Consider the following 72,089-nt stretch of genomic DNA (forward strand, 5'->3'; position numbering starts at 1 on the left):
GAAAACATATTTCAACAGAAAAATGACATTAAAGATACGGATTCAATATTTATTATAACATGTTCCGTTTATTGACACCTGATTATCTAATTTGCTCGCCGTGTGGAAGGATTTCAAGTTAATAATTCCATGCCGTTGTAATTTCTGGAATATTGATTGTGTTTTAGGTCATCGAAAATATTAACACATAATAATGAAGAATTGCTGACATGCTAAAGGCATCCTTAACCTCATCTAAAGATACTGAGGGCTGCGAAAAATCACATGCTGGACATACATGTATAAATCTAATAAATGACTAAGAAATTTGTACAGTCATATCATTTGTAATTTGTCAGTAATTACACTTAATTTCTACAAACATTCCTTGATTGGCATTTGATTACACTCAGAAATAGTAAATATCTATATATTTCTTATAATGATCCACAGGAACTCATTATGGTTATGACATCTTAGGGTACTAGATGGAACGGCAGAACATTCCATTTTAACAATATTGAAACACAGTACTGTGGACCTAACTGTTCAAGTTCACATATTTTCACACAAAACATTCATACTTCATACATTTAACTGCAAAGTATGCAGCAATTAATATCACGGCATGATTCATATGTTTTTTGAATTACTAGACATTAGCACAAATCCATGCATGTTGACTAGATGTTTTACTCACAAAATGTATATAGAAATACAATCACAGTATGTGAATTGCTCAGACTCAGTGCCTTGATGGATTGTTTAAAGTTCGTAAGAATTACCCTGTATTTTGTCGAGTAAACTATGTGTAAATATATTGTTTCCGGTACAGGTAGATATTTTGATGCTATATTTAGAATAGTTTATTATTTGAAAATGACTCTTATTGAACCAACATATCTTTTTCATTAGCTTTGTGAATATTTTAACCCGAAAACACAACTCTTTAGATAACATTCAACTTGACCTTTCAGATATGACACATAAGATACATGTGATTTATAATGGTAAATACAAGTTCCGGTTTTCCACAATCTATCGAAGTACATTATTAATTTCATTGATAATAGTAACAGTAATTGATAACAGTAATTTGTCATTCTCTTGAACAATACGTCATAGCTTTAGTGTCACATCAATTCAGATTAAATATCAAAATGCAACAGCTTGCTGAAATAGGGAAATATATTTCGATAATGACTGTCTACTTAACAGAAAATTTATAACATATAGGGTTTAATTTTTAGTATATATAACAATCGAATATTCTTTGTTTGAAAGCACTGGAGCATAAGGTATGTACACTTCTTGCATTTTTGTCAATTTATCAAAGAATTACATGTAGAGAGGTTACATGATGAATATGTATTGGTTTCAGCTAACAAGGCTTGTAGCAAAATTGTCTTTGTCTCTAAAGCTTATTTTTACAACTATAGTTTAAACTTACTTGGCTTTAATTCTACATTCTAGGCACATGATCCCACCTATGGTGTTTCCCGGGGTCCGTGTTTGCCCAACTATTTATTTTGCATTGCTTATGGGATTTATGAGACTGATCACTGTTCGTTATCTTCACCTTTCATTTAGCAATCCTACTTAAACTTCAAGTTAACCTTCAGAAGATTAAAGTCTTCAAAATCCCGCTTTAGTTTTACATACATTTGATATACCAGTGAATGGGACGAATGAATGAAAAGGTGAAAATAACGAACACTAACAATTGGCAGGAAACATGTCCAACAGCAATTTACCCAATGACATGTTTTAATGGTAAATTAGATCGCTATAATGACCATAAAATTTGCGAACCGTTGCTTTTAAACGACACCGTTGAAACCCATGTAACATCAACGTATTTGTTAGTTGTAACATCAACGTATTTGTTAGTAGCCTGTCCCGATTTAAAAACTGACCATACAGAGAACAGGCTCTTGGGTATAAAATCAGTTGAGAAACTTAAACACTATATGTAGATGATAAAGGAGAATTGCTACCTAAATATGGGAAGTTGAAGATGGAAAAGTTGAAATTGTCCCGTTCATGATAAAATAGATAGTTTGCCGTTAACATCTATGTTAAAAAATGCCTAAATAGGAGGCAGATGTGGGAGAATCTATGTTGTCTTTAATGTCAAGATCACGGGTTCCCTGCATGACAGGCCAGGGCACCGTCTTTGATTGTACACAATACGTGTTCTTATAGGGCATGGTCACGATCTGAACTCATATGAGGTACATGTACCGTAGCTATAGTGGATTCCAAAACCCTTACAAACAGACACATTGCTCTATCTAGTAAATGTTCGTCCAAGTCCCTATCTTTACCCCGTATAAATATATCAAATGCTTTAAAAGAGAAGCTTCAAACGTATTGGGCCACAACATATGCGAGAAGTGATGTAAATCAAATGTGGATCTTAAACAATCCAAGAAAAACTTATATTAAATTTGAGGAAATGACAAAAATTTTCTAAAATCAACAACATCAAAGCATATGGCTTTTCTAGACTTTACACAATCATTCCTTACTGTAAATCAAAGAATAGGCTTTTTGACATCACAGACAGCTGCTTCTTTAGTAATAATGGAATACGGAAATAGTCGTATCTTGTGATCAGTCATCCAAAAATACCTTGTCAAACATCACTCTGATTCTCAGCACAACTACTCTCCTCGCGCCGGTAAGTGAGGAAGTTTCCCAGTTTACTTTCGGAAGGTCGGTGGTCTCGTCCCAGGTACATTGTATCTGGGTTCTCTCTTCTACCAATAAAAACTAGGCGCCACCTTATAACTGAAAAATTGTTGAGTGTGGCGGAAAACATCAATCAATCAATCAACTCTCCTGTTGATATTAAAAAGACGCCAGAGTTCCTCATTGACAATATCTACATAGTCTTTGGTGACCTGGTCTTCTAATAGTTTGTTTGAAATTCCACGGGCACAAGATAATCTGTTTTATCATCTTCTAAGACAGTATATATTCACGACAAAAGAAAAGTTCTTGCTGTGGTAATCAGCTCGACATTTAGATATATTGACGACGCTTTATATCATACGAACACTCATTTTCATTCACACATGTATCTCGATTCAATATAACTCAGTGAACTCGTAATACGACACCATGGAGTCTTCTACAAATCATTCATACTATGATATTTTATACAACATAGATGATCAAGAAAAACTAACAACTCAACGTTATGGCAGGAAGGGTGGTTTTATCTTCTCAACTTTATGACAAACGGAATGATTTCAGCTTCTCCGTCGTCAACTTCCCATATCTATATATGTAACAATATTCCATTATTACCTACATTTAGTGTTTATGTCTGAAAACTAATTTAATATACAAGAGTATGTGCGCATGATAGGTTTTTAATCGAGTCAGGCAACTGGCAATTAAGTTGATGTTACATAAGTTTCAACATTCTCGTTTATAGGCAACATTTTGCAGATAACGATCTACATGTAATTTGCAAATACATCTTGTCATTAGGTAGAATACTGTCTTACAAGTTCCATACCAATTGTTAGGGCGTTCTTTACATATTGATTTTGATTGCGGATTACACCGTTTCCCTGATCAAGATAAAGGGTTCACGACAGGTGTGACCGGTCAGCAGGGGATACTCCCTCCTCTTAGGCACCTGATCCCACCTCTGGTGTGCCAAATTGGCCTACTTGTTTGTCCTACTCTTAATTTTGTATTCTTGATAGGAATTATGAAATGGATTGATGTTCGTAAATTTCACTTTTCATTTTAAACCTAGAATAAACCGAAAACAGAAACGTAATTTATACTACTTTTATGACATATTTTTCTATCCAAACCTCATCAAGTTAACTATTGGAAACTCCAAAACCAGCATATCTGTCAATGGAGAATTTGAAATTTCTTTTGATATGAAAACTTCAAAGGTTTTGATCAAAATTAATACTCACCTTTTTGTTGTCAGAATTTGACGCATGGATTGATATTTGTTCGAGTAGTTTTGAGAAATCATTTGACTTTTTGAAATTTTCTGTTAGGGACTGGTGACAAGAGATCAGAATGATTGCAACATTCCTCTATGTTTTCCTTCTTATGACTGGAGTCGAGTTGAGTAAACACGTAAGGATCTATTTTGTATTGCTTATTCAAAACATCAATAACTTGAATCTTAATGAATCTCTAATTGATGGGTTTCCTTCCTATTGTGTTCCGTCTTACTTTTACATGGCATTGGTAATTAACTTAATGAACACATTTTTTGTTTTCTTTTTAAGAGAGGATCCCAAATTCCATGTAGTTTTGGAGAATACGATTTGAACAGGGATGGAATCATTCTCATAACCGAATTCCTGTATGCTGCAGATGGTTATGAGAAAATGAGTCCGGGGACCATTTTTAACACACTAGATAAAAATCGTAAGGAATCTGCTTTTCTATCCAGCGTTAGTACTCCTCTAGACTGCAAATGACAGGAAATTATAGTCAATACATTAATTCTTTCTTTTTTTTACAAAGAAAGATTCAGATTGAAAACAGATGTTCACTCTGGATTACAAATGAAAAAAAAAAAATAACAGGTCAATTGAAATATGATTTAAAAGATTAAGAGTACATAAATCATCAGATGTTTTGATAATTTTCTGATTGCAATACTGATCGACAAATTCATCGTTTTGTTTAGATGATGGCAAAGTGGTGCGTGTCGAATTCATAAAAGCTTCTCCTGGGCTTTTACGTGAGGGCATATTTGATCACTGCAAACGACGCAAGCCGTGTGTTTGGCACTGCGAGGGATGCTCAGATTGTTAGCATGATCTTTAAGAAATTAAAACCATTGTAGAGCCTGGTGTTTTAGTATTAACGAATTTTTGTTCAACAATATCGGCTTAACATACATTTCAGAGATGTGTTTAGTGTATCCAATATAGTAGAAATTTGGGATGGTCAAAGATATCTCAGCTGGTGGCAATATCATCAATATCCGGTTGGACATGACAACAATGAATTCTAGATAAACAACTTAAATATTTAATGTCAACAAAACTATCCTGGTAATAGTAATGCATGGATTCCGGTTTCGACTACCAGCCAAGCTATGTAATCTTTTCCTACTACAGATTGTGGCTCGGCCAGCCTGTCATAAAAAAACCGAATAGCGCAACTAAATTATTTACAATTTACGTAAAACAAAACATGTAAAATAATAACACTACTCATGTTACTAATAAGGCATACGGGCTACAGCTGATTTTCCGTGCTTATCAAAGTTCATTCCATGACTCAAAAAGGAAATCTCAGTGTACCATCCCCCCTCGAAACAACATGTTTATACTTCGGTATCCTTCGTGTTGTAGTAAATATTATTTGATAGCAAGAGCAGTATAATCAATATTAGGACATACCAAATTCAAGGTAAATATACATCTGAACAATGTCTGATATTGATAGACCCTCCATATTCCTAACGACCATCTGTTATAATCTCGCAATCAGATCACAGCCGTTTACCTCATCAGGATATGGGGCTCACGGCGGGTGTGACCCGTCGACAGGGGATGATTGCTCCTCCTGGGCACCTGATTCCACCTCTGGTGTGTCCAGGAGTCCGTGTTTGCCCAACTATCTATTTTGTGTTGCTTGTAGGAGTTATGAGATTGATCACTGTTCGTTATCTTCACCTTGCATTGATGAACGTACGTGTATCATAAAAGATCCGAACATTGATAATTCTGGAAAATCTAGTAAAAGAATATAAAATTGACAAGCGAACACAAATCCCTGCATATACCAGACATGGAAGCAGGTGCCTAATGGGAATGAACATTCACTTATTGACCGGTTACACACGTCATGAGCTCTCAATCTTGATCAGGTAAACGGATTGATTCATAAGCTTTTTCTTTATTATCTCAATTTGTTATCATTTCCTGTATTTTTCAAGGATTTAATGTTCTTTGTTTTATTTTTTTTTTTTAACATATAAAGCGCTTTGGGGTAATTGTGTTGATTAGATAAAGCGCTCTATCACTGTACAATGAAACGTGAAAATTACGAATTGTGATCAATCTCAGAACTCCCTGGATATACCAGAGGTGGGATCAGGTGCCTACAAGGAGTAAGTATCACCTGTCAACCGGTCACACCCGTCGTGAGCCCTATATTTTTATCAGGTAAACAGAGTTATCCGTAGTCAAAATCAGTGTGCAAAGAGCGGCCTAACATTCGTGGTACAGGGATTTCAACAGTCTCGATTGAAGTCAACATTTCGCAAATTCTATGGTCGTTATAACCATCTAGTTCGTCAATACAACCTCGCATTGGGTCAAATGCTGTCTGACGTGTTTCATACCGATTGTTAAGCCGTTCTTGGCACACTGATTTGACTGCGGATAACTCCGTTTACCTGATCAGGATATGGGGCTCACGGCAGGTGTGACCTGTCAACAGGGGATGCTTACTCCTCCTAGGCACCTGATCCCACCTCTGGTGTGTCCAGGGGTCCGTGTTTGCCCAACTATCTATTTTGTATTGATTGTAGGAGTTATGAGATTGATCACTGTTCGTTATGTTCACCTTGCATTCGTATGAAACACATCAGGCAGCATTTGACCTAATAATAGGTTGCATTGGCAAACTAGATCTTTAGAACAATTATACAATTTTCGAATTGCTGACACTAATAATAAATAATACGTATGTAAAGACTATGTAGTGTTCTGTTTTTGAATCACTGGGATGTATATATTGACATGTATGCTAAAAACGCTTCGAACGCACACAAAAGTATACCTAGGACTGTAATGGACGGAATGTGTGCACAATGCGCCACTATATTCCAGTTAGTCCGTTTATTGAAAAATTCACAATGATACATCTTTCCATTCTGACAGTAAACATGTGTCACTGCATTATACAGACTGCGGCACATATAGTCCTTGCTAATCAACAATTTCCAGTTAGGGGTAACATAGAAATAGATTTTTTCTGTATTATTGTAGCCTTCAAACTAATACTGTAATGTTTACTGTTTGGAGTGTTTTGGTTCATAAATATGATCAGATGCTAAAGGTGGATACACAGGTATGTTTGTTTTAACAAGATGGAAAGAGAGGAAGAATAGAGATAATAGAGAGAGAGAGAAAAGCTATCAGTTTCGAAAAATATCTCAGATACCTAATTTAGGCCTGCTAGTCATCGATTGTCTTATAGATTACAGGTATAGATATAATTCATCATTCGGCTACATGGATATCATGGAAGCGCAAATGAAAAGGTGAAGATGAGAAACAGTGATCAAGATCATAACTCCTAAAAGAAATACAAAATTAAGAGTTGTGCAAACAAAGACCCCTGGAATCAGATGCCAAGGGGAAGTAAGCATCCCCTGTCGACCGGTCACACCTATCCTGAGTCTTGTATCTTGATTAGGTAAATGGAGTAATCTGTAGTCAATATCAATGCGTAAAAACGAACTAACAAATAGCATGAAACACGTCAGACATCATTTGTCCCAATAACAGGTCTTATTGTGTTTTATTTCAACACCATATTGACTATCTTTTCTCAAAATAATATCTACTATACAATGTATCTATTTTTCAGTAGAATGATAATTATCGGGATATGCTTCAACGGCATTAAATAAAATGACACCGATTTCCATAGATGTTTGATAAATATACTTTTTGACTAATACAATAACTATGTTTAATGCTACACTTTCCTTCAAGTATACGTGTACGTAAAATCACATTGTTCGCGTAAACCTGATTATATTTGCCAGATGTTTGCTGAATCTAGTCCTTCAAATATGACTAGAATTTTTTGACAAAATCACATCCAAAACATGTACAAGTGATTCAGGTTCAAGTGAACACATTGTACATTGCTGACTGCCAATGTTCTCAAAAATAACGATATTCATTAACTCCTAGAATTCTATATCATTTAGTTTCACATCTTACACGCTTTTTGATTGGCTGAAAAATCAGTGGTATATCGTATACAACAATAACAACAACAACAAAACAATCGCCGGAACTAGTTCCTATTGAAATGTTGGGGATTCCTCACGATGCTTCCTATCTATAGATCTATCTATAGATTGGAAATCTTGAAAAGAAAAACGTAACATTATATCGATCTATATAAAATTTATTCAACGTCAACAAACAAATATCAAATATAAATAATAAATTGTAAAATAAACTATTAATAATATGATTTATCAGTTTGATGGTGATTATGTTCATGGATAAGTCAATTACCTTTCTGGGCTGTATACATGTAGAGGTCTGCTTGTTGGTCGTGACTATGTATATTATTGATTCGAAGCAGTCAAGTTGGGTCTTAGGACGATTGTATATCATAAGAATGAGTATCATCTGTGTCAAGTTAAGTTGACTAGTGTATTAGTGTTTACACTTTATCATGAGTATGTAATAGTATCATGTTTTATATATAGTGTTACTCTCACTATATATACTTGCATCGTGCTCAAAATCACACGGCCTCTCACCTCTGTCGGCGAGGGTTCGAATCCCGCTCGCGCTGGTAAGTGAGAAAGTTTCCCAGTTTACTTTCGGAAGGTCGGTGGTCTCTTCCCAGGTACATTGTATCTGGGTTCTCTCTTCCACCACTAAAAACTGGGCGCCACCATATAACTGAAAAATTGTTGAGTGTGACGGAAAACATCAATCAATCAATCAATCAGTACAGGTAAAAAAAAATCTCGGGTCCCGCGGACTGAAAGTGGACTTAGAAAAAAGTCGGTGTCTTTGAAAGTGTAGTTTCTGCGTATTCTATAGCAGTTGCGTGACCCTTTCAAATTCAAAGATACATATACACGACCAAATGATTGGCAATGATAGTAGTGTCAATTGATTTGCGTTAACGAACAAAATAAATCGTGAATCGCTAGAGATTTAAAGAATTGATTCAAATATCGATGAAAAAAATATTTTATAGTTGTTATCAATACACATTTCTCATTAGTTTGGAAATAAAACCACACGCCATAGAATTCTAGGGTTCTTTAAAATGCAAATTTTCCCATGGACCGCGACTGTTTTTAAGCAGCAAGCGCCAGCTGATTGACAGATAGAGCACTGGTATCTCGCGTATAACAATAGCAATTAGAAAATCGGTATATGTACTGAGTAAAATGTCAATTTAGTTTTCCTTGACTAAATAGATATATTTAATGATTTTATTGCTTTTTAGATTCATAATGGTGAAATAACTTTCCATAATATCTAATTAATCAATATTCAATTAGAATTTTACGTTACTCATTGTGTAGAATTAATAACACCCGACGACGTTTTGTCTATTAACAATAATAACTTTCATTCATCTGTCGATTCGATATATCCCTGTGATCTCGAAATAAAAGACTCCATAGAATTGTCCACTTCTGCTTCATATTTAGATATTGTATTGAAAGTAGACATTAACGGCAAATTGACAACTCAACTGTATGACAAACGCGATGATTTCAGCTTCTCCATCGTCAACTTTCCATATTTATGTAGCAATATTCCATTATCACCTGCCTATGGTGTTTATATCTCTCAACTGATTCGATACGCAAGATCTTGTTCTGCGTATAGTCAGTTTTTAAATCGAGGCAAGCTACTGACAAACAAGTTGATGGTAATGGGGTTTCAACAGTCTCTATTGAAGTCAGCATTTCGCAAATATTCTATGGTCGTTATAACGATCTAGTTCGTCAACCTATCATTGGGTCTAATGCTGTCTGACGTGTTTCATACCGATTGTTAGGCCGTTCTTGGCACACAGATTTTGACAACGGATAACTCCGTTTACCTGATCAGGATATAGGGCTCACGGCGGGTGTGACCGGTCGACAGGGGATGCTTACTCCTCCTAGGCGCCTCATCCCACCCCTGGTGTGTCCAGGAGTATGTATTTGCCCAACTATTTATTTTGTTATGCTTATAGGAGTTATGAGATTGATCACTGTTCGTTATCTTCGCCTTTCACTCATATTTTAAATGCACTTCTCTGTCGATTCACGTTATCTTCATTATTCACACACAAAGTTAAACACATTAGTATTTTTTTTTTAGTTAAAATTGCTCAACTTAGCTCAATAAAAAAGAGGATATCAAAAAAATTCTTGGTATTATGTTAATCATAATGAATGATATGAAAAAAGCTTAATAGCTTTATGCATCATTTACTGAAAGTTTAGTTTTACTATAAAGTAATTAATTTATCCCATCTTGAAATACAAATTGAATTATTTATACGAATTAAATAGATGAAAATATATTGTCGCAGTCAACTATTTAACCCGAGACGAAGTCTTTCATGCAAGTACCATAAAAAATTAACTTTGCGAAAGAAGTTACTGTCAGATGTTTTAGAAATTGAGTACCGCATTACAATGGACCCTCCAATTTAAATATGGTGCAGGGGCAATGTCTCATATACTGGATGACTTCTTCTTTATTGATCATGTTACCTCCTTTGGTTGTAGGAATGACTTGACAAATTTTCTTTTTCTGTGCAAAACTATCGGAGTTCCCATCAAAATGTCAAAAACTCAGACCCAACCACCAAAATTATAATTTATGGTATTGAAATAGATTCGGACCTAATGGAGGCACGTCTACCTTTAGACAAGGTCGCGAGAATCAGGAAGCATCTGTCACACATGTTAACGAAAACCCATACCACACTACGTGAACTTCAGTCCCTAATAGGGTTGTTAAATTTTGGCTGCTCAGTGATTGTTCCGGGTCGTGCTTTCCTTTGGCGTCTGATTCACCTAATTTGCGGAGTTAAAGAGCCGGGAACACGAATTCAGTTAACAACAGAATCTAAAGCAGATATCACGATGTGGTTAGATTTCATCAGTTCTTTTAACGGAAAATCAGTTTTCCTCCCTCAAAAATGATTATCATCAGATCATCTTACTCTCTACACAGACGCTACAACCTCCTTCTCCCACCACATCCACCCCCACCACATCCACCCTGGGATTTATGACTTTTAAATTCTTATTATTGCTTTGTACCGCCAAAACAGTTTGACCCCATAGAGATATTGGGTTACCTGGAAAAAAAATAAAGAAAAGTTCAAACAAACATTGCAGATTTGTAGCATTAAGTGTTGCTATTGCGACAATACAACTTGATGTATCATTAGCGGTTTGGACTGCTAATTTGTGGTTGTATCATTAAGTGTCGCAGCAACACTGCAAATGGAATGCTTAATGATACAATTGTATCACTGGGGGAATTGTATCATTCACGGTTTATACTGTAGACCGTTAATGTGATAATTTATATCATTAAGCGTTGCAACTGAACCCCTTAATGTAGTTTGTATCATTAAGCGTTATTGTTTCATTAGCAGTTTCTACAAATGTAAGCGGTTACGTTTAACAAACGTGTTTTAGAGTGTTTTATTTAACTTTACTTTCCCTGTATCTATCTATCGACGTCTCCATATGAATGAAATATTCTCGAGCGGGACGTTAGACAATATACAATATATCTATCTATCTATTTCAGCACAATAGCAGGAATGACCGGATACACAAGGAGTGAACATATTTGTAGGGCGGCTCTGGAATTGGCTTGCTTCATGATTACGACCATACGTTTATCAAATAAGCTCCATGTAGTAAATGAGTAATTTAATTTTACTCGTGACACAATTTGATTGACCAAGCATACTGACAAAATAGTTTCAATTGTGTAACCTAACCTGGTATGATGACAAGCCCCTTGATATTTTGTTTTACTTTACCACTCACTGTTAAGTACCAGGTAGGTCTACAATTATATTTAAAAAAATTAACAGAATCTTTTTAAACGTTCACCATATGATCTCAACTGATTCGATATGCAAGAGCTTGTTCTGGGTATAGTCAGTTTTTAAATCGAGGTAAGCTACTGACAAACAAGTTGATAGTACAGGGATTTCAACAGTCTCGATTGAAGTCAACATTTCGCAAATTCTATGGTCGTTATAACCATCTAGTTCGTCAATACAACCTCGCATTGGGTCAAATGCTGTCTGACGTGTTTCACACCGATTGTTAAGCCGTTCTTGGCACACTGATTTGACTGCGGATAACTCCGTTTACCTGATCAGGATATGGGGCTCACGGCGGGTGTGACCGGTCAACAGGGGATGCTTACTCCTCATAGGCACCTGATCCCACCTCTGGTGTGTCCAGGGGTCCGTGTTTGCCCAACTATCTATTTTGTATTGATTGTAGGAGTTATGAGATTGATCACTGTTCGTTATTTTCACCTTGCATTTGATAGATAGACTAGAATTTTTTCTAGGTCATGCAAACTAGTCGCATACTTGTACACAAAACAATGTGGTACTGTACATTCTATTTTCATTTCTGTCGGAGAATTCCCAACCTTTAAAATAGTTGTCTACATACGCACATCGTTCACGTTCATGAGAAAATGGCTACAATTTCTATTGGTAGAGATACATGTATCGAGGGCAAAAACATTGGAATGTAAATATTAGTATTTGAAGACTTCACTTATGTAACATCAAGAGTAAACAATTGCATGAACGTTCTGTCGGAGCGATTTTAAAAGTGCTGCTAAGTAAATATTAGATGTGAAGCCTACACATATTTTCTGTTGTCATGGTTGTTTGTTGTTGTTTTTTTTAAAACTCTACCTTCAATAACTACATTTGTAACTTTCAAAAATAAATTACGTGATCTGGTTACACGAAAATGTATGATGACTGTCTCCGCAACTAAGTGCTTCGCCGATAGTTGCTAAGTAAATCCTTGCAAGTGACTTGTACTTATAAATGTTTATTCACATTTTCATAAGCTAATATAAAACTTGAAGTTATATCTTATTGCATTAAATGGACCTAACCTTTATTTAATTTTATTCGATATTGTTTAACTTGGGACAGTTTACGCAGTTTGGAAAGTGTAAGCTGTCCCAAGTTAGTTTATATTGTATGTCACAAGCAAAAATAACATGTAGTTTTGTGTAAATAAATGAAAATATTTAATGTCTCTCAAAGTTCTGGACGGTGTTGAGAAGGATACAGGATATCCAATATCTGAATAGCAATTGAAACAGAGCTTAAAATTCATAGGCACCTGATTACAGCTATGGAGTCGAGATAATCTGTTGGAAAATAACGCTCGAAGTCGAGACATCATGTTGGGAAATGGATAACGAGCTCGAATTTCAAACACGTGATTATCGAGAACAAAGGGTATTATTCTTCAACAACACCTACGACGAATTAATTATTTCTATTGTACTCCGATGATTTTTGGAACATGTACAAAGTACAATTCTTCTTTACAAAACATACAGCCACTGCACATGGCGTCAAAGTAAAAACTAATCAGTAAACCCTTTGACGAAACATTGAAGTTTCGACATCGAGGAGTTAACTGTGGTAAAATTCCTATTCTACGTCGTTCTAAGTTTACTTGAAATGTTTTCTGATGATTATCAGAACATTTTCATTAGCATTAGACTCATTTTGCTTTGTTAAATATGCTCACAAACTTCTTTGATTGAGCTTCTTCATTCGGAGTTGCCCTAATGGCGGGAGCAGCTGATGGGATCAACGTTTTTCCAGTGTCCCCGGATAAATTGAAGCTTTATGTGTCTTTTCCACACCATGAAACCCTTTTCAAACCTTCATTGGATGATGATGGTAAATGTAACTGCTGGCGTTTTTTGTTTGTTTTTGTTTTGGTATACCGTTCATTTAATATAATATAAAACGTTCATTGATATCCTACAACCAATAATTGGTATTCAGGAAGTTGTGAGTAAATTTGATAAAAATGTCATTTCAACCGAAAATGAAATCTACTATGCTAAGATATCTTCTCGATCAAGTTTGTATTTTCAGAGCGCGAGCGACTATTCAAACGATGGGCGAAAGCAAAAGAGAGGGCGAGACACTGGGCCTCAGAATAATTGGATGCATTAGAAGATTTTCATTAACTGGAACGTTTGATACAAAAATCAAATTTCTGTCATACGAAAAGGGAACAAATTAAATCGTTGTCATTCATTCATATACAGGGAAGGCCTTGTTTTAATTTATCAGGATTCATTAGGAATATTTGAAGCTTTTGTCAAGCCATTGCACAATTTCCGAATTGCTTAATATTTTTTTCTTCTTGTTGATTTCATTTTCAACTATATGATTGTTGATTTCATATATATCATACACACAAGGTATTTATGTAGACATACAATGGGTGCAAATATTTACATTGATATGTTGCCTAAAAGTGGATCACCCGGTCACATTAATCTACCATTTAGGTGCTTGAAAACACACATTTGGTAAGTTTGATTTAGAGAGTACAAACCATCTCAGAAAAATATTGTACTTGATTGTCAATGTTAAAAGGTATCGACCATAACTTCATATAGGCTTTTAAACAATTTCTTGTCATAAACAAAAACAAATTTTCATTTATAGCATATATTTCATCTATATAACCAGCCTTCATTAATTTATAAGGGGATGCTAAATGCTCCTTCATTACAGAAATCAAATAACTTGATTATTGTACTTTGTACAGACCACTGCATGTGATGATCAGCCATTCGGGTTGCAAAAAATGGCCGCAGTGATAAGAGATGCGTTAACATCTCTCCTCATATTTTGGATTTTTATGCAATTCAGAACTGTTTTAATTGTACAGGAATTGGACTGTGATTTTAATTATGGAGATGGTTTTCAATGGCCTGTTTTAACACCAAAAATTCTTTGCTATGGAAAAGAAATCTTAAGTAAATATTTCGATTGTGCAAAACACAGAAAAAGCTCATCCAAGTATCAAGGCGAAGTGAGAACAAATCAGCTATTCACGGTTTTGTGCCTCTTGCTTTCGAATGATATTCAATTAAATCCTGGACCTACTGGTACCTACACCTGTATAGGTTGTGCGAATAATAACACGTCGGATATTAAGTTTAATGGCAATGAAAATATTGAATGGATTTGTGATTCATGTATCAACGACATAGCTGAAAACTTCTACAACACCGAGAAAATAGAAGGTACAAAATTTGCCCATGTGAATCTATGTGGTTAATGAATAAACTAGACCAAATCAGAATCTTACTGAAAGATGGGATTTACGATATTCTGGCAATCTCTGAAAGTAAACTAGATTCAAATATCACAGATTCTGAAATACAGGTAAACGGGTACCACATTGTACGCAGAGATCGCAATAGACATGGTGGAGGGGTCCTAATGTACATTAAAGAGAAATGGGCAATTAAAAACGTATGCAAGTGTGAAATGTTAGAAATGCTTACTGTGGATATTAAATTAATGAACTCTCCGACAATAAATATTGGGGTTGTGTATCGACCACCGGTTTCAAACACCCAATGGCTAGAAAATTTTGAGGAGTGTATCGAAGATATAACGAGTAGTGGTCACGAACGTGTAATAATGGGTGACTTCAATATTGACCAACTGAAAACATTAAATTTCAAACGATACATGGAAACGTTTGGCTTAGAACAAACTATTATGAAACCCACCCGAGTAACAAAAGATTCAAGCACGCTCATCGATCACATCTACGTAAACGTGCGTGAAGTTTACAGCTCATCTGGTGTAGTGCCAATAGGTCTGAGTGATCATCACCTGGTGTATGTCGTCCGAAAGAAAAATAAGCGTGACACACAAACTGATCATATATATGTGAAATACAGAGATCAGAAGAAATTTGACGAAAATGATTTTCTCAGGGATCTGCGGGGTGTTGAATGGAATAACATTAAATCTTTTAACAACGTAAATCAAATGTGGTCAACATTTAAGAAGCTTTTTATGGAAATAGTTGACAAACATATGCCAGTCAAAGAGCGCCGTATCCGGGCCGATTCCGAAAAATGGATTAACGACGACGTTCTATCTGAAATTCGTCAAAGGGATTATCTCCATCGGAAGGCTCTAAGATCCCGCCACGAATCGGACTGGGCCTTATGTCGATCAGCAAGGAACCGCGTTGTAAAAATAATCGGTGATGCTAAAAGGGAATTTGTTGACAATGCGATAAATCAATGCAGTGACAAACCTAAGGATATGTACGTGGAAAAGATTAAAGCAATTTCTACCATCTAAATCTGCAGGCGCATCAGCATCCTACCTAGAAATTGATGGCGAAGTAATCTCAGACTCCTATAAAATTTCAAATGCCTTCAATGATTTCTTTTGTGGCATAGGTCATAAATTTAGAACAAATTTTGATGATTCGCTCCCGAAAATTGAACAACTAATGCCGAAAGGCTCATTTACAATTCCAAATGTATCTATAGAATTTTTGAAGAAAGAAATTAAAAGCATGTCAAGTTCAAAAGCTACAGGTATGGATGAAATTTCTGTAAAATTACTGAAAGTGAGTATTGATGTTGTAGCTGTGTTTCATCATGAATTTCTCTATACAGGAGGGTGACGTTGTAAATGAATGGAAAAAAGCTAGAGTTACCCCGCTTTTCAAATCTGGGGATAATTTCCATGTTAATAATTATAGACCGGTATCTGTTTTACCTATCATAAGTAAAATTATGCAAAGACATGTTTTTAACACTGTTTATGAGTATTTGAATGCAAATAATCTTTTAACAGAGCATCAATCAGGTTTCAGACCAAAACATTCTTGCGAAACTGCTTTACATAATATCATTGACAAATGGCTTGAGAACATTGATAAAGGGAAACTTACAGGTGTATTTTTTATTGATTTAAGCAAAGCATTTGACACAGTTAATCATGATGTATTGATGCACAAACTTTTATCTTATGGTATCTGTGAAAAAACTTTTAAATGGTTTCATTCTTATCTATATGAAAGATCGCAATGTGTCAAATGGAAAGGGATCATCTCAAAGGAAAAAAATGTTACCATCGGAGTCCCTCGGGGTTCTATATTGGGTCCTCTGTTTTTTATTCTGTTTGAAAATGACTACCCAACATGTCTCAAGCACTCTACAGTCAATATATATGCAGATGATACCACGCAAGATGTTTCTGATAAATCCTTAGATGTAATTGAAAAAAAAATAAAGGATGATCTTATAAATTCTATGGAATGGATGCATAAGAACAAATTGACAATAAATTTAAAGAAAACACAATGTATTTTAATAGGAACGTCACAGAAAGTATCGAAATGTAGAAACCTTTGTATTAATGTTGGTGAAATCTTTATAGAAAATGTCAAATGTGCCAAACTTTTAGGTGTTTACATCGATGAATGTCTTACGTGGTCTTATCACACAAATGCCTTATGTAAAAAACTTAGTCAGAAACTAGGTGTTTTAAGGAGATTGAGTACTTTTATGTTAAAGGAGGCACTACTCAAAATTTACAATACTATTGTTTTTCCTCATTTTAATTATTGTTGTACAGTATGGCAGGATACAAAGAACAAGACAAATATTGATAGGCTTTTTAAATTACAAAAGAGGGCAGCAAGAATCATTTTACATATCAAAGTACCTCATTCAGTGTCAACTTCTTGCATGCTATCAAATTTGAGATGGATGCCTTTGATTGACTATTTTATTTATCGAAAAATTATTCTTATGTTTAAAGTTTTACATCATATGACTCCAGAGTATTTACATGTTTTTAGATTTGTGAATGAGGTAAACACAAGAAATACAAGACAGAGCTCTACAAATTTTATCTATGTTACAAGAGCCAGAACAGAATATTTTAGAAGATCTTTTATCATTTCAGCATCAATTTTATGGAACTCGTTACCAGATTTTATAAGAAAATGTACAACTACCACATCTTTTAAAGCAGCCTATCTAAAACATTATTTTGACACTCAATGATACTCGTGTGTTTATTGTCTCTTTTCATTTAGTTCTTATCTGTATGTATATAAATTGTGATATTTCCATGCTTTGTGATATATTATGTTCCCGATATGTATATATGTTATAGACAGGACCACAATGTAAACTAGTTTATACAACTAATTGTGCAATCCTGCATAAATAAAGGATATTATTATTATTATTGATATTGTAACGTGCAATCCTATTATACAATTACTACATACAGAAGCCGTTGAATCCCCTCAGTTAACTTTCTGAGGACCTGACAGTTTCAAAATATACAAATATATGATTACACAAAATATACAGATAAGTGTGGAGACTACTTGTCTTTACTCAATTATGTACAATGCTCTTGAGCGATCGGCTCCTACAGCTCGATCGGCTCAATGGGACTCCTGGCTCTTGGAAGCTCAAGGTCTCGGATACCGGCTCTCGCAACTCGGCTCCTTTTGGCTCTCGCGTTAGAATTCAGTCTTTAAAAAATAAATACTTAGAGCTAGGAAAGGCTTGTTCAGCCACGTCTAAAGCTTTAAATGAATTTATTAATTCAATTCCTGAATTACCTTCTATTCGCTTTTAACAGCCGTCTGTCCACTCTCTTCAGCATCAACTTGGAAACTGACTTGACTTCGCGGCTTCGCTTATATTTATACTATAGGTGTACAGCGCCACCTAGCGAAAACATAATTATGAAATGCCGCGGGTACCGGAATAACTTTTTCCGGATTGTCTCATTACCCACGCCTCAAAATCCATGCGACCTCGCATGCTCAAATTTGTTTTTTCTTAATGAAAATATATAACTATGATTCAGCTCCTTGCTTTATTTCAAAGTAATGATTAACCAGGTTTAGATATATTAATTACTGAGAAATATATACACATATAACATCGACAAATTAAACTTTTGTTCTTCTTGCACAAAGTCTCATGTCTCTTAACCTCATCAATCTTCCTCAATCATCACGATACGCTCCATGTCTTTTTCACCTTCTCGCCACTTAGCAATGGTCCACTCTACTCTGCGAACCTTTTTTTCCTGTTTGCGTACCAATCTCAGAGACCTGGGGTCTTCTTATCATAGGGCGTGCTGGAAGTCCAGACGTTGCTACAAGAGGGTCCTTACGCTTTGGAGTAAATACCGGTATTGGAGTGATAGGTTTCCGAAATATTCTTCCAATGTTTGCGTCCTTTCCACCTTGTTTTGCATTTGGATCCACTTCCTTTTCACTATCAGTCTTAGAAATATCGCCGAGTATGCTTCGCAGATCCCCTGGGTCGGCATTTATCCATTCCTCGTCCGAGATTTCCTTTCCTTTACCAGCATCCTGTGAGGCACTACTTCCTACTCTGCAGTCCACTAAAGGTGAGCTCTCAGCTGTTGCTTCCTTGTCATTTTTCTGGTTTCTGCAAGGTAAAGGTGTGATGTGTTGAACTTTCTCAACACCCTGCGCTTCCTGCTCATTATGTCTCTTCATATGTCTTGTAAGATTCCCCATCTTATTAGTGGTAAAGTTGCAATCTTCTCTATCACAGGAGTGTTTTCTCTCAAGGTTCTTTAACCCACATTCTGTGATGTGCCTGGTCATTTCCGCCATGTCATACGTTTTAAATCGACACAATGGGCATTTGGCTTCTTTTCTCGGCGTGAGCTTGGTTAAAGGCATCGTCTATAATGATACAGAAGCATATTTATGAAAAGGGCAATAGCATAATGTTTTTCAAAGTACATGTATATCAAAATATAAAAGCAGTAACATAAACTAAAATTTACAGGAATTACTATTCCTATCAAAAACACAACACAGCGAAGTTAAATGTCGACAACATAATCTGAGAAATATTTTGGTCTTCGTCGCTCTCTGCGATTTTCAAATTCAAAGTTATTTTTATTCTGCCACAACAAAGTTTCTTCTTCCTGAATATCATCAGTGCCTATATCTTTGTCATTAGAAGAAGATACTTCTTCCCCTCTTAACACTTTAGGATTCTTAAGTCTCATACGATTGACATGTATGACTTGAGGTTTTCCTTTTGTACCACAATTGACTTTGTATGTGACATCAGAAAATCTCTCCTCTACAACGAATGGGCCTCGCCAAAACTGTGTAAGCTTAGGAGATTTCCCAATATTGTATCGATGAAAATACATGTAAACTTCATCACCTTTCTGAAATGTCTGCCAACTTAACTTTTTGTCATGAAGACTCTTCTGTCTTAGCATGGAACCTATTGAATTTTCCCTCACAAAAGAATGTGCCTGCTCCATTTTTTCTTTAATTTCCCAAACCCACTTCTGAGCAGGAATCTCCTTTAGGTATGATGGCATTTCAAACACAACATCAAGAGGTGTACCAACCTCTCTTCCCAACATCAAATAATTGGGGCTATATCCAGTGGTCTCATTTTCCACCGATCTATAAGCCATCAACACATAAGGTAGCAGATCATCCCAGTTTTGATTCTCGTCTACAAGAGTTCTCAACATCGTCAGCAAGGTTTTGTTAAACCTTTCGACGAGTCCATCACATTCGGGGTGATAAAGACTTGTACGTGTTTTCTTGATATTCAATATTTTACACATTTCAGTGAATATTTTCCCTTCAAACTGTTTGCCTTGGTCTGAATGCACAGATCCTGGCACCCCAAATCGTGATATCACCTGTTCAACCAACAGTTGGGCAATAGTAACTGTTTCCATATTTGGCATTGCGAATGCCTCAACCCACTTTGTGAAATAGTCATAGATGACAACTATGTACCGATTGCTTCTCTCTGTTCGAGGCAGTTCTCCTACAATATCAATACCAATCCTTTCCATTGGCATACCGGCTCCTAGTGTTTTCATTGGAGCTCTTTGTGTTTTTGTCAGACCCTTAGATTTGGAGCATACTTCGCACCCTTTTATATAATGTCTCACGTCTCTTTGCATACCAGGCCAATAGAATTTTTGTCTTACTTTACTTAGTGTCTTCCTAACCCCTAAATGTCCACCTGTTTTGTGATTATGACAGTATGCTAGAACTTTGAGTCGGTCATGAAATGGAATGATCGCTTGAAGAGTAGTTCCTTTATCATCTTTCCATTTCCTATAAAGCAAGTCCTTTTTTATCTCCAGCATATTTCTTTGTGCCCAAAGAGACTTTGACATGACCCCACCATAACTAAGACTAGTTTGTGTTGGTTTGTCATCATTCTCGAGCCAATGTTTCACTGTGCTTATCTCCTGGTCCTTACTCTGCAATTCAGCAAGAGAAAGTTCTTCATCTTCATTATCATTATGTGGTCTATCTTCATTTCCACTATAAACACCAAGGACTTTGTTTGGCTCCATTTCTATTCTGGCCTGTAGATGAGTCTCCTAATCGGGATCGTACTTACATTTGCCACAGGGACGTCGACTGAGAGCATCGGCATTCCGATGTTGAGTGCCAGGGCGAAGTTCAACAGTCATCTCGTACATGCCCAAAATCTCGATCCAACGCGCTAGTTGGCCTTCCGGTTGTTTAAAATTCAGTAGCCATCGTAATGAGCCATGATCAGTGCGAACCACAAATTTCCTCCCATAGAGATAGTGCCTAAAATATTTAACGAAAGAGACGACAGCCAATAACTCTTTCTTGGTGACACAGTATTTTCGCTCTGCTTTGCTGAGTGTTCGACTAGCATACGCTATGACTCTTTCGGATCCTTCCTGGTTCTGTGACAAGACAGCTCCTATGGTCATGTCGCTCGCATCTGTGTCAAGAATGAAGGGCTTACTGAAGTCGGGGAAAGCGAGTATGGGTGCATTGACCAAACAACTTTTCAATTGATCAAATGCTGACTGACATTCCTCAGTCCACTTAAACTTTGAATCTTTGTTTGTTAGCTTGTGTAAAGATTTTGCAATCCTTCCAAAACCTTTCACAAACCGCCGGTAGTAACTGCACAGCCCAATGAATGATCTAACTTCTTTAACAGATGTCGGTTCTACCAAATGCTTGATAGCATCTACCTTTTTAGGATATGTGGCTACCCCTGCCTTGGAGATAATATGTCCAAGAAATTCAACTTGCTCTCTAAAAAGAGTACATTTCTTTGCTTTTAATTTAAGCCCAGCTGTCTGCAATTGATCAAAGACCTTCTGTAGATTCTCTGTTATTTCTTCAAATGTTTTGCTAAACACAATAATGTCATCCAGATATATAAGACATATGTCTCATTGGAGACCACACAAGATTGTCTCCATAAGCCGTTGGAATGTCGCCGGAGCATTGCAAAGTCCGAACGGCATCACCTTGAACTGATATAAACCCTTTTTTGTAATAAATGCTGTTTTGGTCTATCCACGGGATCTACTTCAACTTGCCAATATCCCGATGAGAGATCAAGGGTTGAAAACCAGCAAGACCCTGAAAGATGATCCAAGGACTCATCAATCCTTGGAAGAGGATAGGCGTCCTTGATAGTAGCATCGTTCAACCTTCTATAATCCACACAAAAGCGAAAGCTTCCATCTTTTTTTCGGACAAGAACTACCCCGGCTGCCGAAGGACTGGTTGATTTTTCTATGACGTCTGACTTGAGCATCTCATCAATCTGCTTGTTTATATTGTTCTTTGAATGAACTGGAGTTCTCCGAAGAGGATGTCTTATTGGTAGTTTTGACCCTGTGTTTATAGAATGTTTTATAATATCTGTTCTTCCAAAATCTTTGTCATCTTTAGAAAACAAATCCATATTCTGCAAGAGTAAAAACCTCAATTTTTCGGTCTGTTGCTGACTCAGTCCCTTTGCTCGACCTATCAAGCAATCCTTTGAGGGCTTCAGGTAATTCCTTCAACTGTTTCGCTGGGGCTTTATGTAACCCCTGTACTATGTCATCAGCTGGTGTTAAGTGTGCGAAGACAGTTCCGCTATAAATGACCTGTACATCTGGACTTGGATTCATTAGTCGACAAGGAACAGACTTTTGGAATGTGACTAGTACTTTGCCAATTATTCCTGTTTCAGATTTCAAAAAGTCTTCATCTCCTTCTATTATTCCCAAACCTCTTGGCAATGTCTCCTTGCCAGATATACAAACGTTACAAATCGTAACAGTTTCAGACCTAGGTGGTATGTGAATGGTATCTGCCATAGCAACACGGTAACATCCAATATGACCTGCTTTATCCAAAGATGAGGGTTTCCGTTAACTTCCAAAATCTGCATTTTTAAGTCGACAACACACTTATTTCTGATCAAAAAGTCTAACCCCATTATAGCATCGATAGTTAACTCTGTAACAACAACTTCAGTGTTATACAAGATATCACGAATGAGGATTGGGACACTGAGTTTCCCATGAGTCGTAAGAGGGTCATTGTTTGCTGATAGCACTGGCTGGCTGACCTTTTTTAAAGTTTCCAAAGAGTTGTTGCCTTTGAGAAGTTTATCATATACATGTTTAGCCATAAGAGACAGTGTAGCTCCTGTGTCAACCAATATATTTAAATCAACCCCATAGATGGATGCTTTAACAAAAATACCGGCATCCCCAGTACTCCCCACTTTTTCAGGAAACTTAGTTTTGCAGGGCTCTTTTGTTTGTTTTGTTTTCCCCTGCGCTGCATGGTTTGCATTGGAATTTTGAGGCTTTGGTTTAGAGCGACATTCCTTCTGGAGATGCCCTCTCTTGCCACAGTTATAACAAGTAGCGTTTCCCCTCCATTCAAGGTCTTTTGTCCATTTGTCCTTTCCGCAATCTCTGTGTTTTTGTTTAAGCTCGTTGAGCTCTTCGACAATGGACGTCATCGACTTTTGAAGATGCAGTACAGTATTGTTCACCTCGTTCAACTTCACTATTAATTCACCCCTAGATGTCTCCTGCTCAACAGCTCTTAAAGCTGAATTCATGCCTCTAAATCTTTCTTCAGTTTTAAGGAAAGCCTCTAGTTCGATTGCATTTTTTACAGCCTCGTTTAAATTTTTTGGTCTAGCCTGTTTGATTCTCAGCCTCATATCGGAAATTGATAAGGCATCAATGAAATGGTCCTTAGCATGAATTTCCTTTACGTCCGCAGGTACTGTCGGATATGCCAAGTTCACAAGACGTCTGATTTGTTGACCAAGTTCTGGCAACGATTCTGACGCTCTCTGTCTCCGCTCTCTCAGTTGCGCTCTATACAAATCTACTTGATCTGGCGGAGCAAATCTATCATTTAATGCAGATACCAGCTCTTTGTAGCTCATTTCTTTCCCTTCTGATAAATTCCCAAGAACGCCTTGAGCACTTCCTCTCAGGGAAACAGACAAATACAGCTCTTTCTCTGTTTCATCCCAGTTACCTAACTTTGCACATGCCTCAAAATGTGATTTGTAATCAAGCCATGACGTGGAACCATCATATGTCGCCGGTTTTATGTTTGGAGCATGTTGACGGCTCTTAAATTGTTGAATTGGGTTTGGGTCAGGCCTAATGGTGTTGTATTGTATTCCTGGGTTGGGAGACGATGCTCTCAGCTTCCTCCTAAAGGTTATATTGGGCACTGGGTCTTCAAGTCTCCTGGGCGTCTCCTGCTCATCCTTTTTTTTAAGTAAGGGCTAAGGTCGAATTCATCTATCTTAGTCTCCTTTGTAGTGTCGACGTTCTGTCCGAATCTTACAGATTTCCTCCTGGTGCCAATTTGTTCGTTTAATTCAACCTCATCCAAAGCTTTTGAGGTTGCAAACCCCGAGTCTGTAATCTTGTTATCTCTACTAGGCGTCCTTACTGGTGTGGAGTGGCTCCTTTGTGAAAGTTCCAGCTCATATGAGGCAATTTGACTCTCAAGCTCTCTTATTGTAGCATTGACCTCATCAAGATTCATGATTAATAAAAAAAAAAAAATTACAAAGCGGAAAAATTCATCAAATAAAATACAGTACTGCCAAGTAGGATCCCACCGCTGCCACCAAAAACTTGTAACGTGCAACCCTATTATACAATTACTACATACAGAAGCCGTTGAATCCCCTCAGTTAACTTTCTGAGGACCTGACAGTTTCAAAATATACAAATATATGATTACACAAAATATACAGATAAGTGTGGAGACTACTTGTCTTTAATCAATTATGTACAATGCTCTTGAGCGATCGGCTCCTACAGCTCGATCGGCTCAATGGGACTCCTGGCTCTTGGAAGCTCAAGGTCTCGGATACCGGCTCTCGCAACTCGGCTCCTTTTGGCTCTTGCGTTAGAATTCAGTCTTTAAAAATAAATACTTAGAGCTAGGAAAGGCTTGTTCAGCCACGTCTAAAGCTTTAAATGAATTTATTAATTCAATTCCTGAATTACCTTCTATTCGCTTTTAACAGCCGTCTGTCCACTCTCTTCAGCATCAACTTGGAAACTGACTTGACTTCGCGGCTTCGCTTATATTTATACTATAGGTGTACAGCGCCACCTAGCGAAAACATAATTATGAAATGCCGTGGGTACCGGAATAACTTTTTTCCGGATTGTCTCAATATGACATAATATGAATTTATCATATAATATTCTATGTTTATCATATACTTGTAATGTAGTAATAATTATTGAAATTCTGCAATTTGCGATAAAGATGACATCACAATAGCCAATATCAACTACCGGTCTGAAAACCCATATCACATATCGGATCGGCGAGCAAAAATAGACATCAATCCGACGTTACGTATTCGTCATTAGCACCTCTGATTTACTCGATTCTTACCGGACAACAACAAATAATATGGAGGCAGGAGGCACAAATCCAGAGCTAGGTTTGGCGATTTTTTAGTATAATTGATCCTGTCAAACGAAATAAATTAACACAGCATGTTAAAATCAATATACTGATAGAAGCTAGTGTTCAGTGTGTGGTGCAGTAAGTTACACTGTGTCCGTTTTGTGTAAATGCACGGTAATGCAATGTAGAGCTTCGGTGTGTCTGTGTAGTCCTTCCAATAGACTAGCTAAAGTATTCTTATATATATATATATATATACATGTTCATTATATTATTTGCAAATGAGATAGTATTGCGTGTTTACAATGTATTTGTGTGTAATGTAATGCCCCTCGGTGCGTACAAGTATTGTTGTATTACATGTTATGTATGAACAAAAACAGGAGCTCTCCCTGTTATTATGCAGTTATCCTCATATGCAGTGTACGAGGGCTGTTCGACATGTGTATTGTACGATATCCCAAAAGCATTCGACTCAAACAGTGAAGTAAACGTCACATCCCTTCAGAGTATTCTCCGCGGTTTGAAATACATGTACATAATTTCAATCTCTGAATCCATTTCTTTCTGAAATGCGTCATGGTACGCTGACTTAGGTAGACCTTTGCATCTTCGCTAGCCAGGGGTGACGATCCACGGTGTTTCTAGAAACACTGTGGATTGTCACCCTTGGCGAAGATTTGACCTCTGAGGCACTGACTGATGGCTGAGACTTGTAACGACGACCAGATAAGAACTTTTGAAGTTTCGGAAAAAGGAAAAAGTCGCAAGGGGCTAGATCTGGAGAGTATGGTGGGTGTGGCAAGACGGTAACCTTCTCCGACCTCAAAAATTGCTTAACAAGCTCAGATGTATGTGTTGGAGCATTATCATGAAGTAGACGAACATGCCTAAATTCTGACACAGGGCGTCGTTTATGATAATATTTTTTGAGCTTTTTTAGTTTAACATCTCGGTAATACCGACCTGTAACACTTTTGTCTTTCGACACCGGAATTTGTACGGCTATATCATCACATGAAAAGAATATGCAATTAAGAACCTTCTTTGTGCTTATGGTTCTTTTGGCAACTACAGGCCTTCTACCGTGTTTAGTAGCCATATTTTGTTCCCAATTTTTCTTACTGGTTCAAAATAGTGAACCCATGTTTTGTCACCAGTAACAATGTTTGCAAATTTGTCTTTGATTGAATTTGGGGAACATTTTGAGCAATTGCTTAGCGGTTGGTACTCGTACCCGTTTTAGGTCATCTGTCAATATATACGGTATCCATCTGGCAGAAATCTTTCGTACTTTCAAAATGAAATGCACCCGCGATAGCGATATGCTAATAGCTTTGGCAATATCACGAATCATGTATCTGCCATCACTTTCAATTATTTCCCTGACTTTTGCCTTGTCTGTTAGTCACAGGTCCACCAGATTTTGCTGCATCTTTGACGGACTCTGTGCCAGTCAGAAATTCCTTTCTCCACCTACGAACTGTCTCATAAGATACCTTATCAGACCTATAAACCTCCCCCAATTCAGTAAAAATCTGCATTACCGAATGACCGAGTTTTGTGCGAACTTTTATATTAGCTCTAATTTCTTCAATATTCTCAACCCGTTTCCCAACTATTTTTACAACAGTGGTCAACGACTAGCTCTATTGAAATGACTATAAGTTTAAAACTATGTGATGCTGAAGGCTCGTGTTTATACCGTTGGAAAGGTATTGAATAGAGCTATTATCATCCACGAAATCATACAAAGCATTATCGCGCTGTGGTACTATACACATCGAACAGCCCTCGTATGTATGCAGAGAGTGATTACGTGTAGAACAAGGACAGCCAAGCACCAGTGACGGGTACATCGGACAAGGGAGCTCACAGAGGTTTAGGCCAATGAGCCAAGAAAATGTGACTGTCATTTGAACCATTAAAGAATGTATGCAATAAACTAATATCTTCATTTAAATATGATGTTTTAAATGGGCCAGTCTGCTGTCAGGTTGCAGCCAGCTCGTCCATTTGTGACTCATCTGTTATTTCGAGGCAAAAAGACGACAAAACGATAATACGCGACTTTTCGCCCCAAAATAATGAAGACGACAAAACTAAAAGATGAAAAAATACGTGCGAAAAGATGACAATGAAAACCCGCAAATTCGTCGTCTTTGATGCTTGGCTTTTTGTCGTATTGTCATTTCGAGGCATAAAGACGACAGAACGATAGCTAGATGCTGTTATAAGACAGCAATACTTTCATGCAAGTGTTTGGCTTTAAATATACTCCATCGTACATGTGTAAATAGCAAAGGAACCGCAATTGACAAGTAGTTACCATATACATGCAACACACTATATACATATATTCGCAACTATTTTGTCGTCTTTTCGTGGAAAAGTCACAAATTATCGTTTTTCCCCTTGAAATAACGACAAAATGTAAAATGGCACCAATCAGTCACCATAGTAACCTGTCTCGTTTTAAAAAATTATCATATGCAGAACATGCTCTAATTTGTTTAAGAGTTCTTGAAAATGGAACACATAAATTCAATGTAAACACAAATGTAATTATTTGGTGTTTTTTAATTTAAACCATCTATTGTGTTATTACGTAAAAGTATACAAATTCAATGAATGTTACTGACCAGGTTGAGGCAGCCGTTTGTCAATTTCATATACCTGTATCGAGTAGGCAATACACTTAATGCATTCTATTGGGAAATGGCACTGCACATTATTCAGTGTCTGAAATCATTTTGTGTGATTAGCACAATAGATATCTAATGAATCTACTTCTTTAATGATTAATTACTGAACATTTTATAATAAAAAACAATGACAGCTGCGTTTTCATCACTTTGCCATGTTGTATACTGTAAAGCAACTTTAATTCTTGTGCAAGAAAATTTTGCAAGAACCTCCTCGTTGCGAATATTTTCCATCACGAACCTGTCCTGGAACATCTGTCATAAGTTCAATCGCAAGAATTACTAGCCGCGAAGCAGTTTACCACAAGTGAATCGTGAAATAAAGTAGCCGCGAATAAAGTTGGTTTACGGTAATCAGTAAAGGTACAAGTGACCTGGTCACTTTTGATCCAGTAACATATATGTACAATGCAGCTTTATTATAAGTAAAGGAAATTTTGCATAAATACCAAGTAAAAAAGAATATCATTCAAATCTTAAGATTTAAAGATGTGATATTTATTTTAAAATCATTCATTAGATGATGCATTAAATTCTGAAGTCATGTCATTTATGAGGAATAATCCCAAATGGAAGACAACATAATTAATGTACAAGAATAAATTTAATTCATACATGATCATACTCTGTCTTGCTTTGGTACATTTGTATCTACATCAAAATTACTCGTCCAGAAAAAATATATCCATTTCATCTTTGTTAAAAATATCAGATTTGTTGTACTCCTCTTCTTTGGAATGATATAAAAAAAAATTAAGAAAAAATATTTTCCCACAGAAAAATCTCTATGTAGCAAATTCTATTTTTTATTGGATGATTTATTGCGTTCATGAAGTAGTAAATTCTATTTTCTGTGGGATGATTTGTTGAGTTGGTTGAAGAGAAATTCCCTGGGCAGTAGATACTGTCGTTGGTAATGCTTGTGTCAAAATGACCTGATTGGATCCCGAGGTAGAAGTAGGCGCTAATTTGGCCATTATAAAGTTTTGATTGGTCCCTGGCATAGAGGAGGGTGTGGATGCAGCAACAATAGTGGCACCTGTGGAAGAACTGATGATGGTGGGAAGAGTCATAGTGTTTTGTGAATTGGGTGTGGTTAACTGATTTGTAGGCGTAGCTACCACTTGAACAGGAGTGATTGGCGGAGACAGAGGGGATGAGAGCTGTGCGTTAAAATTTGATGGAGGATTAATCCTCTTCTGTTTTTGTCTACGATTACAAAACCACACTCGCACAACCTCTTTCTCCATATTCAGTTGGTCTGCAACACCAGTGATTTCCTCCGAGGAAGGTTTGGGGTTCTGCTGAAAACTTTTTTCCAGAGCCACTCGAATATTAGTCTCTATACTTGTCCTCTTTTTCCTCCTTCTGGCCACTGATTCAGGAGACAGACTGTTGCCATTGCCTCCAGGACTTCCTCCCACAGGGGTATTTAAATTGGCACACATTGTGTCCGCATCCTTAAGCCACTTCTGTAAAAGTGGTTTCAACTTGCACATATTCTTAAAGCTCAGGTTCAAAGCTTCAAATCTTGATATGGTTGTTTGGCTGAAATCATTTCCATAAAGTTTCCCCATAGCTAAGCCAACATCACCTTGGGTGAAACCTGCATAAAATCAAATAAAAACATTAACTCTTCTGAGGAGCATTCATTTTCTCATTTTGACTTAACATTCTCAAAAATATTTGTCTTTTCTTTTTTCTTTTGATCATCTGGAATTTCATACCTAATTCTATTCTCCTTCTTTTGAAAGTTTTTGCAAACTGCTCAAGTTCTTCCAAGTCAATGTTTTCTTCCTGTAAATAAGGAGAGAAGTACAAGTCAATGTTTTCTTCCTGTGAATAAGGAGAGAAGTACAAGTCAATGTTTTCTTCCTGTGAATAAGGAGAGAAGTACAAGTCAATGTTTTCTTCCTGTAAATAAGGAGAGAAGTACAAGTCAATGTTTTCTTCCTGTGAATAAGGAAAGAAGTACAAGTCAATGTTTTCTTCCTGTAAATAAGGAGAGAAGTACAAGTCAATGTTTTCTTCCTGTGAATAAGGAGAGAAGTACAAGTCAATGTTTTCTTCCTGTGAATAAGGAGAGAAGTACAAGTCAATGTTTTCTTCCTGTAAATAAGGAGAGAAGTACAAGTCAATGTTTTCTTCCTGTGAATAAGGAAAGAAGTACAAGTCAATGTTTTCTTCCTGTTTTCTTCCTGTGAATAAGGAGAGAAGTACAAGTCAATGTTTTCTTCCTGTGAATAAGGAGAGAAGTACAAGTCAATGTTTTCTTCCTGTAAATAAGGAGAGAAGTACAAGTCAATGTTTTCTTCCTGTGAATAAGGAAAGAAGTACAAGTCAATGTTTTCTTCCTGTTTTCTTCCTGTGAATAAGGAGAGAAGTACAAGTCAATGTTTTCTTCCTGTGAATAAGGAGAGAAGTACAAGTCAATGTTTTCTTCCTGTAAATAAGGAGAGAAGTACAAGTCAATGTTTTCTTCCTGTAAATAAGGAGAGAAGTACAAGTCAATGTTTTCTTCCTGTAAATAAGGAGAGAAGTACTTATTTGCTCTTGGTCTTACAATCACAAAATGAGGACATCAGTTACATTGAAAAATGCATTTCCAAGGACATTTAGGTCTGACCTACATCAAAAAAGTATACACACCCTCTTCCCCAAACCAGGTAAATAAAAGTACAAGATTTCTTCTTATGAATGACACACAGGTAAATTCAATCTTACATTAAAAACAGCCCAGCATCATCATCACCATGTGATTATAATTACTATAATGTCGTGTACCAATTATTCATGATGTAAATCCTATACACATAGACACTAGATAGAGTACAGGAGTGATTTCTTGCAGAATTGTACACCCCTTTCTACAATGACTTTCCCTACTTGTGCAAACCAAAGTATGTATCTTAAAGGTAGCTCCATCCTCTTGTGATGTCATAGTTTTTGCGAAATCTTTATTCAGTATTAAAATTTGCCCATGATAGAAATATATCTTTTGAAGGAATTTTATCTACTGAATAAAACAATAAATCTGGTACAAAACTATTGATACTGAAAAAGTTTATGTTTTCCATAAATAATGAATTGTTTAGAATTAAAAATAAATGTTGTCAAGGGCAATAACTCCTATGCTGGTATTTTCTCTACTGTATGTCTACTACACAATGATTTCCCGGATATCCACAATTAATCTAAACATATTTATAAAGTAGCTAATCTTTAACAAGTTTTTGTGTATTTTTCTCATTCTTTTTAATGAAATTGTTTGATTTCCTGATGCCAAATTATACTTCCGTTTATTTATGTCTGACATCTTTAAAAAGGTGGCAACATGCATCTTTTCCACTTTCAACCATTAATATTGAAAATTCACATGAGGATGGAGCTACCTTAAACTGAAAGATAAACTTTGGGTGACTAAAGAACATAAATATTCATGAAGACGAGGATTTTTTCAATCATACAGCCATGACATTTTACATAGTGTAAACAGAGACAGTTTCCAATCAGACTGGGTAGACTTACTGGGGGTATCTCGTCCACAACACCAGCAGCAGACAGTTCTTCAGGGGAAGACTTGACAACAGCATTGGCAGTGGACACTGCAGGTAAAACAATCTGGGAGGAATTGGATATTTTGGTCATTGTATTTTGGACCTTAACAGGAGTTCCAGGCTGTGGAGCTGGTGGAGTTGCAGAAACCTGGATCTGGGGAAAAAAGACGACCAAAATCATAAGTAACTACAGGAATTTCTTTATACACATCACACAACACTACAACTAAGCAGTCCTCCAGCAGATGATCAGGACGTATAATCTTTTTATCACATTGCAGGAGACAGATACTGTCAATGTAAATTTTTTGTGTGTGTGTTTTGAATGCATGGAACACACGTGTGGAAGAAAAAAACCCAGAATTCTTATAAAACGTTTTAAAGAGGCTATAAATGTGAAAGAACGCAACATGACTGAAGCTACTCCAAGAGCAATATGAACTTTTTCTAACCTGAAGTGGTTGTGTATTTGCATTCTGCAGTTGCTGAAGCTGTTGCAACACAGCAGCTGCTGGTTGTTGAGGCTGCTGTGTTTGTTGCTGTTGTTGCTGTTGAACTTGCTGTGTTAGAGAGGCCAAAGTGGCTGCAGTTAACACTGGAATTCCCTAAATTACATCACATCAATACAATTTTGTGAATTCTCAGACACCTAAATACGTATCTCTGTAATCCACTGAGATATTTCAACAATGTTTCTACACTACACAGAGCAGTGAAAATAATTCAACATTTGTTTGCAACAACACAAGAAAGCATCTCCTCACCTGGTTTTGAATCAAAAGTGGCTGGAGCCCAGTGGTGAGTTGTGCAGGGTTGAGAAATACCAACTGCTGGGTTCCCTGTAGGGCACCTGCCAGCCCCTGCAGAGTGGTGGTGGTAGCTAGAGGAGTGGCCTGGATTTGCTGTGCTGGTTGAGAAGTGGCAGATGTGATAGGGGCCTGTTGAGTGACCACTGTTGTTGTGTTAGCAGAACTGGCGCTTGGCGTGTTGGTCACCTGTTGTTGAATCTGTCAGTCATATGATGCAAGATTAATTAATTCTTTTTTATATAAGGTCAGTGAAAGTCCATTTTTTGACTACATTAAAACGGTTTACCCAGCACTTTCACTTCAGCTCTCAAAGAGATACTATCATAATTTTACATCATCAATATATTAAGTAATTTTGAAACACTGTTTTTAAATATTTCTAAATCAGTCATCAATATTCTAAGTCAATACCTTAAATTCAACACTAACATATAGTCAACAATCTTTTTACCCATGTCCATTTTGACTTTGGTGTGGAGAGTATCATTGTAGTAAAGGTTTTTTTTTATATAATCGGTGCATCATCCACCTTATTCTTGTTTTCTTTTTTAGTCTGGTAGTAGTACACATATCATCTTTTTATATTTTGTATATCGTATACATTGAACTTGTGGAGTGTCTGGTTTTTACTATTATGTACACTGTCAACCTTGACCTTCCTGTGTGGGGAGTCTGGATATAACTACAGCTAATATTCTTCTACTGAGTAAATACATGCACCTTACCTGCTGTAGTTGAAGTTGCTGTTGTTGCTGAGTAAGTTGCTGTGTCAGTTGTTGCAGCTGCTGGAGATCAGCTATCTGTATACCAGCAGTGGGTAGGCCAGCAGATACTGGAATCTATCAATCAATGAGACAATTGTACGGTACTCATGTAATTAAAGTTACTACACTGCTAATCAAGGTGGGTGGATGTTTCAGCATTTGTACAGACCAGCATCATTTTTAAAGCACTTTTGAAGCCATACTTCCAGCACTTTTTTCTAACACAGGAGGTGATGAAGTCTTACATTTCAAATGTTAAAAATAAACTCAGCAGCACAAACAATTCTAATAACCAGGAAAATTGAGAGTAAACCTGAAACAAATGTTTAAATATTCACAAATGAATGGTAAATTGTGAATATTCAAATGGAAATTGAGCACTAAAACATTTGATCACATGTTTAATACCCGTATATATGTTAAAACATCTGTTGTATATATGTTAAAACATCGCTGTAAACTGCAACATTCTGTCACTTTGCCAAAACGGAAAAGAGAAATTGAATATGGGATTTTTTCTCCCTTAATGAGAGCAAATCAAATTAAGTCCACTTGAACCATTTCCCTTATATATAAAGACACAGGGGTGGGGTGGTCATCTTCACAAGTCAAGGGTTATTGATTCATTACCTCGCACTAACCCTTGACATCAGTCGCTATTTAAAAGTTGGGCTCGAGAAGAAGGATGACGCAATACGCTAAAATTAATCAGCCAATGGGATTTCTTGTTTCAGATGAAAGTTTGGTAAGGGAATAAACAGAAAGTAAAAAATGGCGCCCGTTGACGAAAAGATATGTGAAAAGCATCAAATCGATCATTTGACTGAAAACCAAAAGCTTTCGATATCATGTATCAGAGAAGGAAAATATGTTTTTATTGGGACTAAAACCGGCAGTGGTAAATCGCTATCTTACGAAGTTGTTCCCATTATTTTGGACAATTTGCTGAATTTGTTAAAACATAGTCTACAAACGTACTTCGACAATCCATCATTTTCATTCGGCTCATACCCCAAAACCTCGTCTAATTGTTTCTTCAAGCAAAACGAACTCCCGAAAATCAATCGACGATATCTGTCTTGTACTAATTGGCCACAAATTCTACACCATAATGCCGTCGCCATGTGTGTTTACTATTTAGTTTTGTTTTCGACCGATTATAAAAGCCGTTGTCTGATTGGTTTGCAGCTTCAGGCTGCAAACCAATCATGTGCTTCTTCTCGAGCCCAACTTTTAAATAGCGACTGATGTCAAGGGTTAGTGCGAGGTAACGAATCAATAACCCTTGACTTGTGAAGATGTGGGGTGGTGTGTGTGTGTGTTCATTGAAAGTAAAAGATTTATTCCATATGGAAACAAATTTTTTTTGGACTTACATTTAATCAACTTTAGGATATTGATAATTGAATAATTGATATGAGCGAAATTCTTCTTTGTTAGATATGAAAAATACGTTAATATAATACTAATAAGAAACCAATCAATAAATTTATTATATAGCTAATAAATAGTCTATTATAAAATCTGCGTAAAATCTAGAGAATATTAGCGTTCAATATCCTGAGAATTTATTGAACGCTAACTTTGCATTGCGTAAATTGTGTGCGCCCGAAACATTCCGAGTATGAGCGTTCAATATTGACGCTACCGTAACGACGTAAACAAGCCAAAATGGCAGACGGCGGTCCTCTGAATATGACAGAGCCGGTATTTGATATTTTCTTAAGCAAATGTTTTACTGTACATAAATTATAATGTCCCCATTCACAAAATCAGTTTGCTTCATGCATTAATGACGGATTAAATATTCAACAGTAAAGAAATGCATGCCGATATTGCACACCTTCACCTTAGATGCCAATATTGATGAATTCTCGTCTATTTTGGAGTATTTTGAGCGAAAAAGGATATAATTTAACTAAATACTTTAACTATATAATAAAAGGGTTATTGAACTTATATAGGTGAATATTGGCACTCGTTGGCTGTCAAAATTCACTCGCAAGCTCATGCATTTTGAGCCAACTCGTGCCAATATTCACCATTATAAGTTCAATAACCCTATACTATTGTAGTTAATCAAAAGGGAACCAGAATATTACGGCTAGACTATCAAATATAAAAAAAATTCAAATACAATTGTTTGATTATTATTCAATGACCTTTTAACAAAACCAGAAAATTTTCATCATGTAACTTGGCATTCTGCTGGTAGGCATCCATCTTAGATTAAAGGAGAACAAAAGGACTACAGGCCACATTGCTCACCTGAGTCACCTTATCCCTTGGTCCTACCATTGTTTAGCTGTCGTAATTTTTAAAAGATTTTTTTTATCAATCTTTGTTCCTATGAAAATTTTGACCCCAATCTAGTCCCAAAGCATCACAACATAACTGAAAATGAATTCAAATAACATACAGATGTTTCAGCACCAATATGACTAATATGATCTAGCTGTTCTTAATATGACCAAGGTCATAAATCATGGAAGAATATCTAACCATAGGAAATCTATAAATAAAATATGAAAGCTCTATCTCAAATAGTTCAGGAATATTGAATGCAGATTTTTATTAAAATTAGGTCAAACTCCCAGGTCAAGGTCACAAGGTCAAACACCGAAGTATAACATGGTCTTCCAAAACGAATCTATGGATAAAATATGAAAGCTTTATCTTAAATAGTTCAGGAGATATTGATTAGGTCAAGTTTTTAAGAAAACAGGTCAAGGTCACAAGATGAAATACAATTGTATCACAAAGCCTTGTCATAAAGTATCTATATACAAATTATGAAAGCCCTACCTTAAATAGTTCTGAAGATACTAACAGGTTACGTTTTCTTAAAAGTAGTACAATACTAAGGTCACAAGGTCTGGGGTCATAGTATGAAGTGAAAGGTATCTATATACAAAACACAAAAGATCTACCTTAAAAAGTTCAGGAGATATTGAATAGGTCAGAAATTTAAATAGTAGGTCCTACTTCAAGGTCAAGGTCAAACTTATATGAAATATATATAGGTCTAGCTATAAAGAATATAAAGAGAAAATATGAAAGCTATAAACATTTCAGGAGATAATGAATAGGTCAGTCAAGGGTTCTTTTTTTTAAAAGTAGGTCAAACTCCAAGATCAAAAGAGATCAAACACCATTGTGAATAAGGTCTTGCCATAAAGAATCTATATACATATGATGAAAGCCCCACCTGAAATAGTTCTGGGTATATTTAATATGTTATCTTTTCTTAAAAGTATGTCAAACTCTAAGTTTAAGGTCACGATATGAAATGAAAGGTCTTGCCATAATACACATAGATACAAGATATCAAAGAATGAATAGTTCAGGACATATTGAATGGGTAAGATCTTTATTATAAGTAGGTCAAAATTCCAGGTCAAAGTCGCAAAATCACACACCAATGCATTACACGAAAGGTTTTTCTGTAAAGAATGTATATACAAAATATGTAGGCCCTAGCATAAATATTTCACAAGATATTTTTTTCAAAGATTTTCCATATATATCAGCATATAACACTTTGCCCCTATTGTGGCTCCACCTTACCCCTGGGTACCATAATTTGCACAAACTTGGATCTACTTTATGTTGGAAATTTGAACTTATCAGTTCTTGAGAATGTTTCTAAAGATTTTCCCTATACACTCACATGTAAATATTTTGATCCTCTATTGTGGCCTCACCCTACCACCAGGGGTCATGATTTTGTTAAAACAAACTTGAATCTGCACAATGTCATGAACCTGCCATGTAAATTTCAGCTTTTCTGACCCAATGGTTTTTGAGAAGATTTTTAAATGACCCAACTCTTATTTTTGGATTTTTGTGATTATCTTCCATTTGAAGGGGCATGGCCCATCATTTGAACAAACGTGAATTCCCTTCACCCAAGGGTGCTTTTTATCAAGTTTGATTGAAATTGACCCAGTGGTTCTAAAGAAGAAGTCAATAGTGTAAAAAGTTTACAAATAGACAGATGGACAGACAGACAACGGACAACCAGTGATCAAAAAAAAAGAAAGAAGCTCACTTGAGCTTTCAGCTCAGGTGAGCTAAAAATCTAATGTAAGCATACCACAGCTGGTTGTCCATATGGGTTCTGAATCAGGAAACCAGTTTGTGCTCCTGCCGTTGCGAGTGGGAACTGCTGAGCCAATAATGCTGACTGCAATTGTTGTTGCAATGTTGCACCAACATTTGTCTAAAATTATGAATACAGCAGTATAATATCTAATGAAGTTAAATAGTCTAAACATGCAATACAAACCAAGTAATATTAAAAGAAATCTGTCAAACAAAACAAGAATATCAATAAAACTGATGGATGCTCCTCGAATTGCATCTAACCAATGAACTACGTAAGACAACGAATGACTTGTACAACGATTAATAATTGTTAAAAAATAATGTAGAAATGAATGGGTTTTCTCTTTATGTATTGACTGACCTTGATCTTTACAAAATGACCTTGAGTGACCTTTGCCTGAAAGTCATTTGCCTTTTATTTATTTGTGTGATATATGATCAATACCTGTTCAAAAACTGTTGAAATAAGGAACATTTTCATTATATAGGGTTTATGTTGATTGACCTTGACCTTTCTAAAATGACCCTAGTCTAAAATGACCCTAGTCTAAAAAGCCCCCTGTCCAAAGGAATAGTTGTAATCAATTATGATCAATTTCTGATGAAAGGTTTAAAGATGGGAACTTTTATATGTTCCAAGTCTTTTTGACATTTCCAAAAATGACCTCGAGATACCTTGGTCAACAAGTCATTATCTCAAGGAACATTTGTGAATAATTATATGTATTTCTGATGAAAGGTTTAGGAGATATGAGCTCAGATGGAGGACAGAACAGCAACTAATTTTTTGAGAAGCATAAAAATATATCAATGGATGTGCCATATTAAAATATATCACAAGTTCACAATTTTTTTAAAATGAAGGTCAGAATGTACATATATTTTTTGCATAGTCATTTGATTGTTGTTATTCCTGAACATTTGACTTTTCTTTTGTTTTGGAAATTTCAATGAAAAATTGCACATTTACAATAAAATGCTTCATTTCTGATAACATATTACTACAAATTCTGTGTAAAACGTGAGCACTATTTTTGGACTTTTGCTTCTGGTTTGTAAACTTGGGAATTTTAAATCATTCTGGTTTTTATATACATGTGAAGTTCTAACAGTTTCTGGTTTTTATGTATGGAGTTATAAATAATTCTGTTTACTATATTTGGAGTTTTAAATTATTCCGCTTTTTATATTTGGAGTTCTATTTCTATATTAGGAGTTTTATCTGATTCTGGTTGTATTTTTGCTGGTTTCTATATTTAATAGGAGTTTTATCTGATTCTGATTGTATTTTTGCTGGTTTCTATACATTAGGAGTTTTATCTGATTCTGGTTGTATTTTTGCTGGTTTCTATATTTATTAGGAGTTTTATCTGATTCTGGTTGTATTTTTGCTGGTTTCTATACATTAGGAGTTTTATCTGAATGGTTGTATTTTTGCTGGTTTCTATACATTAGGAGTTTTATCTGATTCTGGTTGTATTTTTGCTGGTTTCTATACATTTGGAGTTTTATCTGATTCTGGTTGTATTTTTGCTGGTTTCTATGTTATGAGTTTTATCTGATTCTGGTTGTATTTTTGCTGGTTTCTATACATTAGGAGTTTTATCTGATTCTGGTTGTATTTTTTTCTATACATTTGGAGTTTTATCTGATTCTGGTTGTATTTTTGCTGGTTTCTATGTTATGAGTTTTATCTGATTCTGGTTGTATTTTTGCTGGTTTCTATACATTAGGAGTTTTATCTGATTCTGGTTGTATTTTTGCTGGTTTCTATGTTAGGAGTTTTATCTGATTCTAGTTGTCTTTTTGCTGGTTTCTATATATTACGAGTTTTATCTGATTCTGGTTGTATTTTTGCTGGTTTCTATACATTAGGAGTTTTATCTGATTCTGGTTGTATTTTTGCTGGTTTCTATACATTAGGAGTTTTATCTGAATGGTTGTATTTTTGCTGGTTTCTATACATTAGGAGTTTTATCTGATTCTGGTTGTATTTTTGCTGGTTTCTATACATTTGGAGTTTTATCTGATTCTGGTTGTATTTTTGCTGGTTTCTATGTTATGAGTTTTATCTAATTCTGGTTGTATTTTTGCTGGTTTCTATACATTAGGAGTTTTATCTGATTCTGGTTGTATTTTTGCTGGTTTCTATGTTAGGAGTTTTATCTGATTCTAGTTGTCTTTTTGCTGGTTTCTATATATTACGAGTTTTATCTGATTCTGGTTGTATTTTTGCTGGTTTCTATACATTAGGAGTTTTATCTGATTCTGGTTGTATTTTTGCTGGTTTCTATACATTAAGAGTTTTATCTGATTCTGGTTGTATTTTTGCTGGTTTCTATGTTATGAGTTTTATCTGATTCTGGTTGTATTTTTGCTGGTTTCTATGTTAGGAGTTTTATCTGATTCTGGTTGTATTTTTGCTGGTTTCTATGTTAGGAGTTTTATCTGATTCTGGTTGTATTTTTGCTGGTTTCTATACATTAAGAGTTTTATCTGATTCTGGTTGTCTTTTTGCTGGTTTCTATACATTAAGAGTTTTATCTGATTCTGGTTGTATTTTTGCTGGTTTCTATACATTAGTAGTTTTATCTGATTCTGGTTGTATTTTTGCTGGTTTCTATACATTAGGAGTTTTATCTGACTGGTTGTATTTTTGCTGATTTCTATACATTAAGAGTTTTATCTGATTCTGGTTGTATTTTTGCTGGTTTCTATACATTAGGAGTTTTATCTGATTCTGGTTGTATTTTTGCTGGTTTCTATATTAGGAGTTTTATCTGATTCTGGTTGTATTTTTGCTGGTTTCTATACATTTGGAGTTTTATCTGACTGGTTGTATTTTTGCTGGTTTCTATACATTTGGAGTTTTATCTGACTGGTTGTATTTTTGCTGGTTTCTATACATTAGTTTTATCTGATTCTGGTTGTATTTTTGCTGGTTTCTATACATTAGGAGTTTTATCTGATTCTGGTTGTATTTTTGCTGGTTTCTATGTTATGAGTTTTATCTGATTCTGGTTGTATTTTTGCTGGTTTCTATGTTAGGAGTTTTATCTGATTCTGGTTGTATTTTTGCTGGTTTCTATACATTAAGAGTTTTATCTGATTCTGGTTGTATTTTTGCTGGTTTCTATACATTAAGAGTTTTATCTGATTCTGGTTGTATTTTTGCTGGTTTCTATACATTAAGAGTTTTATCTGATTCTGGTTGTATTTTTGCTGGTTTCTATACATTAGTAGTTTTATCTGATTCTGGTTGTATTTTTGCTGGTTTCTATACATTAGGAGTTTTATCTGACTGGTTGTATTTTTGCTGATTTCTATACATTAAGAGTTTTATCTGATTCTGGTTGTATTTTTGCTGGTTTCTATACATTAGGAGTTTTATCTGATTCTGGTTGTATTTTTGCTGGTTTCTATACATTAGGAGTTTTATCTGATTCTGGTTGTATTTTTGCTGGTTTCTATATTAGGAGTTTTATCTGATTCTGGTTGTATTTTTGCTGGTTTCTATACATTAAGAGTTTTATCTGATTCTGGTTGTATTTTTGCTGGTTTCTATATTTATTAGGAGTTTTATCTGATTCTGGTTGTATTTTTGCTGGTTTCTATACATTTGGAGTTTTATCTGACTGGTTGTATTTTTGCTGGTTTCTATACATTTGGAGTTTTATCTGATTCTGGTTGTATTTTTGCTGGTTTCTATACAAGGAGTTTTATCTGATTCTGGTTGTATTTTTGCTGATTTCTATACATTAAGAGTTTTATCTGATTCTGGTTGTATTTTTGCTGGTTTCTATACATTAGTTTTATCTGATTCTGGTTGTATATTTGCTGGTTTCTATACATTAGGAGTTTTATCTGATTCTGGTTGTATTTTTGCTGGTTTCTATACATTTGGAGTTTTATCTGACTGGTTGTATTTTTGCTGGTTTCTATACATTAGTTTTATCTGATTCTGGTTGTATTTTTGCTGGTTTCTATACATTAGGCGTTTTATCTGATTCTGGTTGTATTTTTGCTGGTTTCTATGTTATGAGTTTTATCTGATTCTGGTTGTATTTTTGCTGGTTTCTATGTTATGAGTTTTATCTGATTCTGGTTGTATTTTTGCTGGTTTCTATGTTAGGAGTTTTATCTGATTCTGGTTGTATTTTTGCTGGTTTCTATACATTAGGAGTTTTATCTGATTCTGGTTGTATCTTTACTGGTTTCTATACACTAGGAGTTCTATCTGTTTTTACAGTAATTACCAAAGTATTTACAGGTTTGGATTCTGTTTGTCCATTGCTTCCAATAGTAACGGTGTCAGCAGTGGTTTCACTATTCATCTTTATACCTGAAAATATTCAAAATTGACAAAAATATCACAAAATTTCCATGTGGTATACCCATTTAATATATATATATATATGTGTGTGTGTGTCTGTGTGTGTGTATATATATCTATATATATATATTTAATCATAGGAGCAGCTCCATAGGCATACTTAGAGGTACATAACATATTAATAATTAAATATTTTGGTTTCCAAACTAACCTGCCTGATGTATGATGGTGATTTATAATAGCTTTAGCAACGTAAAATATTTCATTTCATCACATGTATAAGAAAGGAATATCAGAAGTCAAAATTTTCAGTTTAATCTTGACCAACTCAACTCTTGGACATTTTGAGTTGACCCTTGTTCGTATTATAATGTATGCATTGTGCATGCCTTCTTCACACGTGGTCGAAAAGAAAACAATGACATCCGAATGTTTTACTATGTTCATCGACTGCAGATATATAAAGGACCTATATATAGCATGCATAAAACACTAAAGATTATAGATATGCACAATTGCTGGGAAAATAGCACGACGTGGTATGCTAATAAGACAGTCACATGATCAGTACTCCACTCATTTCAGAAAGAAAGTGTAAACAAGAGGCCCATGGGCCACATCGCTCACCTGAGTCACCTTGGCCCATATCTGAAGACTTTCAATATATATTTGCATGTAAAACCTTAGTCCCTATTATGGCCCAAACTACCCTTTGCAAACTTGAATCTACACTATGTCAGAAAGCTTTCATGTATATGTCAACTTCTTTGGCCCAATGGTTCTTGAGAAGAAGATGTTTAAAGCATTTTCCTATATTTGTATGTAAAACTTTGACCCCCCCCCCACTTGTGGCCCCATCCTACCCCCGGGGGCCATGATTTGAACAAACTTGAATCTGCACTATGTCAGAAAGTTTTCTTGTAAATATCAGCTTTTCTGACTCAGTGGTTATTGAGAAAAAGATTTTTCCTATATATTTGTATGTAAAACTTTGATCCCCCTTGTGGCCCCATCCAACCCCAGGATCCCATGATTTGAACAAACTTGAATCTGCATTATGTCAGGAAGCTTTCATGTAAATCTCAGCTTTTCTGGCTTAGTGGTTCTTGAGAAGAAGATTTTTAAAGTTTTTCCCTATATATTTGTATGTAAAACTTTGATCCCCCTTGTGGCCCCATCCAACCCCAGGATCCCATGATTTGAACAAACTTGTATCTGCAATATGTAAGGAAGCTTTCAGGTAAATTTCAGCTCTTCTGGCCCAGTGGTTCTTGAGAAGAAGATTTTTAAATGACGCCACCCTATTTTTGCATTTTTGTGATTATCTCCCCTTTGAAAGGGACATGGCCCTTCATTTAAACAAACTTGAAAGCCCTTCACCCAAGGATGCTTTTGGCCATGTTTGGTTGAAATTGGCCCAGTGGTTCTGGAGAAGAAGTCGAAAATGTGAAAAGTTTAACAGACAGACGACGGACAATTTTAAAGCGATCAGAAAAGCTCACTTGAACCTTCGGTTCAGGTGAGCTAAAAATACAGGCTGTATTTTGAAAGTAACCATATTTTTATTTATTTATATCTCTACAACCTTAGTTTTTGTATGCAATACTTAATAGATTTTTTTTTGTTTCGTTTTATTCATCAGCTACTGTAGTTTTGATATCTTTATCAAAATGTAACACAAAAGTTGGAGTATATTCTGTAATCCATAGAAACCTTAGTCTATATCTAGAGAATATCAAACTACTGAAATATACTGAAACCTTAGTCTATATCTAGAGAATATCAAACTACTGAAATATACTGAAACCTTAGTCTATATCTAGAGAATATCAAACTACTGAAATATAATTCAATTTTCACATGGCTTAATTTCTGTTCATTCAAGGTTAGGATATATCCACAAATTATAAGTACCTCCACAAACAAGATAATCACTATAACTTCATATCATCCATCACAAAAAAGAGATCTGTTTAAAAAGATTAATTCATATCTGACAACTATGATCCAGTGCAAGATTGCATGTCTGCATGAACCTATATATGTAACATATCGCAGGGCGATATTATCTGCAATTAAACTATAATGTCTAAATGTTACATGCCTGTCCTTATACTGCTATGAAATCATAGTGATTATTTTTAGTGACATTCTAATTACTACATTCATATTGTGTGAAAAAGCCATCAACTTCAATGTTATATTTAAAAAATTAGCAAGGTTAAAGTTTCAGACAGAATGACAGACAGGACAAAAACAATATGCCCCCCGATCTTCGATCTCGGAGGCATAAAAAGAAAAGGGGATTTATTAAGCACTAATATATGCCCTAACCTTCCGAGTTCAACTGTGGCAAATTTGCCTTTGCCATCAATATCAGCCTCATAACTTTAACCATGAACTTTCAATTTATTATATGTAGGAAGTATTTCTCATGCATATTCAAAAGGTATTGATTTATGCAAAAAGACAAACAGACCAAAAACAATATATCCCCCACCCACCAAAGTTTTATCTCATTGGGTATAAAATGACATCAAAATATTTTTTCTGAAAGTTTAGACAATCTAGATGTATTCTACTTGTGTTAAAAATTTAAATCCCACCTTTACTATTCACTGACAGGGTTGGGGTTAGGGTTAGGACACACATTATCTGATCAGATGGTGAAAAAAATATTTGATGATATTTTCATTTTTGATGATGTTTTTCATAAAATCATGTTTACAGAGATAATTTTGAAGCATAATATATTATAAATAAAAATTAATTCTTAGAATGTCAGCAGATCTTGACCCTCATCAACAATGACCAACAGAGGATGCCCCAAAACATTACGTAAGTCTCAATATGTAAACTTCAGATGAACTTTGCTTAGTTTCAATCACATGTCCAGTATCCACTGGAATCAACGAAACAACATTATATCTAAACTAGAAGTATAAACTTCGTTGTAATGAGGAAAAAAATTATAAAGACCATGTATGATTTGTATACAATGCATTAAATTCAAAATTCAGTTGACCCCAAAAATATTAAATGTTGATCTGAAAGGTGATGAATTCTTTTGACGATTCATGAAATTGAATACATATGACTACATATTGACGCAATACTATATCTATAACTGTTGCCTTATTACATAATCCTACACTTAATAAAGGGAAATGCATGGTAAACCAAATATCATACACCTGTATCAAAATATATAGACAAAACAAAATGTCATTATAAGGTATCTAATGACCAAAATAAACCTTTGTGTCATAAAGCAAGCCTGCACACATATACAAGATGGCATGGGGCATGGCACTGCAGGGCTCTAACTGGACCTGGTCCACAAATTCAGTGGCCAAAGACAAAAGAGCTGACAACCACATCCAACAATAAAACCTCCATCTACTGTATTTTCATTTCTCTGTTTGGTCCTATATAGTGTCCACCTTGGTCATTTCTGTTGAATTATCAAAGGACAAAACCGCAGGATTTAGTTACGTTTTTAATTTTTGTGCTACGAGCTGATTAAATATTACTAAGAAAGTTAAGCATAAAGAACAGGTGTCCTAATGGGCTCCGAGACTTAGTGATTTATATAGAACGCAGCCAATAAAATTATTCACAAGAATTAAAAAAGATCGAGGTCTCTCTCCTTCAGTATATTAGCGCCCTCGGCTAAATTCCGATACATTTTTTCCCAAATCACTTCGTAACAAGGAACATATTGTTGCGGAATGACACGCAAGATTATAATGCATAAACAATGACCATATATAATGACCAATTATTCATCGCCGCGTCTTTAAACGTCAAGTTACGTTTGCGTGCGAATCATTAAAATGGATGTTAATACTTAATTATGCATACAAAGCGTACTGATTTGCAAATGTGAAAACGTGAGAGAAAAGTTTCAAGTGATTTAGTTAACGAAGGCTTCGAAAATTTGTTTTAAAACTTACTATTGTAACATGTTTTCTGTTTTAAAAAAGGTTTGAAATATGAGGCATTTCTGATGAATTTAAAAGAATAACGTATGATAGTAAACTTTAGAAAATTTCATCACAGAAAATTCAATTTTGTTCTGCTCGCAAATCTGTTATAAAGTTTTATCTACTCGATTACAAACATCACCAGCAAAAGATATCACATGACATATTATATCCATCAGTTAAGGTTGTAAACCTCAATAATGCAAAACTGAAATTTGGGACAAATCATTCACACTAATGCACAAATTTACATGGGTGGTTCATATGACAAATAAATTCTATTTCTTTCATTTTAGAATTCATTCATACAACAGAGACTATCCTCTGTATCCTTCACTTTGTAGATAAGGGCATTATCCTCCACTCTCTCCTCTCTGATCACCAAACAAGACAAGCAGGCCAATGTAATTTGCTATAGTATACAAAATAAACTTCCTTAATATGTTTGTCATCAGCAATTATTCAAAAAGATGGAAATGTTAAAGACAACTTTTTAGCACAGTTAAAAACAACAACAAAAACCCCCCACAAGAAATGGAAAATTAAATGTTATATAGATACATGCAACATTTTGAAATTCATCAATTTAATAAAATACATTTAAAATCATGTATTAATGTCCTGCATTGGTAATTTCTTTGGCATTTATAAGACATTGCAAAGTGCCCTAATAGAACCATGGATATGTTATAAGTAAACCTTGTCAATTTTAGATACTTTAAGGTAGCTCCATGTATGCACCCTCATGTGACTTATCAATATCAATGGTTCAAAGTAGAAAAACTATATTGATTTGTACGTGATAGTTTAATCTAATTAATAATCAAAGAAAACATATATGTTACCACCTTTTTAAAGCTGTCAGACATACAAAAACAGAAGTATATGTTGACATTAGAAAATTGCAAATTTTCATGAAACAGCATAATAAAAATACACATAAAACTGGTTAAAATGACAACATTTTAATAAGAGTTTCAAAAACTGCTTCTTTTTTAATATAGATATATTAATTGTGGATATTAGGGAAATTATTGCAAAATAAACATACAATAAAGAAAATACCAGCATAAAGAGTTATTGCCCTTGATAACACTTTTTTATAATAGATAATTGATTAATTATAGGAAAAAAATAAACTTCTTAGAATCGAATAGTTTACCAGATTTTTTTTTTTTTTATTATACCCAGCGAATAAAATCCCCCTGAAGGATATATTCCTAAGATGCACAAAGTTTAATCAAATAAACCTAAAAACCTATGACATCAAAAGAGGGTGGAGCTACCTTAAGAGTCAATAGTTAAATTAAGACCCATGCACTCCCTCTTAGCAATAACCTAAAGCTGCAGATGTTAATTGCTGTTAATTTGCTGTACATGTAGATACCCTGGAATATACAAGGACTGGGAGAATGAGGTAATCCTCGAAGTCTCTTTATTAAAATCAATTTTGCATATTAAGCATGAACACCAAGATCATGTCAGCTAGTCCACAACATAAAAACAAAGGGTTCTCCTTTAAATTCTTTTCAGCTGAAAAAAATGGTTGCCATCAATTCTCATTTCTGTGAGTGGTTCCTTTTGGAAAGTCTCCTCAATCAGATTTAAATTGTTGCATCAGCAGTCTTACGTCTATATTTAGTTGAATATTTCTATGATGGTCATTCATGTACTTTTTGTTGAATATTCTTCCCTAGGGTTAGATTTTTAGACTTGCTATATCTGAAGGGGGTTTACTTACGATGTCCAATGTAATGCTAAAACATTAAGACTTAACAAACACACTTCCATTACATGTGTAATGTCGACCAACTCCCTTAATACAGAGCTTCTAAAAGATTTACATCCAACTGCACGTGATCTGCACTTCAAATATCACAAATGACTTTTAGCAGTTATGATTGGACCATCAAGACTGAGCAGACTGTTGGATATACTAAGTGACACCCACTAATAACCATTCTGTATGTTAACATTTCCTAATTTCTATGTTTTTCTCCTTTTTTTCCTTCAAATATATCTGTAGTGGGCCGGTACTACAGTGTAATATTTGTAAATTCATTCCATTTAGTCATCAAAGAAAATTGTCCTCTTTCAGACAGAATTTAAAAAATTTCAAGGTACAGCAATTATGTATGTTCCCTATAAACCTATGAAAGTTTTTAATTTCCCTAAGACGATATCCCTAGATTATACTGAAGCAGGAAATAAATTGGACACATATGACCATAACTATATGCTGTTCAATGATCAAAGTTTTCATTGATACAGACAGAAACACCAACCTGATAAAATTTTAAACATAATATTTGTATTCTACATTTCATCACCAAGACCTATAGTCCCAATAATGTCTTTGCAATAAGTATAATAACTTTAAACTAAAACTGTACATCTTTTCATAAGTTGACAAAAAACAAATAACTGTCCTTTGAATCTGCTGACATTTTCTAATAACATACACTGCTTTAATAATTACTGCAGCTATACCCCCTCATTTAATATATACTCAATGTAATTCTACTGAAAATCCTCAAAATTAATATTCATTTTATTATAATCCTAATCAAATTAAAATAGCACCTATATATACTTACTGAATAATTTTCTTCGCATGCCTTGCACAGAAGACAGGAAAAATGTTCTATCAGAAAAAATCCCTCTGAAGATAATTTTCTGCAAAGTTCCCCAAACATTCAGGTCTACTGGATAATTTTTGTCTTTTTTTTTTTCAAATCATAAGCTTGATAAAAATGATTGCCACCTAAAGGGGAGTTATGCATGATAATGAATTTTGGCTGAGAATACTGTGCCCTTCGCTGCTCAGTGTACTTTTCATGTCATTTACATAAATGAATAATAATGTGGTCGTAAACCATGTAGCCGTGTCATAACATGTACATATCCTGAAGTCGATATCAGTCGACAAACTTCACTAAACTTGACAAAAGTTCTTGTCTCCCGTGGATTTTATTTTATTCAAATCAAAAGTCAAGGAGAATTTAAATTTTGATTGGATGGATATGAAATCCCCGGAGATGTGATTTAATTCAAATGTATAAATTTCAGGAGCTGGTTCATAAATAATTTATTACAGTAAGAAGTAGATGCTTGTTTAGAAAATTAAACCAGAATCTTTATTTATATGAATAACTTAATCACAGGTTCTCTTCTGATAGTTTGTACAGTATAATAATAAAGGTAGTCGCCATGTACATTGCAAACAAGCACATGTAGTATGCCATTAAATGTACTACTTATCTATAATTACTAGATGTTCAGTTCCCCTATCCAGAAATGCATACATATACATAGTATACATGGTATATATTGATAAACAATATTGATATTTTATTAAATATGTAGTGTTACCTCAGCCAAATTAACTCTCAATTTATAAACAGTAATACAATTTACAAATATCTACTTTAATTTACCATACATCATTTACATACATGTATAATTACAAATTATCTGGGCATTCAAATTTCTTTCTTTTTTAATAAACATAATCAAATGTCTTTGAAAAATGTACTAGTCCATCACTGACGTACCAGCTAGTGCACTGCTGATGTACAAAAGCACCACTAACAGTACTGTACCTACATGTGCATAGCAAAATGTGGCAGTGCACTGCTAAATAATGTACCAGAACACTGCTAATCATGTACCAAAGCAAGTGTATTACTGATGTAGTAGCTATGATATATGTGGTGGAACACTTAAAGTAACTTTATAATGCCTAAAACTTGATGGGAGGACTGAGCTACAATCAAAACTGCAAGTCCAATGACCTTGGCCGTATTCATATGACTTTCAATCACCATCAATACAAAGAAGTCTTCGTGTTGTGTATAAGTCTCTAATACATTGTATGCTTCTCCATATACATCACCCAGGCACAATTCTGACAGATTTCTGTATCAACCACAACTGTCATACATGTATTACTGTGTATTATTGTGTACAACATGCATAGGATTACATGCACACTGACTTAAACATGGGTCACATGTGAAATGCATAAACATTTTATAATGGTGACATTTGAGGATGTGCACAAAATATCTTCTAATTTCGTATTCATGAAAAAAATTCATAATATAATGAATATGACATAATGTACTTTAAAGACATCCTTATGCCTCTGTCAGTATAGAACAGAAATCTGAAAAATGACCTAGCTAGTTGAACATATAATCTACATGTACCGTAACCAGAAAGTCAAAAAACTTGATATGTTCTTTCATTCAATTGTGGTTACTGTGTAAACCTGCCCAAGTGCTCTTTACAATTTTTTTTATGCACAATAACTTCAAAATCTGGATCTGCATTGCAAACTTTACAGTCTGGATCTAATTACAATCTTTACAGTCTGGATCTGATCACAAACTTTACAGTCTGGATCTGATCACATAATTAACAGTCTGGATCTGATTACAAACTTTACAGTCTGGATCTAATTACAATCTTTACTGTCTGGATCTGATCACAATCTTTACAGTCTGGATCTGATCACAACTTTACTGTCTGGATCTGATCACATAATTTACAGTCTGGATCTGAATATAAACTTTACTGTCTGGATCTGATTACAAACTCTACAGTCTGGATCTGATTACATACTTTACAGTCTGGATCTGATCACAACTTTACTGTCTGGATCTGATCACATACTTTAAAGTCTGGATCTGAATACAAACTTTACAGTCTGGATCTGATCACAAACTTTACAACCTGGATCTGATCACAAACTTTACAGTCTGGATCTGATTACAAACTTTACAGTCTGGATCTGATCACAAACTTTACAGTCTGGATCTGATTACAAACTTTACTGTCTGGATCTGCATCACAAACTTTACAACCTGGATTTGCATTACAAACTTTACAACCTGGATTTGCATTACAAACTTTACAGTCTGGATTTGATTACAAACTCTACAGTCTGGATCTGATTACAAACTTTACAGTTTGGATCTGTATCACAAACTTTAGTCTCAATATGATCACAGACATTACAATCTAAATTTGATCAGAAACTTTACATCTGGGTTTGATCAGAAACTTTACATCTGGGTTTGATCAGAAACTTTACAAACTGGATCTGATCATAGACTTTACAATCTGGATCTGATCAGAGATTTCACAATTTGAGTCTGCAGATCACGAGCCTTTCAATCTTGGTCTGATTACATTTCCTTACTATCTGGGTCTGATCATGCAGAGACTTAAATCTGGGTCTGATCACAAACTTTACAATCTCTGTCTGATCAGAATCTTTACAATCTGGATATGAGCATACTATTATAGACTTTACAATCTGGATTACAATTTGGATATGATCATAGACTTCACAATCTGAGTATGATCACAAACCTTACAATTTTGGTCTGATCAGACTTTACAACATGGGCTTGATCATAGACCTTACAACCTGAATTTGAATTTCAGAATTAAAAGGACCAATGAACAATGAATCTATATGGGCCCAGTTCCCAGGCAGTGAAGGCCCAAGAGTCTAAGGAAAAGAACATGTTTACAGCTTTTATTCCCTGTACAGGTCTATTAATGTGATTTAATCATTGTTATTGATATCATCAGCTACAGCCAAACTATCTACATCAGATCAGAGCTAACAAGACAAACCTGTCGCTAAAATCACTGATATTACAGTTTCTCTGTTCAGATTGTATAGCATTTAGATTACAGTTTGGGTAAATTGAGTTCATATTATAATATACCATTAATCACAACCCAAAAGTATTGACAATATGAAACTGTAAAATGTCATGACAAAATCATGTCTCATAAAAAAAACACTGTACAAAATGTAACTAAAATTTTTCAATACTGATGAAAAGTGAGCTTAAAACAAATACTGATGATTGATTGATTATTGTTTAACGTCCCTCTTGAGAATATTTCATTCATATAGAGACATCACCATTGCCAAGGGGCCTCCATGGCAGAGTGGTTAGAGCATTGCGCTCAAAATCACACAGCCTCTCACCTCTGTCGGCGCGGGTTCAAATCCCGCTCGCGCCGGTAAGTGAGAAAGTTTCCCAGTTTGAGTTTACTTTCGGACGACCGGTGGTCTCTTCCCAGGTACATTGTATCTGGGTTCTCTCTTCCACCAATAAAAACTGGGTGCCACCAGATAACTGAAAAATTGTTGAGTGTGGCGGAAAACATCAATCAATCAATCATCATTGCCGGTGAAGGACTGCAAAATTTAGGCCTATATGCCTGGCGGTTATAGCCTTTGAGCAGGGAGGAATCTTTATCTTGCCACATTTGCTGTGACACGGGACCTCAGTTTTTGCAGTCTCATCCGAAGGACCGCCCCATTTAGTCGCCTCTTACAACAAACAAAAGGTACTGAGGATCTATTATAATCCGCATGCTGATGAAAAGTGAGCTTGGTACAATCTTGATATATATCCATATCAAATCTAATTTCTTTTAAACATGCTCATTGGTCAATTGCAATTCATTTCAATTTATCCAATTAAAATGCAGGATAGAAATACAGTGTAATCTAGTAGACTGACATAAACCAAGAAACATAAACTTTAACTCCCCAGTATCCTCATCAACCAAAAATAATATATAGGACCCATTAAAATAACGATAGTATTAGAGGGTTCTTCACTGTGGCTAGACATAGAACTAAATCTATTTTATAGCTTTAACATTTTGATGATCACAGTTTAAAATATCAGATCAACTAGTAGTACATAAATTTCAACCTGTAAATTTTTATTCTTAATCTTCAATCCATAAAAATACATGCAATTCATTGCTGAATGAAATGTTACAGTGAAGAAAAATGGTATTCATATCTACTCACGATTTATGCAAAATAGGTTTATTTACATATTATCTAATCTTGCTTTAATGGTCAAATGTGTCCTTGAATTAATATAAAATTTCACTAAAAGTGTTCTGTAATCTGCTTCTAAAAGCAACATGCTATTTAGGATGACAGTTTACTACGGTAATTTAAGTCACAGTGCTTGCACTTGAAATGAACCTAACTCTCACATCCTGCGTCGAGAAATTATTAACTCTTTTCTGGTATTTTTATTTCTCTAAGATCATTTCATCAAAAGGGGTCATTAATGCAACTCCATGAATACCAGCATGTCATAAATATTGATGAGAAATGACAATGAATAATTCTATACAATTATCCTGGTATAATGCTTATCCCACAAGTCAAACAAGATATGTGAAGTTCTACATGTACAAACATTATATTTATCCTTAAGAATAGTTTTTCTCAGGCCACTGTTCTCTCTTCATTTTTCTCCAGATATATTGATAAAACACACAACACATATTACTAAACTAGCAACATGCATGCAACAGGGAACATATTCATGAGTTTACACACAAAACTCAAAAAAAAAAAAAAAAAGTGCCAGAAGAAAATCAGATTACTCCGCTGCGAATGTTATTTGCATAACTACTTATGTATAAATCTACACAACAGGGCAACAGGAAGAATAAATCTTATGAATAATTCAGCACTCTTTGTCTGGGTATAGGCAAGTTCAGATTAAGAGGCAAATTAATATTGACATTAATTTTCCATAAAAATCACAAAACAACATCACCAAAGTCCTGTTTGCATTCAGCCAGAACAATTTGGTATCCCAAACCCAAACTGGCAGTATACAATGATTATTTCTAAATTCAGTATTGAGGAGGAATAACAGCAGGGCTGTAAATTAACCTTCAATTTGGAGGAGGCAGAAAATTAGGTGGGGGTCTGGGGGCCGCCCAGGCCCCCAGACGCTGAGCACATTTTGTGCACACTGAACACGTTTCGTGCAAAATCCTTGATTCTAGGGCGTTCTAAGATGTTACTTGACTAACTCATTCTAAAAGAAAGATTTGGAATGCTTTTTAAGGGAGGTATCATGTTCTTAGTTATGGGAAACAACATAAATTCTAATGAACTTTAAATTTTAATTTTTTTTGGCTCAAAAGTTGGAGGAGGCAGCTGCCTCCTCCGCCTCCATGTAATTTACGGCCCTGAACAGATTGTCATGATGAAAAGAATACCTATCAAAACATGAATAAAAAAAATAAACATCAGTAAATGTAGTCTATAACCATTTAAATCTTATCATCTAACTGGTTAGCTCAGTGGGCGAACAGTGGATGACGATCTGTATATCCTGATTTCCAATCAGGTAGGGGTTTCGGGTTTTAATTTTTTTTCTTCAAATGACCTTTTTCACAAAACATACATGTAGTAAATTTCAAAAGTTTTAATTTCAAAATATCATCATGATCATTGCATATATTCTCCAGCTTTCAGCATATAATAGCTTTCTTTGGTGTGTTAATACTACACCTTTAATCAGGTAAACTTGAAAGTTCCTCCACACATGGTAAAAATGACAATGGGCACTCATTATAATGGATTGCATTTTCATTTCACATTAATCTGATTGTACTGTACATGAGCTCCATCACTTCTTCCACTCTTCATTACACACTGGTATTAAACTGATGATAGTAACGATCGTTACTATCATCCCAAGATGGCGGAAGGAATTTCCGGTAAGACCACATTTACTTATTATATCGATTTGTATTGTTTATTTGCGAATGATATGTAGGTAAGAAATATCATACATTAGCAACAATTACGATCAGGTGTTATTTTATCTTTTATACGGCTCATATGAACAGAAAATTTGTCGTTGAAAAAACAGCGAGGATGATAGTAATGAAAGTAACGTTACTATCATCATCGCTGTTTTTTCAACGACGAATTTTCTGTTCATATGAGCCGTATAAAAGATAAAATAACACCTGATCGTAATTGTTGCTAGCGTATGATATTTCTTACCTACATATCATTCGCAAATAAACAATACAAATAGATATAATAAGTAAACGTGGTCTTACCGGAATTTCCTTCCGCCATCTTGGGATGATAGTAACGATCGTTACTATCATCAGTTTAATACCAGTGATTACAATTACAGTACCAATATAATTATCATACAGCTATACTGTCCATTTGCATTAATAATGAACATGATGAATAATCGCTTTTGTGAATGGAAATATTAAATGAATGGCATTAAAACATTATTTGATTATATCTTATTACATGTAGTACTCCGTTCTTTTACCATATCTACATCCTATGATGTAATAAGGTTTAATAAACTGTTTAATATCTAGACTTAAAGCTTCATCAGGGCCATATATCCTGTGCATCTGCCAGATTTCTTTTTTCAGCATCCATACGTGTTTTTTTTAATTTACTGAAATAAGAATTTGTAGGAAACAAACAGATTCAGAAGAACCTTTGAAAAATTCGATACTGCTTTCTGCCTCACCCCACATTTACAAATCGGAACACATGTCACATTAGAGTAAAGTTTATTGACCAGCATGTATTTCAGATTCTAGTTTCAATATTTCACATCCCTACTCCCCTCCCCATTCAAGAAAGCATTCTCTGCAAATCCTTGATGAAACCTGTATCTCTTTAATAATCTCAAGGGTGATACAGAACAGTGATACCTGTTTAATGCCCGTTCCACACTAAGCAGAATCTGTAAGTCTTGAGGTCGTCTCCATTGTATTTTAATTCTCTTCTCCCATTATAATCATGCACATATGGTGCTATATATGAACTCAATCAAGCCACATGAACTGATGGGGGCAAGAGGTCCAAATAAGATTTTAAAAAGGGGATCATAAGAATGTTGTTACCAGACAGAATCAATTACCAGTGGCCAGATAGCTAACTTAATAGGACACTTGACTGAAGATCATCATTATAAGAGGGTTAGAGTTTGAGTCTTGGTCTTGTCAATACAGGACTTTCGAGATACGGATCCACTCTGACTTTTATCACACGTTGAACGTAATTGTAGGGCATGTCACTTCCGGATTACAATAACAACAAAGTAAACAAACATGGAATATTTCAATTGCTATCAATTTCCTGCATTTAAATGCTATCTTTGAAAGAAAGGAATCACTACAACCATTTTATAGGAAAATACAATTGATTAAATTATGCGAGTCGGCGCGGGAAATAAATCTAGGGAATATCTTGAGGATATCGGTAAAACTTCACGCCTTGCATCCAATGGTACGCGTCTAAATGCACCTTTTCCCTTCCATCTAATTTACACCCAGGTACTAAGCACCAATAATGACTTGGATCGTCATCGTGGGACTGCGCATAGCTCTTTACGGACCGTCTGTTAGCGAAACACCATATGTATCGATATCAACTTTGCCCTACAATTGGTTATTATCACGTGACCGTGGTGTATAAACGTCAAATATAATCGGTCGTTCCGGCATTTCCCGAAAGTTCCGTATTGCATTTTCTCTTTCCCCGGTACACAATTTGGACATGGTGCTGTGACCAGTAGAAATTCAGTCAGGCATGCCTTCACACTAATCAAAGACAATTTTTCCTACAATTTTTTAAAACATTTAACTCTCCAAGATATATTTTGAAAATAAATATTGTTTTGAGTTTACACCTAATTAGTTTTGATATCATTATTTAACACATATCAAATTGCATTAATAGTGAAAATGTTCAATATATATGTATAATCTGCAAGGAAATTGTGATCAGTGTTTCTTGTTAAATAATAATGGAAAAAAGATAGTAATTTATTTCCTACCTACTCTAATTTTGTCTTGGATGCTAGTAGAAACACAGTCATTATTTTAGGCCTTACTTGGGATTCAGGAGTACAGGGTTCAAATCTAGTTCCACAACACTGCCATAATCAACAAATAAAAAGTGGGGTTATATTTTTGATCTATTAAATCTTTAATTTTGCAAAAACTATTTGAGACAAAATATTTTTGTGAACAAAAATGGATTTCGAAAAATGTGAATAATTATCCCTTGCCAAGAAGTATCATTGCCTAGATGTCAAAGATCCGCCTCCATCAATCGTACAGCATCCAATTCCTATCTGATTTGGCATTTAGTTCAAGTACAAAAACATATATTACAATTCTGATTGACCTACAGTTAAATAGCAATTCATATTCTAATTCTCTTGAAATTTCATTGCACCTCAAACCTATTTCTCTTATTCTCATTAATATTCATTCGCACGCCGCTCGAGTGTTACCCGTTTAGCCAAAATGGGTCAGATTCGGAGGCCATTTTGGCTCCCATGTTGTCAGTTTTCGTGGAAAAGTTCCAGGGACTTTTGACGAATAATACACTGTGTTGTCACAGATAGAGAATAAGGAGATTTGAAATGAAATTGAACACCTCTAATTGTTTTAATTACAAATGTCATTTGTTTACATACAATAATACATATGCAAAAATCCTACCGTGATTTTGCCCGACCCCTTGTCAAAAATCGGTCAGTGTTGGCACGAAGATATGACGCTGTCAATTTTTCTGCGGGTAAACCTTGTCAACTTGTTATTACAACCACTTCGTTCTCCTTTTACAAAACTAAACAAAGAAAACATTACTTTAACGGAATCATTATGCTAAAATTGTGGAATTATGAATATGTAAAAATGGTAATTATTTACCTGCTTCTTCATTAGCGGCCCGGAGCATTTTCCGCCATTTTGAATAATAATACACTACAATTAACTTCCGTAAATCGATATGAATTTTCTATGAAAGAGAAATCGTCATTAAAATGTCTCCAAAGATGAAGCACGTTTATGACAGAGTATTTTTATTTTTCAAGATCTTAAGGAAAAATACATCTTGGGATAATTTTTTAATCCATAATTCATATTCCGGAAATTGCCGAAGTATTATCGGCTACCTGATACCAAATGCAGCGGGAATATTCAAATATCCCAAAGTGCCATAGATATATTAACACTTCACAGTAAGTTGTCCGCTATTTTGCGATGAAAAAATCTTATTTGCCTACGTTGGCCTTTGTCATTTTATGATCTTTAGCTTTGACATTTGCTATGCTTTTTAACAATTGCAGAACTTTAACTACATAGTACCATGGGAATGCCACAAGGTGGGCGGGGAACCCATAAACTTGTGCAACTTCTTACATTTGGTAGAGTAAAGAAGTCAAACTTGGCATTTGGATGACCACACAAAAGGAGATAATTCAAATTAGTACAGATATATGTATAGATATATCAAAGACACCACAGAGTCGTCCATGCACTTAGAACTGCTAAATCATACCGGTACTTAAAAATGTTTTAAAGTAGATATTAACGATAAACTGTAACAGGAAGGGAGAAAATGCAACGGACCCGACCGAGATTCGAACCCAGGCCCCCTGAATCTCTAGTCAAGAGCTCTACCAACTGAGCTAACTGGCCATCGGTTATTGAATCCGGCTGACGCTACACTCCTCCCTCCTTAAATATCTTCACACCTGAAGACATCAACCCGGGATCTTTTTTACCCTGGCAGGCATTTTCACCTGTCAGTTCCAGGGGCTGGTCTACGGTATCAAATGTAACAGGAAGGGAGAAAATGCAACGGACCAGACCGGGATTCGAACCCGGCCCCCCTGAATATCTAGCCAGGTGCTCTACCAACTGAGCTATCTGGCCACCGGCGATCGAACCCGGCCTACCACTACAGAACTAACACCTCAACTTTATGATAAAACGGGATGGTTTCATCTTCTCCATCGACAACTTCCCATATTCATGTAGCAATATTCCATTATCACCTGCATATGTATAATATGAAATTCATTTTCAATTTAGACTGTAAGTAGTATAACGCGTCCCGATAGGGAGGTCAACTGAGTGCACTTTTTATGCAAATGAGGTCAAGTAAGGGCGTTTTTGATTGGTCAAGCGGTGTTGGGGTCAACGGAGTGCACTAGGACGGGGTCAACCCCAGCAGGGGTTGTAGAGCGGGTGAATAGACTGGCCTATGGCCGCTGGTCTATGATGCGGTACTTTCGCTTTGAGTTCCTGGAATGAGTTCCTGCTATTTTTCTGAAAATCGGTATAAAATCCAGTGAAATCCTGTGTATTAAATCTAAAAGAATAACAGTGTATTAAATCTAAAAGAATAACACAAGGTTTTAAGTTGACATGTTTATTAAAGAACAATGGTACAAGCATAGAACAATGCAAAACAATTCAATAAGCATAAAAACAGTTCAATAAGCATAACAGTTCAAGCACAGTCCATTACTTTCTGCTGAGTTTCTTCTTCTTTTTTGGCCGTTCTTCAGTAGGTGCGGGTGGATTCCACATCTCTAACGGTGTGTATTCTCTCTTCACAGGGGGTTTTGAGCCAGGTACGGGTCCAATCATCGCATCTATCTCCGCTTGTTCTTCTGGACACTCACTAATCCAGTGTCCTATTTTTCCGCATTTGAAGCAAGGATCCTTTTGTTTGGTTTTCTTGCTGGTCTGTTGAGAATCTGCCGACCACGATTTCTTACTGGTCTGCGGATAATCTGTTTTCTGTGGGCAATCCGGCGACCAATGTCCTGTTTCTCCACACGTGTAGCACGGGTTAGCAGTGTAATCTGGAGTGTATTCCTTCCTAGGTTTTTTAGAAGTCAGGTCTTCCAGCTTCTTCAGTAGGATTGTGGTATGATTTCCAATCTCATTACTCAGCACATTAATGCGGTTAACGATCCCGTCTAGTGTCGTGGTAATGATGGCGAAATCGGTCCTGCTCATGGGGGAATCTTCTCCGCCGAAGGGGGGTTTATCGTATAAGCCCATCTCCAGTCCCGTAGCGTCCTGTGAATCGGGAAAATAGAAGCCTAATCCCGGGTCTGTCGGATTCTGGCTAGGGAGGTAATCCGAGGTCTGGGCCATCTTCACTTGTCGAGCAACGTGGTCTGAAGGCGTGAGATTGAAGCTCGTGGTCTGGTTCGAGGTCTGGGCCATCTTCTTCTCTTCTCTTCTTCTTTGAGCAACGTAGTCTGGAGACGTGAGCAAGAAGTTCGAGGTCTTCCCCAGTTCAGTCTTCTGATCGTCACTCTTAGCTTTCTTCAGTTCAATGTAGTCTTTCTGTGGCCCCATCTCCTTCTGTACCAGCTGATCTATTTTCTTCTGAGCTTTGTCCACAAATTCTAGTTGTTTCTGAGCCATGTCTTCTGGAAGGTGATTGAAGATCGAATGAGGACTGACACTGGGGCTCCGCTTTTATAGCCAGCAAAATGTCTAGACTATTCTGTCTCGTGAGGGGCACGTGGGGAGCACGTGGTTGCATCATCTTTTTCTGGAAAAACCGGTTTCAGCTAGAACATCGCGCGACCAGCGCGTGCTAGTGCACTAATTGAACTTGAAAAGCCGGTTTCTCGCGACCAGCGCGTGCTAGTGCCCATTGGTACACATTGACTTTAGTGGAATGGAACTTATATTGGTGTTTAAAGTAGCCCTAAAAAGGGCTGTGCATGAAGTTTTTATTTTTAAAAATGGCCGGCTTCATACGCAGGTTCTTCTATATACACGTGTAAGTCATGATCTTCGGATATAATGTGTTGTACTAATTGTCGAGCTCTTCTCCCGGGGAAACGTATCTCTTCGACGGTTTCCCACATCCAGTGTGCATCCCAAAACAATACCCATACACTTCTCCGGTAACGTGGTTTCTCCAGTCGAATAAATCCCGATACTTTTTGAGTGCCGTTCAATAACGTGTAAAACTGGTAAATCATGTACTGTATGAGGGGGGAATTTTTCAGGTACATGTCACTTAAACGCAGGTAAATATCCTCCACTGTTTCATGTGACCGCAATACATAGTCAAAACACCAATTTTTAGATCGGCCCCAGCGTAATCGATGGCGACATCTCTGTACTAAATTGGCCCAGATCTCCATCTCGTCTACATAATCTTCTACTATGGTTAAATTCTCCACTGGTTGTATTCCCTGGCCGCGGCGTCTCGCTCTTAAAATTCTCCGTGTATCCATGACTGAAGGTCAGACAAGAATGACTGTAGAAAAACCAGCTGACGTACAGGTGCTTGATCACGTGGTGCAGGTGTTTGATCACGTGATGCATAACCTTTACCTATAAATACAGGTGTTTTCTGAACGTTCGTTATTTACTATGGGGGGCAGTGCTACTACGAGAATAAATGGATATAGTTATGTACTACAATGTATGAACGTGGCCTTACATAATCCTCACATTCAAAATGCTCGTCAATTTGTACAACAGATGTCACCGGAGGTCAGAAATGTACATAGTTTTCAACGGATTGCTGATTCATTAGCGGAGAATACCAATACGGGACGTTTACTCATGATTTATTTGTATGCTGAGGAATTGAAACAGAATCTTCCAGACCAGATGAGTGACATTGATCGGATCTTACGCGATTGTCTACAAAAAGGATTCGTGGAACTGATTCGTATGAAAGGAATGGCTGCCCTGTTATAAAACAAGAACGTTTTAGAATTTTTTCATTTTGATCATCATGGCTGAATTGACCAACAACGTTCTTACCGCTGTATTACAGCATTTCGAGGACTACAAAGAATCGGTGAACAACGCTCGTAGCGCTGCATTACGGTGTATCAAGGACTGGAAAGAAAAACAGCCGTTGAGATATAAATTCGCCATGAAGTTGTTGATCTTTTGGGAATTTCCTATGACCTTATATGAATATTCCAGCGTTTGCAAGCATATAGCCGACAACCTGAACAGAGAGTCTGGATTGATCATGATTTATAACATGGACCAAGAATTTAGACGACGGGAACCTGAGAAGACTGGGGCGATTGTAGCGATTACCGATCACTGGCTGGAAAAGGTGTATAAAAAAACCTAACCGTTTTCTTTTCCTTTATTCCTGGAGGATGGCCAGCAGTGACAACATCGCAGAAAAAGCTCATAACCATGCATTAGAATGGGTGGAGAAAATGCAAGACGATACGGTGTTTCAAGCTGTTAAAAATTATCTGATAGCGGGGGTGTTTCCAATGACTCTGGACGAATATACAGATCTACGGAACCATGTGTACATCAATCTCTATAACGATGCGGGGTTGATGTTAATTTATGTCGCGGGGGAGGAATTCAAGAAACGCATGCCTGAAAAAACCGCCGAGATTGAAAGTATCACCAAGGACTGGCTTCGAGAAGTATACATAAAGTGTGAAGAACTTAATTCATTTCATTTATTCCCGGAGGATGGCCAGCAGTGACCACATCACAGAGAAAGCGATAGTTTATGTATTGGATTATCTCACAGACATTCATTCTGGGCAGTTTGAATTTGTGTTACACTATATGCGAGAAGAATTATTTCCCATCAGCTTAAAGGACTATCCATGTCTCTGTCAGTATTTGATCGAGAACCGGATCACCCCGCAAGCCTTAGTACTGATTCATTTAATGGGCCAGGAATTGAAACGAATTCGACCCACAGACAGAGCAGAAATCGAGAAAATCAGACTACGATGTCTTCGAGAGATGTACGTCAAGTTAAACGTGTGACTTTTAATCTGGATCAAAATGAAGTGCATCTGTTACCCGAAGAAGACCGGACAAGTATCTGGATGACTGTAGCTGCTGATCGATATCGATTTCAACGCAGGATTCGAGAAATGGAAAAAATGTTGGACCCTATTTTAAAAAGACATGTGAATTGGTGTTGTGTGTGGGAGTTATGTATTTGAAATATGTGACATGAATAAAATTGTTTACACGAAAGCTGTGTTTGGTTGAGTCTCTCAGAGAAGGGTTTATTTGTTGAGGAATCCAGAAAATCCTAAAGGTAGAGTGAAAATCGAATCAATTAAGGTGTTTTCTATCGAATAGACCTTATGAGATGTTTTTAGGGATGTACATGGTCGAGAAATAAATTTTTAAAGAGGGGTGAAGAAACATTGAACCTCGACTCGACCTCTTTAACCTCTGTTTCTTTGAAAACTATGCGACGTAGCAAAATAAAAATAAGTTTAACGCATTCGCCGTCTCAGAATCTATCAGATTAAATCTACCTTGCACAGATATCGAATGTCTAGAAAAAGACAATGAGAAAAAACTCTCTACTCGAAAGCACAAATCCGCCATTTTGACGGCCACCATCTTGGCTTCGTCTCCGAAGCGAGGGATGTTTTCGAGGAGGTCCGCGCTTTCCCGATATATACCGGCGCACTCGCCAGTTCGCTTCACTGGTGATCCAGCACAGTTATAGAAGATTTTTGAAGGATTTTAAAGAAGAAAGAAGAATGGCTACAAGAAGAGACCCGCTCTACAATTTTCAGACCTTGCCTGGATTCCGGTACCGGCTGGTAGTGGTGGCTGAGGAACGGGTAGGGGAGAATTGGGTCGTGCGTTCTGAGAACGACCTGAGCACCTTCTCCCCTTTCGACCAGAGTGGGGTCCGTGAGATCATCTGCCGGGTGCGGGCCGAGTATGAAGGGAGGGCACCCCGCCGCCGCACCGCTCGAATCTCCACGGGTACGAGACCGCGCCGACGGGCCCCACAGCCACCCTCACCACCACCACCTTACTCCCCGGCGACGCCTACAACACCACCACCAGCGATCCCATCGGCACCAGTGGAATACAGCCCGGTGCCGATGAGCGACTCACCAGCGTCACCGGTGGAGTATTCACCGCGGTCACCGTCCCCCGCACCACCTCCCAGTCCAGCCCAGAGTCCGTCACTGCTGGTGGCAGACACAGCATCACCACCGAGACCAGCAGCCCCTGCAAGACCCCCACCACCTACCATCCGGTTTGCAGGGAGGACTCCACCACCACCGAGACCAACCCACGCACCGGTGGCAACTCATCCCCCGAGGAACCACCCTATGACTGTCCCTGGCTGGGCAGATAGGGCGGTTCCCATCTGGTTTAAGTGTCCTGTCTGCTGGCAAGACAGGGTACACTCTGGAATTACGTGCAGGGGATGTGGGCAGCGCCCAGCTTGCTGCTCGTGCGTGGAAGAGTTACAGGAGCGGCGACACACCCGGGGACGGTGCCCGTTATGCCGGTTTACCGGAAGCAGGGAATGAAAGTCGGTCCTTAGGACCAAACGGCCCTTTTCAGGGCCACCAACTTTTTTGAAAAGACACTTTTTATGGCAAAAATCAAGAAACACACAAGTTTGTTTTAAAAAAGTTTTATTAACACAAGTAATAGCTAGAATAAAGCTATAATAAAGTTACATTTTCTTGACAATGTAAACATGTTTATGATACTGATAAGCAAAGTCACAAATCCATTGTCTATAATGAGCCCAATTGCCTCCGGCTAATCCATGAGGTTTCACCGTTAAACAGTTACATTGTTGTACAATAGCATCCACCCAAGGTAGAGATAATACATCTCCTCGTAGATCCGTCTCCGCCATGGTGGTTGACAGGTCTCACAGGTACACGTTGACCAGGGTTCTTGACTGTAAGGACAATGTTGAAACAGCCGGGGATCAAACTTTCTCTGAGTCCAGCGCTCTCTAAACTCCTGACAGATCTCACAGGTACAGTCCTTATGTGCTATTTCTTCTTCAGGGGTGATGGTACAATGCTGCGGACACTTACACTCTAACCAGGGTTCTCTAGTGTGACCACAACATTTATAGACAAAGGGATAATACGTCAGCTCTGCCAATCTCTCTATCCACTTCTGTTTGGCCAGGATGTTTTCTTTTTTATAATGAAAACAGCCACAAGTGCTCCAAGGTCCTCGGCAATACCCACACACTAGTACATCATTCTCATCATCCGCGTACCGTTCAAACGACATGATTGAGAAAAATGGTAACAAGTGACCTATGTATATAGTGTTTTTTGATGAGTCATCAACATGACGTCAGCCATCTGAGGTAGGGGATGTTTTCGAGGACGTCCGCGCTCTCGCCTTTTTAAACCGAGCGCAACGTCAAAATCGGGCATTCCGATTTTTTAAGGAACCAGAACCATGAGTCGCAGAGTAGGACCAGACCCTACAGTGAATGATTATTGTATCAAATGGGAGGAGGATTGGGAGCGAGAGATTACCCCGCCGGCCTCACGGGAGGCTCTTCCCCCACCACCCATGAGCCAGGATCTGCCCCCGTCAGAAGAAAACTGGGACGCAGAGATGGAAGTGGTGCAGCGGCCTCCGGGGAGATTGTTTTTTAAACACGGGTGGTTGCCTGTTTTTGTGTTTGACCACGAGCAACCCCCGGAGGAGCAGAAAAAGAAGAGAAGAAAGAAGAAGAAGAAGAACAGACAGTGAGAGGGGGATAGAGAAGAAGAGAAGGAGAAGAAGGAGAAGAGAGAAGAAGAAGAGAAAAGACCAAGAACAGAGAGAGAGAAAGAAAACAGCCCTTTTCAGGGCTACCCATTCTTTTTGAAAAGACATGGTTGATTACAATGAAAAGAAAAAAAAAAATTTTTTTCCCAACGTTTTATTAAACTCCAACTATGAACAATAACAATAACATAGTTTACAATACATTCAGTCTTTGACATTGACAAGTTTGTCCTTGATGGGTTCTCGGTTTTCGGAAGGTCTCTTTAAACCAATCCGCCACAAAACGATCGCGTTGTAAGGCCGTGCCTTTCCAGGGAAGTAACCATTCTTGTACGGTGCTTCTATGTCGATGGCGTTGATGTAAAAAATACACACAGTATTGTCCACAGACATCCGTATTCAAATCTTGATAACAATGGGTGTTATGAATCCAAGTCTCTCCGTGGCGTTGAATAAAGTCTTGGATGTCTTTATGGCTGGGAGGTAATCCGTAAGAATCAAAATATTCGACGGTAGGGCTACTCAAATACAAACAGACCCAATGCGCTCCAGGGCGATCGTGAGGGTCTGTATTCACCACGATGGCTTTGTGATGAGGTAACAGCTCAGGTATGACATCTCGAGGATACACACCTGCAAACGCCGGTCCTAAATCTCGTTGTAAAACATCTCTCAATTGCTGAGTATCCATCTCTCTCTTAGTAATCGATGCTGACTTCTCGTTGTTTGTTGATTTCTAGCAGATTGTCGAACACGGCATACACCACACAGTTTAAGGTCCTGGCTACGTTGGCGGCAAATTGCACTTCCACTCTCAAGTTCCCCGTCTGTATGAGATGAAATTTATCCGTCTGGACTTCTTGATCTTTCGTGAAATCCACACACCAGAGGGTGTAACCGTTTTTATACTCTTCCAGGGTAATGTCCGGAGCCCAGTCCTGGCCTAATTTTCCCAAGCCTTTGTACAGACTCAAATACGATCTCAGGTACTGATCGTCGGTGAAATTAGGTTCCAAAGGGCGGGTTTCCATCATTTCTCCATTGATACTGATTTCTAATTTCTTGACTCTCTCATTTTGGAAATGAAAGGGGTTTCTGGTATTATCCCCATTAAAAGCCGCATTGTCCACAAAACCCAACACGATCAGTTTAGGCATCTGTCCTTGAAACAGATGATCGGTGATTTTAGATTGGGTGCCACTAGGAATGGTGAAGGTTTTCACTTCCACTCGTCTCAATGGATATTTCGCCGTTTGAGTACTCAGTTGCTGATTGATGAGATTAATGATACTCGGCACAGGTTTGACTTTCCTCACCCACAAGATCATACTTTGAATGGCCACTTTCCCACTACTCCCGGCAGCGGTCATCATGTAGAACTGAGGTCGAGCGCGATTGAATCTGAGACGGACATCCAAGCCATTAGGGAGACATTTCTCTTGCTCAAACAAATCCAGATGTAATCGATCCATCAACACGATCTCCTTACTGTCTGTAATCTTCTCGTGACGTTTTCTCAACCCTACATTCTTGGAATCATCCGGATACTCGGGAGTCGGGATGACGGCCGCGATGTTGACTTTGTTAGACACTACTGCAAATTCCACAGGAGTTTGAGCCAGAGCTTCTAATTTGACCTCATCCATATGTCCTGCCGTATCTTTTTCCCACAAGCTACAGGCTCTCATCTGGGTTTCCAGAGTCTTGGGTGCATAAGACAACAATTTCTCCAGATACGCTTTGTAGGGATAAGTATCCGTCCCCGGGGTAATGACTTTTCCATTGAGACTGACATCGATTTCACTGAACAAGGAATGGAGAATGTTATTCACGGGGGTGGAGGTCGAATTGCCTCCTGCGAGATTCGTTCCATTGGCTTTCGTGAATTTACATACCATCTGGAGATAAGTTTGGGATAAATCCAGATATTCATCTCCTTGTCCTTTGATTTCAAATTCAATCGGAGCCGTATCCGAGTTGAGGGTACTGGAAATGGGGTAATATTCCATCCATTTCGAATCTTCTAAAGTGACGTTGGTCGGGGGCACTTTAAACAGTTCTAAACTGCTGGTGCCACAAGCGCAAGATTCTCGGTGCATCATATTGGAACGATGTGTTACTCAGCGTGAACTGGCATCAAATGTGTTCTGGGCTCCTTCTCACCCCCTTTTTATAGGGTTCTCAGTCGAAAATATCCAGAGAGCGTTTTGGCTTACCCCTTTTCACTAGCTTCCTACCTCCCTTCCTAGATCGCTTCCTAGGTTGCTTCCTAGGTCTCTTATGAGGCCCTCCCCGAGCTAAGATACGTTGTTTTCTTTTAACAAATCCTTTTCCTTCCTGTATTCCCACCTGTTTTCCCACCTGTTTTCTTTTGAGGGTCGTGGTTCCAGGCTTCCTGAGTATTCCTGTGCGTGCTTTTCTTCCTCGTTTGGATGGGGCTTTTCGAGATCTTCGCCTACGGGCATACCCTGCTGTCTCTTTCAGGGCTTGGGCACCGTGTGTCTTGAGAGCGTCTTTGAGTGATCGTTTATTATCTAACACATCCATCCCTGTTTTAGCAGCAGCCTTTAAGGCACTTTTAGCCCCCGATTTGAGTAAATCGGTGAAAAATCCTTTTCCCTTCTGCTTTTCAGATTCTGGGTCATATTCTTCTGTTGGATGGCTTCTACGTCGTCTCCTCTGATAAGAGCGATAAGGGCGGTCGTAATCATAATATCTCTCTTGATAGACAGGACGTTGTTGTTGTTGTTGTTGCTGTTGTGCGGGGGATCCACCTAATAATCCGCTGATCAGGGGACCCGCCACTTTGCTGGCTATTCCCAACAGGGCTCCAAGCCCGTGACCCTGCTGCCGTATTAAACCTTTATGGTAGTGCATCTTGATGTAAATGAACTTCGTTAGGGTTTACACCCGCTTTTTATACTTTTTACGCCGTCTCTTTCTCTTCTTTCCTTGGCCCGCTTGACCCACAATGGCATTGGCAATCCACGGAATGAGAAACCAGATTCCGTGTCCTTTCTGGCGTCTGACTCCTCGATGGTACTTCATCTTTCAATACACTTTGCGGAAATGAAGTTTGACTAGGGAGCGCCCATTTAAAAACCCCATAGGACGCCCTAAAGAATTCATGATGTGTACCTCAATGGTATCGAAATATTTCTTACTCAGTTTCAAATATTCGGCTCGAATCGGTTCCCAACGGGCTTGTTGTCGATCGTCGTATTGAGCCGTACAGGGGACGACTCTCAATAATTTCAATTTGTTGGTGCCCACCACTTGAGGATCCACAATGTCACAATACACATACATGGCTTTCAGATTGTCGTAGACATCCATGGTCGTGTTCCCCAAGTAATTCACGTTGATCTATTTCGTCATGGTTTCTTGGCCCAGGATCATTTTGTCACTATCCAGACCTAGCTTGTACGCTAAGGGCGTAGGGAAACGAATGCACATGGGGGTGGATCTCAGTGCTTTCCCATTAAACTGATACTCGACACGATCGTACTCGGGGTGATACACTAAGATCTGGTTGTTCCCCTCGTCGTTAGGATTCCCTAACTCGGTCCATACTTTCCACAGGGTTCTCCTTAAGGCTGCGTTGATTTCATTGATTAACGCCAAAGGTTGTGTATAAGCTCCGGGTCGAAAGTGAATGCGAATGATATCGAAGGGAAATAAACTATCCCCTCCCGCAAAGAGATGGGACCATGGCGTCAGATCCCAGGGGACCACCACCTCACACCTGGCCATCGTGACTTTGCCCATATTCTCTGTCTTAAATCTTTCCCATTTATAAGTGTTGGGATCTTGGACATGTTGCGTATACGGATCTGGAATGAGAACGTCCACATAAGCCTCGCTATCCGATACGTTTTGTAAGTTAGCCGAGTACATCATTTCGGTCAATCCGACTTCCCATGCTCCATCCGTTAAGTCCATGGTGTGTGGCAATAACGTTTTAAATTGAGCCGTCGTATTCGTCGGAAACGATTCCATCGACCCATCACTCAACAGAGTCATGTAAAACCCTTCTCCTCCTCCTCCAGCCATGATGTCTTAAATGAGCCCCTGTCTCTGTTTCCTTCTCTATTTATACACAACACCGTTTTGTTTTTTCACAATTTTTTATTTGAAACAACATACAACATGACAATACATTCAATTCATTCTTCTTGATCGCGGCCACCACCCCACATCAACGCATCCGAGTCTTCCAACTCTAGTGTTCGTCTCGGGACTAAGCGTCGTCGCATCACCAGATAGTGTCGGGTTCCCCAGCAATCGGCTACATCATAACCTTCATTGATCATGTCTTTGAAATGTCGGAGACAGTCCTCGGAATGGTCAAACCAAGGACTCTCATTTAAGGTCCAATCGGATTCGTCTTGTCGTCCCATCAATCCCCAGAAGGCTTTGACTTTCCAGCGAAACTCTTGATACTTGGTCTTCATGATAAAGGCTGACCATCCGTGAGGTATCAGTATACGTTTGTACAAGTACACAGGATGCGTGGACGTTTTGTGTTGTTTACAATGCATCAAACACATCTGCTTATCCGCAAACCATGCCGTTTTCTTTCCCTCTTGTTTCCAGGCGTACTGTGTGTTAGCCATGGTGAACTGATGAATCTGAAGAAGATCGTTCCTGTTTTATACTCGGGCTCGCTAACGTCATTTGTGGACTAGGCATGACGTAGCCCACCAAAGAACTTAAGGTGACCATCCAAAAATCGCGATTGGGATCGCCTAAGGCTAACATGACGACCGAGGTGATAATGATGGTTAAACACAGGAATAATTGTGCAAAATACACAATTTCTGCTCGAGGGACTTTTTCACCCAAGAAAGTCCACTGGTTGGTCATGGCTGAATGAGATCCGCTTGCGGAATCCATGAATCAAAACTGGGAGGATATCCTTTCCAACGCACTTTGACTTCTGAAATGACTTTTTTTCCCACACGCCGCTTTTTATACCCTAAGATTTCTTCCACTTCATAGACATCATCGTCTTTAATCACTTGTTGTAATTCCTTCTCGTAAAACGTTCCTTCTAATTCTTCCCCGTGATCGTCTTGAATGCGATAGACGTTTCGTCCTGGCACTTTTCTAGAGATGGTAAACAGCTCTTTGGTCCAATTCGGTAAATATCCTTTTTCAAACGTACGTTTGGCTTTACTAATGCGTACACGATCCCCCACTTGCAAGCGACTCGTGGTATCGGCACTCTGTTTTCCATACAAGGTTTTCCATACGGTCAAGACATTCTTGGCATTGACTTGAGCAGGAGCTCGCCGGATACTGCGATGATAGGTATGATTGTAACCATACACCAGATCCCCCAAGACATCGACATACCGTCGTGTTTTATGACGTGTAAAATACCGCCACATGCGTGCTTTCAGCGTGCGTTGAAAACGTTCCACAATACTGGCTTTGGTTTCGGCATTACGGGTCGTAAAGAAATGAATGGATTTGAAGGCTTGACGAAATTCTTTATTGGTAAATTCTTTTCCTTGATCGGACTGAATGCGGACGGGGCGACGTCCCTCTCGAAAAATCCCTCGTAAGCCTCGTATCATTTCTTTACCCGTTTTCTGTTTTAAAGGCACGACCCAGGCATATTTAGACAGCACGTCAATGGCACATAATAAAAACGTATACCCATTATTGTCTTGTTTCAAGCTGGAGACATCGGCTAAATCTAATTGCCATTGTTCATCCATATCCGTCACTCGTGTTTGTCGTCGCTTGAATTTCCTCCGTATCGGTTTATGCAAGGTATAGGTATCTTGAGCTTTCACCCATTCTCGAATTTGAGACAGGGTAATCTTGTGTCCTAATTGACGCACTTGACGATACAACGCCTGGACTCCCCCATACCCTGTCTTGGGATCGTAATACAGTCGCTGTAAGATCTGTTCTGCTTTCATGGTAGATTTAACCATTTTCCAATTTCACGTGATGTCTTTTTACTGGCCTCCCAGATATTTTTAGGGGTCATCATTCGTCTGGGAGTTTCATAGAACGATTGGTCAAAACCCGAGATTTCTTGAAATCCGCTCTCCTCTTCCTCTAGAGGTCTAGGCGTACTGATTTTCCCTGGTTTGTCCATGGCTTTTATAACATCCCGATTGTTCACATATCCTTTGGGAGCATGAGTCTCTTTTAACGCTTGAGCAAATTCCTCTAATCCCGTGGGGGGATCACGATGTCTTAAGGGTCTTTGTCGTTGGGCTTCGGTCATTAAATCCACAATATTGGAATCGGGAACCCTGCGTCCTCTATAGCTGATTTCTCCTTCTTTATTCCAAGTCACCACTTTGGATTTCTTGAGATGATCGAGTAATAAACCTGCTTTCTTTCGACCCGGTTTATTGACGCTTTTGATAATCTGTTCCTCCAAGTCATCGGGTGCTGCGGCGGTTGTGGGTGGTGAGGCGGCACTGGCTGCACTGGTTGGGGAGGGCCGAGTGGCTGGGGTGGGATGTCGAGCTTGTTGTAAATATTGACGATAGCGATGAAGTTGATGACCGTACAACCCCACTTTTTCTTTCTCGGTTAAATCATCTCGATGTTCAATCTCGTCCAAATCACTGCGTAAACCAATAGTCGAGGTAAATTCGGGAGGTTTAGGTAATTTGCCTTTTAATTCGTTGAGCATCGCTTCCGGTACCAATACCATTTTTCGACTCATGATTTCTTACAAATTTTGCCACACACAAACGAACCCAATCCTTTTTGGTGGATGAGTATACCTCGTCGTTTTTTCACGGGTTGAGTCCGGACTAAGCGTCTTAAGATGTGTTTCTTTCGACCCAGTTGTCGCTTCTGAGTAGGATTGAGAGGAATCACCCCTTTTAATAGATTGTACACAATCTCACAAATCTTTAAAATGCAGTCATTGGAACAATGTTTCAACACCTCTGTCTTTAATTTGCTGGAATAGTGAGGAGCCGCTAACGTCTGCAAGAGCGGTAAATGAGGTCGTAATCGACATTCACACTTCTTCGTATGAGCCATGATAATGAAGGGTGGGGCCCCTTCCCCCTCCTTTTTATACC

The 72,089-nt window shown here is 37.1% G+C and overlaps 4 protein-coding genes and 1 long non-coding RNA gene across 6 annotated transcripts; 2 read left to right on the forward strand and 3 right to left on the reverse strand.

Annotated features, from left to right (window-relative positions):
- Positions 1-1,228: 1,228 nt before the first annotated feature.
- On the forward strand, positions 1,229-4,820 carry LOC130052169 (uncharacterized). Its single transcript, XR_008800546.1, has 4 exons — positions 1,229-1,277; positions 4,014-4,095; positions 4,251-4,392; positions 4,658-4,820. It is a non-coding gene; the product is annotated as an uncharacterized LOC130052169 (long non-coding RNA).
- Positions 4,821-18,853: 14,033 nt separating this feature from the next.
- Positions 18,854-19,519, reverse strand: LOC130051416 (uncharacterized). Its single transcript, XM_056153332.1, has one exon. The coding sequence runs from the start codon at positions 19,517-19,519 to the stop codon at positions 18,854-18,856; it is 666 nt and encodes a 221-aa protein (XP_056009307.1).
- A 9,232-nt stretch (positions 19,520-28,751) lies between these two features.
- LOC125681668 (POU domain protein 2-like) lies at positions 28,752-57,454 on the reverse strand. Of its 2 annotated transcripts, none has more exons than XM_056156401.1 (10): positions 57,397-57,454; positions 57,187-57,313; positions 41,781-41,854; positions 37,502-37,627; positions 33,367-33,480; positions 32,597-32,839; positions 32,285-32,437; positions 31,804-31,986; positions 30,003-30,072; positions 28,752-29,881 (listed from the first exon to the last, which is right to left on the reverse strand). In XM_056156401.1, the coding sequence occupies exons 3-10, from the start codon at positions 41,844-41,846 to the stop codon at positions 29,103-29,105; spliced, it is 1,734 nt and encodes a 577-aa protein (XP_056012376.1). In that variant the 5' UTR covers positions 41,847-41,854; positions 57,187-57,313; positions 57,397-57,454; the 3' UTR covers positions 28,752-29,102. The 2 variants fall into 2 exon arrangements, with proteins under 2 accessions (XP_056012376.1, XP_048777804.1); XM_048921847.2 differs by having other exon boundaries at positions 41,769-41,854; positions 57,397-57,452.
- Positions 57,455-63,011: 5,557 nt separating this feature from the next.
- Positions 63,012-63,803, forward strand: LOC130051417 (uncharacterized). The gene has a single exon (XM_056153333.1). It carries the CDS (start codon positions 63,012-63,014, stop codon positions 63,801-63,803), a length of 792 nt encoding a protein of 263 aa, XP_056009308.1.
- Positions 63,804-65,723: 1,920 nt separating this feature from the next.
- LOC130051418 (uncharacterized protein F54H12.2-like) lies at positions 65,724-67,127 on the reverse strand. Its single transcript, XM_056153334.1, has 2 exons — positions 66,093-67,127; positions 65,724-65,963 (listed from the first exon to the last, which is right to left on the reverse strand). The coding sequence occupies exons 1-2, from the start codon at positions 67,125-67,127 to the stop codon at positions 65,724-65,726; spliced, it is 1,275 nt and encodes a 424-aa protein (XP_056009309.1).
- Positions 67,128-72,089: the final 4,962 nt, after the last annotated feature.

The sequence above is a fragment of the Ostrea edulis genome, chromosome 2, assembly GCF_947568905.1.
Source record: "Ostrea edulis chromosome 2, xbOstEdul1.1, whole genome shotgun sequence".
Classification (NCBI taxonomy): Eukaryota; Metazoa; Mollusca; class Bivalvia; order Ostreida; family Ostreidae; genus Ostrea; species Ostrea edulis.

Coding starts and splice junctions, on each gene's coding strand:
- LOC130051416 (XM_056153332.1), bottom strand. CDS start 19,519: ATGCCTTTAACCAAGCTCACGCCGAGAAAAGAAGCCAAATGCCCATTG.
- LOC125681668 (XM_048921847.2), bottom strand. CDS start 41,846: ATGAATAGTGAAACCACTGCTGACACCGTTACTATTGGAAGCAATGGA. Junction 33,481..37,501: donor CATATGGACAACCAGCTGTG/GTATGCTTACAT, acceptor ATTGATTGATAG/ATTCCAGTATCTGCTGGCCT. Junction 29,882..30,002: donor AAGAAGGAGAATAGAATTAG/GTATGAAATTCC, acceptor GATTTTATGCAG/GTTTCACCCAAGGTGATGTT.
- LOC130051417 (XM_056153333.1), top strand. CDS start 63,012: ATGGCTACAAGAAGAGACCCGCTCTACAATTTTCAGACCTTGCCTGGA.
- LOC130051418 (XM_056153334.1), bottom strand. CDS start 67,127: ATGATGCACCGAGAATCTTGCGCTTGTGGCACCAGCAGTTTAGAACTG. Junction 65,964..66,092: donor TTCATTTCCAAAATGAGAGA/GTCAAGAAATTA, acceptor AAATTAGGCCAG/GACTGGGCTCCGGACATTAC.